We start from the raw sequence: 72089 nt of genomic DNA on the forward strand, positions 1-72089 counted from the left end.
CAGTTTGCTAACTATTACCAAAACCTATACACCCCAGATAACATACCTTCCAAAAACACAATAATACAATATCTCAACAAATATTTATCAACACAAAGGGACTTAAACATAGAAGTTTCTCAACAACTAAACTCAAAAATAACATCAACTGAAATAAAATCAGCAATCGCTGCTTTACCGTTAGGAAAAGCAGTCGGAGAGGACTGTCTACCTTTGGAAATATATAAAACCTGTGCTCAAGAATTGCTACCACTTTTGGAAGAAGTGATCAATTCAATACTTATATCTAAGAAAGCACCATTATCTTGGAAAATAGCTAAAATAGTCTTCTTTCTCAAAAAAGGCAAACCCAAAAAAGAGTGCGGTTCGTATCGGCCAATCTCTTTGCTCAATTCGGACGTTAAGATTTTCTCTAAGATCCTAGCTAATCGTCTCGCTCCCATCATGCCAGATATGGTTAACCTACAACAACATGGCTTTGTGATGGGGAGAGACACTACTGCCCATGTAAATATGGCAATTACAGCTTTCGATGTTGCTGAGACTACTCACACCCCACTCGGAATGATCATGTTAGATGCGGAAAAGGCATTTGATCGAGTGGGGTGGGAATATCTGTGGGAAGTGTTAAAGAAAATGGGCATCTCTGGACCATACTGGGATTGGGTTTGTTCACTATACGATAACCCGCTAGCCAAGACTAGTTATGGGGGAAAAGACTCAGCTAACTTCAAGATAGGAAGAGGAGCAAGGCAAGGCTGCCCTCTCTCCCCATTACTCTTTGCTCTATCTCTAGAACCTTTCTTCAATGCGCTAATGGAACAGGTTAATATTACTCCAGCATACCATGGCGGAAAGAGTCTCAAACTAACAGCTTTCGCTGATGATATCGCGATATATACAACAGACATAAATAAGGCAATACCTGAGATAATTGAAGAAGCTACAAAATTCGGCAATGTATCCGGCTACAAATTAAATGTGAGCAAAACACAAGTTATTGCTAACTATCTTCCAGAAGAACCTATATATGATATATGCCAAAATGCTACTTATTTAGGAATCAAATTAGCAGCTAACGTCGAGAACATACTAAATATGAATTACGAATCACTATTAAAAGAAACTGCTTCAATTCTCAAAAAGTGGCATAAGATACCACTTAGTTTAATAGGGCGACTTAATTTGATAAAAATGAAGATATTACCTAAAATACTTTATTTATTTAGGGCTATACCTTTACAACCTAATAAACTTTTTTTTTTAAACTAGATGGCATATGTAGCAGTTTCTTATGGGGGTTTAAGAAAGCTCGTAGGGCTATAAAGCTTTTGGAACTACCGATTGCAAAAGGTGGTCTTACATTTCCTGATTTTAATTTGTACTTTTTAGCAACTTTTTTTCGTCGAATAAGAAGTCTAATGAAAAACAAAAGTCCTCTATTTTTCCATCAATACATGCTAGGGCCAGATAGTAACCAATTCTTGTTTCGCGTACATGACCCCAACTATTTCAAACGAGTTAAATTTAAGACGGCCAAACATATTAAAAAAATCTGGGATTAAATCATGTTAATTGACAAAAGCTCATTTTTTAATGTTGAACTCAGACTTTGGAATAATCCAGGTCTTCCTGGTATCTTTTCAGATGGGACAGGAAGCCGCTGGATCCGACATGGTATTAATACACTGGGTGACCTTTACGGTTCAAAAGGAATATTAGATTTTGAAAGATTGAAACTAACAAATGGTCTAACAAATGATATGTACTTTAAATACACAATAAGAGACTTCTTTTTTTGTAAAATGAAAATAACTGAAATAACCCAATCGGATATATTAGCCTGCTTATATTCAGAAAAAACAAAATCATTAATAAGCTTGGGCTATCAATATCTAGCTAACGGTAAGTGTGATGACACTATCAAAATTGCAACCAAATGGTCTGGTAGACTCAATATGGATATCAATCCTATACAGATTGCAGCGGCATTATCCCATATAAACACTATAGTACACTCTTCCAATCTTAGACTACAACTCTATAGAACAATCACACAACTTTACTACACCCCACAAAGAATATCTACCTGGATTCAGGGGAATTCAGTAATTGATAAAACTAAATGTCCGAAATGCGACCTGTATGCAGCCGGATTAGAACACATGCTGTTCTCTTGTCCTAAACTATCTATATATTGGGAAGGAATAATGGAGGTCTTAAAACGCAAACAAATTACAACTCCGGTGCTTTCTGCACACTTTGTCCTTTTAGACATCCAAGAAACTAATTGTTTGAATAAGGACCTCTTAACTATACTTTTTGCATGTGCTAGATTAGTTATAGCTAGAACATGGATTTCTAAAGATCCTCCGAATGTTTCAGAATGGTGCGCTTTGGTCAGCGAAATAAGAATCATGGAACTTACATTAGCAAAACATAGTGGCCTAAAAACCTTTAAAAAAAAGGAAAAGATTTGGAAACACTTTTTCGAACCTTGAAAAAGGAATTTTTTATTTGTGACTATCTACTATTAGTTTGGCACAATATACAATATTTAAAACGTACTGTATAGTCTTCCCTCTTGTTTTCTTTCTTTTCTGTTGCTCTTTTGATAGCTAAAGATTTACTATATGATAATATTCTGCCATATCATTGATATGTGAACTGATGTGTTTTTTCTTTTTTCTTGCAATAATAAACATACTTTAAAAAAAAAAAAAAGAAAATCACAGCCAAGGAGTATCAGACCAGCATCTTGGAGTATGACAATTTGATTGCCAAGTGGTACAGCAAAAACATGTTAGGTCCGGAAGAACATTTGTTTTTATGAAGTTCGCATCCAGTAACACCTACCTTCTATCACATACCCAAACTGCATAAAGACGACAAACATCCGCCTGGCAGGCCCATTATTTCTTCCATGAATGGATTGACCGAGCATCTGTCTATGTTCATCGATCACTTTTTATCTACATGGGTACTTCAACTTGACTCTTACAATAGGGATACCCAAGACTTTCTAAACCAAATAGAGAACATCGAATGGGACCCTAGTTATCAACTGATGGTTTTAGACATTGCCAGTCTGTATACATGCATAAGGCATGAGGATGGTATAACAGCGGTAATGCCGTTTTTAGAAAGACGACAATTGAGGTACTCAGCACACACTACCATGCTCATCGAGTATATCGAGTTTTGCTTAACCCATAACATCTTTCTATTCGGAGACGAATACTACAGGCAACTCACTGGGATGGCGATGGCCACCTGCTTTGCCCCCAGCTATGCGAACTTGTTCGTTGGCTGGTGGGAGGAGCGGGTGCCCAGAACCTACCACAGTGAATTCAACTCAGGAAAGGTTATAAAGTGGTATTGATATATCGATGATTTATTCATCATCTGGCAGGGAAACACAGAGTCAGCCATTCGATATGTCGATCTCCTCAACAATAACCAAGTCAATCTTAGATTCTCGGGTACAGTTAGTCCAGTGGCAGTGGACTACCTGGACCTGAGGATCTATGTTGAGGAGAATACCTTACAAACCACTCTTTTCCGTAAAGCAATGGCAGGCAACTCGATACTCTTTGCCAGCAGCAACCATCCACCAAAACTCATCCAAAGCATTCCCTACGGGGAATTGCTTAGGCTGAGAAGAAACTGTTCAACAGACCACGAATTTGAAAAAGCTGCAGCTGCAAGCATTGCAAGATTTAGAGTCAGGGGATATGATTCAGCTACCCTTGACAATACATTACACAAAGTGAGAGGTGTACCCAGAAAGCAATTGCTCACTGGCAGCAAGAGGGCCTCAGATGAGGTGGGTAAGTTCCGGATGGTAACTCCCTACTCAGCTGAGGCGAGTTACCTCAAGAAAATGCTACGAAAAAACTGGCCCATCCTCCTAGCAGATACTATGATTGGCATGGACGTTCCACCTCAACCGCTGGTTACTTTTAAAAGAGCGAGATGACTGTGTGATATCTTGGTCAAAAGTCATCTTGACAAATTGCCTGGAAAAACAAGTGGGCTAAAACAGATGATGGGCTTCTTCCCATGCAGTAAATGCAAGGCCTGCGCAAACAGTAGGAGGGTGTTGACATATAAAATACCAGATGCAGGAATTAACACCAAAAAGATAATGAAGTTTATAACCTGCACAACACCCTTCGTTGTATAGTGTTTGTTGTGCCCGTGCGGTCTCCGATACATTGGGAGTACCGTTAACCCAGTAAAAATGCAGGTGTTAGAACATATGCGGGCCATTGATAAAAACGATCAGGCATACCCTGTTGCGCGCCATTTTGCAGATAAACACAGTAGAGACCGTAACCAGCTACAATATTTTGGTTTGGACACTGTAGCTCAAAGCCCAAGGGGTGGTGATAGACTGAAGAAGTTGCGCAGGTTAGAATCACGTTACATCATCGACCTGCACACCAAACACCCGTATGGTTTAAACTGTGGGGAGGAACTGGCAGTCCACATAGGCTGAAAACGGAGGTAAAATCACAGTATAGGGGGCTCTGGACACTGGATATCAAATTTTGAACTTTTATCATTGCTTTTACACCATGTTTCATGATGGAATTATGAAGCAATAAAACGTGATATCCTAAGATAGATTTTGACCAGAGTATCCTGGACGAATGAATTATTGTTCTTAGGTTAATTTCCTGAGGGTCTTAAGGGTTCAGAATTGTATACAGTAGTAATGAATTGAGAAACGTATTAATGTACTAATATTGGATATTTGACATTTTGTTGTTTTGCCTTGTTTTTGACATGCATCTAGATGAATTTTTGTATAATTATACAGCAATATGTTCACGAATTCCAAATGTTTATGATTAGTTGTAATTTATCCTAATCCATGGTGTGATTGGGATGAATATGGAAGGATATTAGCCGATCCACGGCTCTATTAGCAAGGTTTTCATCTGTGGTGAAATATAGCAACAAATGGCACAAAATGATGTAGATAACTATTGTTGCTTATCTCTGATTCATAAACGTTATTTAATGAAATAATGAATCATGAAACACCCTTTTAGATGATATATTGTCAAACAATGTACATATATTAACATGTTACAAAATGGCGCCCACGTTACAAGTGGAACGCGAGTCCTTCCTTAATTTTGACAATGGAAATGCAAATATAACATGGTGTCTCACACTAGTGCCGGTAACATCGAAAAAGGCACTTCCGCCGAAACGCGTCTGTTGCTGTAAAATAAAACAAACTTGCATTTCAAGCTGCCCGGAGTGCGGTTTTCTTTGTGCACGTCAAGTGCAATACTTGGAATTGAGCATAATAATAATATATATATATATATATATATATATATACATATATATATATATATATATATATATATATATATATATATATATATATATATATTCACTGAAAAAACCATAGGTTATAGACCATATATAGTTAGGAATTAGCATTTACAAAACCTTGAAAATTCACTGAAAAAACCATAGGTTATAGACCATATATAGTTAGGGATTAGCATTTACAAAACCTTATTTTACTCACACAAAACCATTGAAATTCCATATATAGTTAGTTGTACTAACTATATATCGCGCACCCGCAATCCACTGCTGATCATGTCACATATTACATCATTCATGACATGGTCAGTGACATCACTGATGACATCACTGATGACATCTCAAATGACATCACTGATGACATCACTGATGACATCACTGATGACAACATCCAGTGACTGTATTTTTCTGTAAAGTTAAAATATGTCTTACATATTTAAGAATGAGTGGATGTATAAATGTCTGGATGAAGGATTTAGTAGGTGCATGACTGACTGTATGAGTGAGTGATTAAATGTGTCTCACTGAGTGCATGGGTTAGTGACTAAACTGTCTCAATTTGTGCATCATTACGTCTGTTGTTCTATAAACTGCTGCATGTGTTGATCAGTAGCTATATGATTAACTATATGGGTTACTGATTGGTTGCCCAAGTATTTGTATGGGAGACTGAGAGTGTGTATGGGTGGCTGGGAGGTGTATGACTCTGTGCATAGATGTGTGAGCAGTTGATTCACTAGATGTATGGGTTCAAAAGTGCATGTGGAAACAGCTGTATGGGCGGTTGACTGTGTGCATGAGTGTATTGGTGAGTGAATGGATATCTCAGTGCTACATGTCAAAGTAAGTACATATGTAAAACACAGTACATGTGAGAGTTGACATATATAAATAACTGTGCAAAAGAGCCAGTGAATGTGTGAGTGGCTGTATGGATCATTGTGAACTTGTATCAGGGATTGTATAAGAGAGTAAATATGTGTTAGTATTTGTTTGAATAAGTAAGGTGTGTATAACTGTATAGTTGAGGAAATGGAGGTGTGATTGATTCTTTGCATGACTGACTAGGTGTGTGAGTAACTCCATGGATGAGTGACAGTCTGTGAGTGTCTGTTTACACTGAGTGTATCTAAGGTTATATTAGAGTCTGAAGAGCTTCATCGTATTATCACATGAATGATGTCATCAGTGATGTGATCAGTAATGTCAAATGAGATGTCATCAGTGATGTCATTTGAGATGTCATCAGTGATGTCATCAGTGATGTCATTTGAGATGTCATCAGTGATGTCATCAGTGATGTCACTGACCATGTCATGAATGATGTAATATGTGACATGATCAGCAGTGGATTGCGGGTGCGCGATATATAGTTAGTACAACTAACTATATATGGAATTTCAATGGTTTTGTGTGAGTAAAATAAGGTTTTGTAAATGCTAATCCCTAACTATATATGGTCTATAACCTATGGTTTTTTCAGTGAATTTTCAAGGTTTTGTAAATGCTAATTCCTAACTATATATGGTCTATAACCTATGGTTTTTTCAGTGAATTTCAATGGTTTTTTAATAGCAAATATCAAAACCTTTACAATGTATTCTTCTTTAAATCGAAAAATATTTTTTACATGTTTTTAATACAATTTTTGTTTTATTATTTTTATTGTTTCGCTCCCGGTACGCGACCCGGTTAGCTTCCCGTTAGCTCAATTCGGAGCCGCGACCCGGTCCGCGAACCGGTAAACGTTCCGTTTGCGCAACTGTCGCGTTAGAAAACAACATCGTGACGCGTCGCGTCAGCATGACGTTTCGCGTTCTCGCGTGATACGTCATATGACGTGCTACGTTAGCGTACCCGGAAGCGCAGCGGTACGCGAACCGGAAGCGATCCGCGGCGCGGCGCCGACCGCGTAACGTAAACACAGCAGGTCATGTGACTCGGTAATAACACTTTTCATTGGTTCATTTCACTTTTGGTTTCCTAATGATGTAATACTAGGTCATGTGATCTAAAATGAACACTTTTCATTGGTTTAGAACTTTTGCTTTTCCCAAATGATGAAAACCCCTCCTTCTTTCCTCACTCTGACTTTCCTCTTGGTGAGAGAAAGACCCTTTATTTACATTGTGACATGGCTTCATTAGTGGCTTTAGCTGGTTCTAACCCACCACCTCCACCAAATCCAAGGAAGAGAGGACCACCTGCTGAAGTAATTTTACAACAAGAAGAGGAAGAACAGGAAGAGGAGGAAGAGGAGGAAGAGCCAAGGTTTTTGCCAGAGGAGCCCAGGAGGTATAATCGAAAAGAGAACTACATTTGGCAATTCTATAAATTTCCTGAGGGGCAAAAAAAAGTAAATGCACGCTACGTGTTTTGCCGTATATGCGGTGATAGACTGTCAAGGGGAACTGAAAAAAGTACAGTTACGGTAATTATACTATGCATCGGCATATGAGTAGGTGGCATCCTAATAATTATAGTGCTGCCCAGCTACGTGATGAGCAACAAAATCCCCTTCCGATGGCAAGAAGATCGGTTGTTCCAGAGGTGTCGGGACCAGAGGCGAGGGAGATGATCCCAAACATTCAAATGTTGTTTGGGCACGTGAAGCAAGTGTGCGTGCACTGCGGCGATTTCATTTGCTACAGGGAAAGTAGCATCATTTTGATTATGAGAGCTATTCAGAATCATGTTAATGTTTGTCCGAAATGCCCCAAAAAATAAATTCTTTTTTTTTGTTGCTCCTGTTGAGCCCTTTCCAATGGATCGTTTTTGTTTCCCCTCCCCCAAAAAAACCCAAAAAAATATAAAAACGTTCAGAAAATACAAAAAAAGTAAAAAAATGTTAAAAAAATACAAAAAAAAATATAAAACAACAAAAACATAAAAAATAAAGTTCTTTTCAGAACTACCTCCCCGTTATAAAAAAATTGGTAGAATATTTGGAACTCTGCCAACCTCTATTTCTCTTAGTTCGCTCCCCGGAGCGCTACCCGGTACGCGAACCGGAAGCTAACCAAAAAAATTATTTTTAAAAAAAAGAACAGTAAGTATAAGGGAAGGAAACAGACAGTTATGTGAAAAGAAAGACAGCTCTAGGGAGTAAACAAGAGATACTGTTACCCACAATCCACTGCTGATGATGTCACATATTACATCATTCATGACATGGTCAGTAACATCATCAGCAGTGGATTGCGGGTAACAGTATCCTTAGTTTACTCCATATAGCTGTCTTTCTTTTAACATAACTGTCTGTTTCCTTCCCTTATAGTTACTGTTCTTTTTAAAAAAAAATTTTTTGGATCAGTCAGAAACAGTGACATTAATAGAAACAGAGAGAGTGAACAAGAGTGAAGAACTATGGTCCTCCTCAGCCACCCTCAGAAAACCAAGGGGGTCAAGATACATCTACCGTGCCCCCTTCTACCCATTCTGAACATTATTTGCCCTCCATCTTGTATCTTGATTCGACCGAAACACAAAATGGTGGACTCCCGTAACGCTGCTGGTTTGCGAACCGGGCCACTTCCCGGGAAGCGGTCCAAATAAAAAGGTGGGAAAGTAATTCACAGACACTAAGAGTAATAGAGACGGAGTGAGTGAACAAGACTGAGGAACTATGAGAAGAGAGGGACTGAGAAAAAGAGAGGAAGGAGTTGAGTAAGTAGGTAATAGAGAAAGGAATGAGGAAAGTACCAAAGGCAGGAAACTGAGGGTTAAAGAAGTGAAGCAGTGGAACTAATAGTAGGTGAATGTGATAGAAATGTAACGAAAAGAGTACAACTATTTACCTTATAATTGCCGTTAAATTACTCACTTTTTATTTTTATACTTTCAATCTGTGAAAGAGAGAACCAACATTTGAAAAATATTAAAACATGTATTTAAAAATTACAAAAGACAAGGGAAAAGATTGAAGGACAAATAGTTTTTCAACAACTTTGACACTGACAGAAGCTTCTGCTTATCCAGGCCCCCTACACAGTCCTAAAGATATACATTTTAAACTAACAGTATCTTGATACAGATGAAGTGAGGCCTATCTTAAAACATGGTGCATCTTTTGCATTGCTCTTGTTTCAGAAAAGTGTCGCTTCAGGATGCCAATAACATGTCTCCTATCCAGAGGTTTGTTTGAGGTGAGGCCTACTCAGAGTTCAAGATGAGATTTACACTTGTTGAAGTGTACAGAGGAGATAATATCTGTGAAAGTCTACCAATGAAGTGAGTCATGTCCACTGCACTCTTCAACAAAGTACAAACCTCCTATGTTTCCCTGGACAGACCTAAACTTGATCTGCACAATGTGATTCGTAATGATAGGAAACACAGGTGATGTAATTGAAATACGTGCAATTTATTTTGCTCATTTCACAATCACATCACTTGCGTTTCCTTTGCTTAGGTATCTCATTGTGCAGATGTAGTCTAGCATATGAAACAATACGCAGAAGGGCAGCACTGCATGCAACAACTTTGACACTTACAGAAGCCTCACCTTCTCCATGCCTCCTACACAGTTCTACATATACATCATAAATGCAAACAGTACAGAATTAATTATACATGTTAAATGGTTTATTTTTGCTGTTCTCAGAATGTATCAAAATTCACTAAAAACAGTGACTTGAAGGTATTCATCATGTAACAGCGGGAAAAAAAAAACACAATCAAAATGATTGTGTTTAAAAAACCCATACCACATCAGAAATCAAAATTCAGAACTCCTTAAAGTTAACTTACTTTCCATGACGTCCAAGGATGTCCTATGAACAGCTTACACTCTTTTGTGCTGTTATTACTTTCAGCCCGCCACTTTCTGAAAGAAAATCTCCATCGTTTTTAAAAACACGTTACATGCAATAAATGACTTCTTGCTCTCTACCACAATTTTCCACAAGGCCAAATCTGGTCAGAGCCATTTATAACTCTTGGATTTCTTGTAAGCCAATCCCGTCATTTGGCATTTCCGCAACTTTCAGAATTAAAATGTTGAAGATCATTTTCACAATCCTGGAATAGTAATATCTTCCCCTTCTTGCTCAGTCATGTTCTACTTTTCCTATGACACTGATACAAGCAGACTTACACTACCTCTATGACTACTACAATTATTTAATTCTCTACATCACTTTTAATCACAAAGCAATGTAAAATAGTAGACAGCATTGCAGACTTACATTCCCTCTACTCCATGTTTTGATTGGCTGCTTCAATTAGTTTATAAAAAGAAACAGTTTTTCTGAACTCATTCAAAGTGCACGTATTTCTCCATAATGTCCAGTCCTATGGTTAGAAGTTATGTCTCTGAACTACACTTATCCTCAAGGCCAAATTGTGTAGGAGCCATTAGAACTTCTTGAAATTCCACAGAGCACATCCCGAGATTATTTCCCTAAAATTTTGGTTTTAAAAACACCAGGTAAGAGTTTTTAAGGTCATACGGCAATTTTTTTTTGAAAATTAAAACAGAATCATTGCAGAATGACCAGCCATTTCTAGACTTTAAATAAGCTGTGTAATGTCCTGATGTTATTGAAGGGCCGTCATGATATATAATTGCTGCAGTTACAAAAGTCCTTCCTGATATTGACAACTGCGAAGCTACAAAATTTTTAATTAAAGTTGTCAATTTTGTTCCATCAGGCCTACATCGTTGGAACATTAAAATGACATACTGGCCATATGTTCGTATAAATAATGTGGACATCATTTCAGATTTACATTGGCTACACTCCATGTTGTGATCAGCTGCTTTTACTAGCTTATTAAAGGAGACTGATTTACTGTCTGGCAAAGTTAAATATATAAATCTTTCTGAGTCTACACTAGTAGTACTTGATACCATACAGTTCTCGCAGTCATGCTGCCATTGATAAGAAAGCCCAAACAGCTGATCTACATCTACACCTTCAGCATGTAATACATCAAGCATATACATTAAAAACTCCTGACAATCTTGCTGAATATTTTGAGAGAATTGTGTTTGGCCTGAACATCTGTCTAACAGATTTCGAATTTCAGACACACTTTCTATGTTTCTTCTATCAGTGGTACATTTCTCTAACACAGAATTTAACAAACTGCAAAATCTTTGATCAGAATTGACCACAATCTCTTCTTTTACATATTTTAGAGAAAACAAAACATTAACCACTACATTAGCATAGCAGTTGACAACAGAACTGTTTTCAAACTGAAAACCAACAACATCTTCAACAGAATCCTTTTTGTTTCTGCTTGTAATTTTAGGTTCATTGACTTTTTGTCTTTTTGCTACAACCTCCCCAGTATTGTTCTCATTTCTTCGTTTCCGGCCTACCACACGTTTCTCAAACAAAGGATACTGAGGCAAATGTGGCGCATACTCTCTTCTTAACCTATTGTATTCCTTAACACAATCTAGATCCGCACAAATGTTTGTGACATCACACTCAATCAAGTACAATCCCGATAAAGTTCTAACTCGTGACAATGCCACATATGCCATACCCTCCTTGAACACAGAACTGCCAATATTCACCAATGCACTGTCTACACTTAAACCTTGCGATTTATGAATTGTCACCGCATATGCCAAGCAAACAGGAAACTGCTTACGGCGAACATATAAGTCTTTTACAAGCAAAAATCTAGCAGAACAACGAGCAATTAGCTGTACTTCCTCAATGCCATCAAATTTAATTTTTAAAAATTCAATTCCATCTCTATTTCTGTATTTCACAAAATCAACAACATTACCCATTGATCCATTTACCAGACCTCTTTCAACATGTAAATTCCTTCTTAAAATTATACGGCAGTTCAAGCACACATTCAGAGTCTTTTCAAAACCTGCAGTTTTAGATATACTCTTCTCTAATGAATCCAATTTTGTTTTCAGATTCTCAGACAAAATAATTGTTGATCCCATATGCTCTACTCTATCAATAGCTTCCAGTTTCACAATCTCTTGCTTTTCTAAATGCAACATTTTGTTGTTAAATTTGGCACATTCTGCAAGAGTTGGCATCAAACATATTCCAGATTTCTTCTCAGTAATTTTCTGAAAAATATTCTCAGGCACAACATCTTGTTCTGGATATAAATTTGACAGTAATCGTGCATGTAAAGCTTCTTTCCCATGCTCGGTCACTTTTCCAATTCTAACATCTTGTAGAATAGTCTTGTAAACTTCATCCTTCGCCTGACGCATATTTTCATGCAGTTCAGCATAATTGAAGTTTAACCATATATTGACGTTGCCAATGCTGCCTAGGCACTTCCTGGTATCTTCATGCGTGAGCATTTTGAACACAGGTTGCCCTTTCACTGGTGTCAGCTGCAGAAGATCTCCGAAAACAATGATGTGTTTGCCACCAAATAACACATCATACTCTGTTTTGAGAACTTCTTGCATCCTCAAATGCACAAAGGCAAGCATGACATTGGAAACCATGCTTACTTCGTCAATGATAAGAAGTTTCATTTTCCTCAAGATTCTTGAAACTTCAAAACAAGCATCTCCAGATAGCTTGTGATATTGTAATTTGTTGTCATGCTCCACTGGCAGCATCAGTAAACGATGTAAAGTAATCCCTTTAATATTATGTGCTGCCAGTCCAGTTGGAGCAGTGACAACACAAGACAGCGATGACTCTGTCCTTACCTGCAAATAGCATGAAATTGCTTTAATGAGGAAACTTTTTCCAGTTCCCGCTTCTCCACTCACGTACAGTCGGACAGGCTTCAACGACGTACATGAGCACTCTTTCTTATCATGACTTAATCCATGATCAATTTGCATGGTAACTTCGTCATATATTTTCCTCTGCTCAACGTTGAGTTGTCTTTCCAACTCTTCTAAGTTAACCGCATCCTCTTGAGCATGTGCCATGGCTCTTTCCACTTCATTCATAGCAGTGGCAGCTTCATTTTCAATAACAGGTCCTCCTAGTGGATCCTGACTCAATGAAGCAGAACTCTGACTGTCCTGAGAACTGTCTCTGGCAATCTCGGCTGCAATCGTTGCTTCCTGCTCAATTTCCGCATTCAACATTTCTACATATTTGGGAAAAGCAGGACATTCTATGGTCTCCTTGGCGGCATTGAAAGAGTCTTCGTAACAGAGGAAATCTCCAAGCAGTTCCTCTTCTGCACGCCAAGGCTTGAAAAGTTGCAAAAGTGCTAAATAGAAAAACTCCTTTTTTTCAGGAGATTCACCACTCAATTTTCGATGGTTTACCAAGTGGCATTTTCTTTGCTTGACCAGACATCCCTCACTTCCTATTACAGCATACACTCCTTTCTCAGTATCTTCTTTGATGTTCCTCTTGAATATGTAATTTTGCAGAACCTCATACAGACAAACATTCTCGAGGTGACTGCTTCGATTTGGATAATATGTATCCAACATGTTTGTCTTCAAAATGTCGGTACTGTTTGGCTCCTTTTCCGCCAAATACTCAATTTCCCGCACAGGTTTGAGAACTCGATTACGCGTTGCTGCAAGACCAAGACTCGCCCAAACGATACTCCTGGACTTGGCATAGAGACTTGCTGAAGACAACCGGTCAGAACATTCGTACGCTCCGATTTCTCGATGCGACAACATCTTCAGACTGAAACTGTACAACTTCTTGCTGAGGCTCTTTTCATGGGAAATGTCCTCCCACATATCCTTCAATTCTGTCTTCTCTTTTTTGGTGATGTAAGACGTCACATACCGAGCCACAGCCATACAGTTATCAGCCACAAACTGTATATCCATGTTAGCATTCCACATGGACAAAATCACCGGGTTGTAGTCGTTGATGTACTTGGACTCTTGGTTCCTCTTCAAATTGTAAGTGTTTTTAGGTGATTTCTTCATGACATTGTGTCGCAGCGAAGACATCAAACTGTTTACTCTTCCTTTAGAAATCACCGGTCGTGGAAAGCCGAAACGACATTTAGTGTAGAACTTGTCCTTGTTTCGGAATTTACGACGGCAGTACTTTCCACATCGATGGCTTTGGAAACGCAGAACTTTTTCTCTTAGGCTTTTCTTCTCCTTTGCGTTTGGAACAGCACACGTAGAATACTGTTGGATGAAACTCATCACTGAGTCTTCTGGATCCGTTCCAAATTTAGGTGCATCCTTGATCCACAGCAACATATGTATATGAGGAGCACCTCTTGCTTGGTACTCCTTTCTCCAGAAGAAATCCAACACCTCTCCAAGAGGTGGATTCTTCTTATTCATGATGAAAGACATCATAGCTTCAAATCTATGATTGAAGTACCTACATACATTGACTGGATCCAAAGAGCACAGTTCTCCGGGTGTCTTGAATTCGATGTTATCTACGTTAGCATTTGCCTCTCGTAGAAATTCAAGTAAGTCTTCCCAGCCATACTCGGCACAGCTCAGAGTGAGGAACCATGTGGGAGTACCTAAGTTCCTCAGCATACATTTTAAATCACCATGACGACGGTACCAGTACTCATTAGTACCACGCTGACACGCCATGAGATTAATCAGGTGAGAATCCAAAATACTGTCTTGGACATTGACTTTATCCATAAAGTCACTTGCCGAGATGTTTTGCATGTGTATACCACTTTTCAAGATGTGGTTCACTGCATATGACAGTCCAGACAGATCGCTTTCAAACAGGAGATGAAACAAATAAGGAATGCATTGTCGAAACCTAGCATCTCCTGCATACAATCGCAAAGTCCGGTATTCAGAAGCAGGAATTTGATGAGGTCGCTCATCATATCTTCCTCCCTGACCTGTTGGAAAAAGCTGTGGGAAACACAGAGCTTCCAAACTTTCCTCCCAAACACTAATGGGACTCCCTTTGGCTTGTTTCATTTGAAACAACTCAATAGCATTCCCCATGACTTCCTTGGAATGCAAAGGATGAACACTATAATGTTCATATATTTCTTCACTAGTAGAGGGTTCTACTTTCTCAATTTGACCAGCACACAAATCGCTATCCTCTTCCTCACTTACTTCCTCTTCTGCAACATATACATTCTTATAGTATTTATTATTTTTTTTCAAATACAATGTTGCCTTTTTAACTTTCCTAACATCTACTAAATCTTGCCATATTTTCTTATTCTTTGTCGGAACCCCATTAACTAAGATAACCAGAGGTTCCTCTTCCACTTTTTCTACTCCAATTGTGTTAATGTTTTTCTTCAAATCTAGAGGCAAATAAACAACTCTTCCTTTTAATCCTCTCTGTAAATCTGATGGAGGCAATTTCCCTGTCTTTGGCTCCATTCTTGCAATAGCCTGAAAGGGATGGATACTTTGAATCAAAATAGATTCATAAGTATTTAAATCCTTCAATTCAGAAGGAATCTCAACCAATTCCAGATTATTATGAACTGCTCTAGCAGGCATCTGGTTTTGATTTAATTTGCAAGAACAATAAGTACACACACGTTGATCCAATCCCAAATCAAAACAATTTTCTACCATCAAGTATGTTGCAAAATCCTTCCATTCACTATTATTTTCCCTTTCACTTTTTGCATATAAATCCACTAACTTAGTCTGATTCTTATAATAAGTGCGTCGACAACACACACAAGTGAAATTCGGCCTCTCACTTGATTTCACCTCAAACGTCGCAATTTCCCTCTGGAAATTATCTGTACTGGAAACCTGTACACTATCTTCCACAAGACCCTCTTCTTCTTGCTCAATTTCAACATTCTCCTCTTTACTTCCAAAGTAACAAAACTCAATTTCTTCACATATATTCTTCACATCTATTTCAGAACCATGCAAAAGAGCAGCGCATAATTGTTTAAGCATAATTGCTGGACTCTTAGCATAATACAACATTCTAACTAATTTCCTCACTTTGTTATGATGCACTGCTAGCATCCTGAAATGATGAAAAACACTCTGGCATACTCTCCTGGAAAGACAAGCCAGTGAATGTCCATGCAAACCTGTCACTTCTCTTACTCTGCAAGGATCTAATTCTTGCAACAACATCATTTTCTGCTTCAAACTTTTCTTATTAAATGACCGTACAAAATCACAAAGCAAATTGATGGAATCCTGTCGCACACTGCAAATACTACTACACTTCCAGGTGTACACAGGACCCTTAGCACGTCTTCCTAAAACCTCATTACCTAACACCTCTTCTGCCTCTGTTGTCACAAGTTTTTCTTTTTCAACTGGACAACCATCTTTCACTTCATAAGCACGACCACTGGTGTCAACTGCATGCACCAAATCATTATCCTGGAAATAACTCTCCTCATTAAAAAATGCCTCACAGCTTGAACTATGCATCCATTCTCCAGAAAAAACTTCACAAAAATTACTACGATTAACTATTCTCTTCCATCTACTATTTCTTTTGAAATCAAAAATTGCCTTGTTTAGCTTCCTAATTCTATTGATTATCAAAATAAATAACTTACGTTTAATTTCAAATGCCTGATCAATAACTTTCTCAACTTTTTTTTTTGTCTTATAAAAAACCAGTTTCTGTTGACCTTTCTTAATATTTTTTAACAAATTGCCAATTATCCTGTTCCGGAACATTCGTTTACGAATCTCCCTAAACTGTTGTTTCCTTCTACTATCATGCACAGAGTTATCTCTTGCTCTAGCAGTAACATTTTTCATTGGCCTTTCTTTTCCATTTGATTTCCTTCTCGTTTTATGGACTGAAACATTTTCTGTAGTAATATTTTTTTTACTACACATATTTCTTATAAATTGTTTTGTGCTCTTACCCGGTGCTTTCTTCGTGACTTGACAAATCTTTTTGTTAGAGGACTGCTGCGTATTTTTTTTCACCTGCTGTCTTTGACGTTTTGCAGCCTTTCTCTGTCTTTCTATTGTAGGCATGGTGAAATCTTGAAATGATCTGCAGTTGAATCTGTGGAAAAATATAATAAATAATGTTATTAACCATTATTACCAAACAGTAAATCAGTAACAGTGATAAAAAACTTAACAAACTACTTGACATTTTAATTAGAAGATTTTTTAGTCGTTGGCAAATTTACAATACAGAAATACCAGAAAAGAAATGACATTTATATTTATGTTACCTATGCTATTTTATATGTGAATCTGATCTAATTTTATGAGCATATTTTAATATTTTATTGAAGACACTACACATAACCTGCTTTTGAAGGTGTCTTTATTTTTAAATTAAACGGTTTACCTTTTTACTTTTTATTAATTATACATTTTAAAAATAAATGTTTATAGTTCCAAAGGCTCAAGCAGGTCAGCTTCCCATCCTATATCATATAATTCGGACAAATCTGCATCCTCATCACGCTCTTCTTCATCCTCAGGATTTAAATCATCCAAGGGATCAACATCCACTGATGTTTCAATTACAAGTTCAATGATGAGGTCAAAATCAACTGATTGCAGATTGTCGCTCATGTTGAGGTTGTCTTTATCTTTAAAGAAAGATAACAACAATGAGATGTTGCAGAGTAAGAGACAAATCTCACAGATTATAATAGTAAAATTGTTTAACAAGAGTAACATTTTGCAGCTATTATTTAGCCATGTCCAGCGATGCTGAGCAGGTGAAGCCTATGTCTAATCTTTCACTGAACAGGACTCATCTCTTCTTAACCTTGGATAAGCCTCACCGACTCTGTGTCCCCTGCACATACTTAAATGTAAAGGGGCAGATTTATGTTAAATGGCACATCCCAAGGCATGCACCAGTTAACGTGCACCACTGCTCTGCCACCCATGGTGTGCCGCATTTACAATCAGATAGGAGAAACCTGCGTCAAAACCCTGCGCCTGCTTGAAGCACTGTGGAGATGGTGCACCCCTGAGCCTTGCTGGAGCTGCATCGCACTTGCGATACAACTCCAGCAATGCGCCACCTTAACGGCACAGATGCGTCAAGCATCTGTGCCGTTTTTGCCCCATGCTGTGCCGCATTGTAAATGCAGCACACCATGGGTGGCGGAACAGCGGCGCAAGATGACTGGCACATCCCTGGTGATGCGCCAGTCATCATAAATCTATCCCTAAGCTTCTTATCTTCTTAGACATCAACCGCCATATGTATCATATAACTATTTTGCATTTCCAAAATAGCGAATTTTAAGGAATAAATAGCGATTCTTTACCATTCCAAATTTGCGATGAGCAAATTGCTAATTGCAAATTACCCATTCATTTCCATGGGCTAGGAGGCTCATAGGAATGAAGGTTTAATTTGCGATTAGCAATTTGCTCATCGCAAACTAGGAATTTTTCCAAGGGTGCAGGGGTGTCTCAATAACACCCTGCTGCACCCCTAAAAAAGAAATTTGGGGGCATATGGCGCACATAAATTTTAACAACATTCCTTTACCTCAAAAACGATTTTCAAATCATAATTTCAAAACACTGCACATGGGAAAATTACTTAAAATGTCCTTAAGACACACAAAAGCGTTTTTTGATTGCCTTTGCAGCATGTTTGTATCACTTTTAACATGGCTATGTAACACAAACATTCAAAATCTAAATTTGCCATGCACAGGTGGGAGCATATTTACAAGCAATTTGCGCCACAGACAAAGGTCTTACACTAAAATGGGAAAAATAACATCAGGGACAGTCAATTGCCTTATAAAGAAGCATACACCATTATGTCCTTGTCATAAATTTAAAAACAATTCCTTTTCCCCAAAAACGATTTTCAAATCATAATTTCAAAACACTGCACATGGGAAAATGACTTAAAATGTCCTTAAGACACATGAAAGCGTTTTTTGATTGCCTTTCCAGCATGGTTGGGTCACTTTTAACATGGCTATGTAACACAAACATTTAAAATCTAAATTTACCATGCACAGGTGGGAGCATATTTACAAGCAATTTGCGCCACAGAGAAAAGTCAGGGACAGTCAATTGCCTTATAAAGAAGCATACACCATTATGTCCTTGTCATAAATTTAAAAACAATTCCTTTACCTCAAAAACGATTTTCAAATCATAATTTCAAAACACTGCACATGGGAAAATTACTTAAAATGTCCTTAAGACACATAAAAGCGTTTTTTGATTGCCTTTCCTGCATGGTTGGGTCACTTTTAACATGGCTATGTAACACAAACATTCAAAATCTAAATTTTCCATGCACAGGTGGGAGCATATTTACAAGCAATTTGCGCCACATAATTCATAATTTTCTCCTTAAAGCACACTATTCTCTAAATTAAAGAAATATTTTCTCACCTTAGCAAATACTTTGAGTTTGAAAACAGTCTCAGAAACACACCAATTTGTCTTCAGCAGAGCAAAAGGTATGCACTCCAGAGTCTGCAGCTATCAAAAGCACAGAAATGCTGTAATTCTTCACACATATTTCTCATGTCACCCAATCAAAACTCTTCCCTCACTTTTTTTCAAATGAAAACCCTTCCCCCCTCTGCCCTTTCTGTCTTTTCTGCATGGCAACCACCTCTTGGAAGACTTCTGGTGTTTGCAAGTTCACACAACTTTGTTGCAATTGAACTCTGAACTCTCAGTGCACCTGCATATCCAGTGCATTCTTTCATTTAATGATTTTTTATTGACCATTCAAAATACATCTTTCAAAGAACACATCCGTGCACCCTAACTTTCTGTTTTCAGCAATCAAAATCCACCAATCACTGTTACTGCTTCATGAACACAGAAACTCCACAGTTTTTTTCATTTTAAACTCTCATTTTTTCAACTGCCATTTCATTGCCACACTTCATCTGACTGCAGGAGAACCTTCTCTCACCATGTTTTCTGTCTGGATTGTTGGACATAGTTATATTCACTGGGCTCAAAGGTACGTTGAAAACAGGAAATTACCTAACCTCAATTTACAAGATGTGGAAATTAAGTGGTTTGGCCACAGAGGATTAAAATGTCACCAATTGATACCATTGGTGAAAACCTTTATGCATTTGCCCAAACCTGACCTGTTAATTGTGCACTGTGGAGGTAATGACTTGGGCACTTTGACTGGTGTAGGTCTGGAAATGCTTTTAAAGGACACCTTTGAGCAATTAATGGCACTTTTTCCTCAGACTGCCTTGGTATATTCAAATATATGCCAAAGACAGAAATGGAGGTGGTCAAACCAATTTTGTCCACAAATTGAGAAGTCGAGGAAGCATGTAAACAAATCTGTTTCAGCTTACATGAGAGACCATGGAATGGGCTCCCTGTACAACAATAACTTGCGTTACTACATGCAAGATATCTACAGAGGAGATGGAGTTCACTTCTCAGATGAGGGCAACAGAGTTTTCACTCTGAATTTAAGAATGTGCATTGGTACCTACTTATAAGTACCTAAATGTACCATAAACCCAAAAGCTCTTCTCAGAGCTACCCTACATCTGATCACTCACAATTATTATTTTACTCTAACATTTTTCACTAATTTCCAACAAAGTACGCTCCCTGGGGCGCTACCCGGTACGCGAACCGGGAGCTAACCTCGCGAAATTTTTTTTTTAAATGTTTTTTTTTCGCACATATAAGCCTCCTCAGCCACCCTCAGAAAACCTAGGGGGTCAAGATAACTCTACCGTGCCCCCTTCTACCCATTCTGAACATTATTTGCCCTCCATCTTGTATCTTAATTCGACCGAAACACAAAATGGTGGACTCCCGGAACGCTTAAGGTTCGCGAACCGGGGCGCTCAACGGTTCGCGTACCGGGTCGCTCTCTAGGAAGCGCACCATCAAAAAAGGTGGGAAAGTAGTTCACAGAAAAGCCACTGGAGACAATTTCACCAAATATAGATTAGCTCATACTACATACCAATCCCTACCATTTTCACAAATTTGATTGGAATTCCATTTAGTCATTTAGCCTGTAGACCTCTCTAAATACCCTGAGGTAAATTACTTCACAAAACACATCTGAAGTGTTGGAATTGACAACCAATGAAAATGTTACTTTCATTTTCTATTTTTTTTACCTGACATTTCATTGGTTATATACCTGAATATATATAAAGGAGGAGAAGAAAACACAGCCATTTTGACTACTACTTCTTGCTGTACATTTCAATAGTATTTTCACTAATTCCTTCAACTTCTTTCTAAAGGTAAGTTTTTATTTTTAAAACTGAAGTATATTGTGCACTATAAGTTAATATGGTAAACTTTTTCTGAGAGATATATACTATCCCTCTGTAGTAGTTATAGATTTAGAGAGACTTCTCTGTTATAGTTATGGATGTAGTTAGGCTTCTCTTGTATAATTATGAATTTACTTACGTTAAATCACATACACTTTTTTATATTCCTACTTCCACTCTGATACTATACACTGCCCAAAGATAAATTCACTGATAAAAAATGCCTATCTAAAATTATTCCCAACATTGCCCTATCTCTACTAATATATATTTTTTTAATCCAAATTTCAGGCAAAATGGAAGGCGAAAACCAAGTTTCTTTTGAAATGGACCTGCAAGAGAGCAGCCAAGAATTGATTGATACAATTGATCAAATTGACATTGAATTTTTCGATGAAACTTGGGACAATGAACTACTGCAATGTGTACAAGCAGTAGATAACCTCCTTGCAAATGAGGACATTTTACACCCTCAGAGACTACAATGTATATTCCATGATAATTATGAAATTTCTGACAATGAAATGTTAGAAAGTTTAATAAATTATGAAACACAATCACATTAAAAAAAAATGCTTAAAAAATAAAGAAAATAAAAAATAATCAACAAAAACAACAATCAATTAACATACAGCATTTGAAAAGTCTATCATTCATTTTTCATTGCAGTACGCTGCCCAGAACGCTTCCCGGTTCGCGGACCGGGCGCTCCCCACGCAAAAAAAACAACATTTTTTTTTTGTTTTTTTTGCCCCGCGGGGCCCTTTTAAAACCTCCACATTAAACCTAGGGGGTCAGGGAGGATCTAGTATGCCCCCTTATGGTCATTTTCGCCTTTGTTTTGGCCTCCTCTTGTCTCTCAATCCTACCGAGAGACAAGATGGCGGCCGCTCCGGACTGTTTAGAATGTTGACAGACACCGGAGAGCCAATCAGCTTAGCTACGCGAAGTTCCGGTACGCTTAAGGTCCGCGGACCGGAGCGCTGCCCGGAGCGCGCTTACAGATATATATCTTTTTTTAAACGTTAATTTCTCAAAATCCACTGGAGCACATATATTGAGACCTAGAAAAGGCACATCGGGCTACCAGTCCCTACAATTTTGCCAAGTTTCATGGAAATCCATTCAGCCGTTCGGGCTAAAAGTGAGGCCAACCGCCCTATGGAAAACTCAATGTTAAAAACACGTTTTGGGACCCCCCTTTTTTCTCGGCCCCCCCTTGACGAAACCCCCCCAAATTTCCAAGGGCTGCTCAGAAACAAAATGTTCCATTTTCCAGAAAATTTCAGCCAATTCCGTCCACAAACGCCAAAGTTATTAGACATAGAATTTTCAAAAATCCCATAGAGAAAAAATCCTAACTATATATACCTACTGGCGACCGCCAGTAGGTAATATATATATATATATATATATATATATATATATATATATATATATATATTCCTTTGACTCCTTCCGCCTTCTTCCTCCCAGAAAAAAAGGTCACGGCACTGCAGCTGGCAAGTTTTAATTTAAGATTTTATTTTTTCAACACCATGTGCAAGAAAGTGCAAAATACAGGACGGCCTACGTGTTTCGGCTACAGCTAGCCTACATACTTGTACTTACCCACAATATTTTATTCATCACATTAAACTAGAGAGCAGCAAGACCAATGAGGAAATAGAGGTAACAGGGTGCAGGGTAGAATGCTTAGAGAAAGGTAGCTTAAGTTGTATTAGAAGTGGTTATGTAGTGTTTTATGTTGCACGTGCCAGTGAAGATCAGTGGCAGTCTCTCTTGTCATCCCAATTCCCTTTCCCCCTCTTTACTGGGAGTGAGCAATTATTGTGGTTCGCTGTCAGTGGAGTAGGGGATTTAGAAATAGTTCTTCTGCTCCTGTAGAAAATCAGAGTTCAGCCCCCGAGTGTGCGGAAATTTGCGGATGGGGCAAATCTCCGCCCATTCCGTGGGCGGAACAAAAATGCCCGACCACCCCTACTTTTCATAAATGAGGCCCTCTGTATATTACTGACCTGTGCTATTCTTTAATTCTGTTTTTCTAGGTCTACCGATACCTAATTCTAATGAACTGAGGAGCCCCCTCACCCTTCGACCACTACAAAGAATGTCAGTCATGCTGAACAAAGGTCATCCTGAAAAGCACTCTTTATTTTCATTTTAGGCAACAAGGAGCTAGACATCCACTAAATGCGCTGGGTCCTGGCTGTCTGAGCAGAACTTTGCTGGGCTGAAGAAGTCACAGCTCCTATAAGTGTGACATCTTCAGACCGGCAAAGCAATTCGAGACCCTCCCCCTTTTGACCAGGGGGAATGCCATTGATTGCCTTGGACCTGCTCCAGTTCTAAGCCCTGAAGTGCCCAGGGCTGAGTGTCAATCACTGACACCTCATCACAGAGTGGGGTGGGCTTAGCATTCTCACTGACCCCATCCCACTCTGTGACTTGTGAGGGGCTGCTGCCTTCCCTCATGGTAGATCGAAGGTCAGCCAATGAAGGAAGGCAGCAGTCCCAAACCTCGTGGGATCTCCAAGGCAGAGCTGCTCAGGTAGGTATGATTTTATTTTTAATGTTTGGTGTGTGCATGCGTGCATGAATATATGGGAGTGAGTATTGTGAATGGATGTGTGTGTATGCATGCATGTGGCAATGCATGACGGTCAGTGAGTGTTTATGTATGCATTTGTGCCCCTCCCTGCTAATAGGACAGGCCTCCACTGCTCTCTGGCTCTGGCTCTGTCATGTACAACAATGCAGTATCAAGCAGAAACATCAAAACATGCCCCCCGCGTGCTGGCACATTGCTTTTTCCCGAAGACTTACTACTGAACTGGGCAAGCATTGTTGGCTTTTGCAGAACTGGCCCTCGTTATGTTAACAGGGGCAGTTTCAGCAAAAAAAATCATAAATATAAGCATGGCGTTTAACTTTACATTTAAAATCAAGCCCTAAATGGGTCATAGTGAGAGACATTTTAAAATCTCCTCTGGCTTGGAAGAGATAATTTTTGCCAAAAGTGCTTAACAACCAGATTGGGCAGGTTGTCATGGAGGAGTCCAATATAAACATTTAGTAATGCCTGTGAAGGCAGCCTTTTTAGGGTACCCTTTACAATGCTACCGACAGAGATTTGAAAGATGGTTTGCCCTAATGAACAACTTGGTGTAGTTATAAATCATCGAGTAACACTAATGTTCCCCACTTGCGCCTCGTCGAATGGTCATCAGTGAAGAGCAACAAGACACTGATATGCATTTTTTTTAAACGACAAGCCAAAAATGTTAATACTATTCCGAACCAGCTTATTCATATACTGGAAGGACAGGACGTTTCATACCATGAAAACAACTCTTGGCATACCCATCCTGCTATCTTTAGCAGAAAATGCTGTTATAACTATCTCACTGGGAGCTCAGGTGCTCTCTAGCATAGCAGATAGCAGCTCTTCTGTTGGCTTACCTAATAGTTAAACGTGACAAAAACTCCACGTGACCAATATTTCTTTATAAAGACTCACTAAAGCTCTCTAGGGCTGTCCACTGTATTCCAAACTAATATTTTTTGTCTTTTTATTGTATTTCTCTGATTATTTATATTTGTCTTTTTTCCAATTTTCCAAGTGCACAAAACATTTAGGGGCAGATTTATGAAGGCCATGCGCCGCCGGTGCGTCACTTTATTTGACGCAACGGCGGCGCAAACAATGCGCCCTATTTACAACGTGACGCATCTAGGAGATGCGTCACGTTGTAAAGCCCTGCGCCATCAGGAGGCGTTCCGGCGCAGGGTGGGCGTTCCGGGGCAGGTGCGCCTCGCAAAAGTGGCTGAGTGAAATCTATAAGATTTCACTCAGTCACTTTCAGGACAATGCTGCGTCAAAAGCCTGCGCCTGCTTGAAGCAGGCGTAGGTCTTGACGCAGCATTGTGGAGATGGGGCACCCCCGAGCCTTGCTGGAGCTGCGTCGCGCTTGCGACGCAGCTCCAGCAATGCGCCACTTTTTCGGCACAGATGCGTCACGCATCTGTGCCGTTTTTGCCCCATGGTGCGCCGCATTGTAAATGCGGCGCACCATGGGTGGCGGAGCAGCGGCGCAGGATGACTGGCGCATCCCTGGGGATGCGCCAGTCATCATAAATCTGCCCCTTAATAAACATGTTTAAAATGTTCATTAATGCAAATACACAATAACTTCATCTACTAATGCCAATACCCATTGCATTAATATATTTCTTCGCTACAGAGAATGATGCATATATCAAAACATTTACTGTGTCCCCCAAATCGTTACCACAAACATTCTAACCTGTCTTAACAACGCACAATACCACAATCTGTTTGTGACCACTAAAACAGGTTCTGGCATATACTAACCCTATTTTGCGTTTCGGTAAACTGTTACTGACTCACAAAATAGGGTTTGAGAGTCTCTATTAGGAAGGGGGGTGCCAAGGGCATCCTTTCCTAATAGCAAATTGCAAGGGCATGTATGATTGTTTGGCAACTGGAATGGGGTTGCAAAACAATTGCAGTTTACCGCCTACTTCAAGTAGGTGGTAAGTCACTCGTAAATGTGAAGGAATCCCTAGGGTACCCCTTCCTCTTTTTGACTGGCAGCAAAAACATTTTTTAGCAGGCACGGACCTCTTCCTACTCTTAAAACATAAAACACAAACATTTCATTTTTCTTTTTTAAATGCATCATGTTTTCCTATAGGGAAAATGGGCTGCAATAAAAAAAGTTGCTTTATTTAAAAGCAAACACAGATATGGTGGTCTGCTCTCCCCATCAGGCCACCATCTCTGTGTTATTGCCCATTCCCAATGGGTCAGAAATTGTGACCTACTTCATGAATATTGATGAGGCAGGTCATTTGCTACCCCATTAGGAATCTCAAAATGTGTCTGAAACAAATTGGTACATTTTGTTTTGTGACTCACAAATTGCAGGTCGCTAAATTTCACAAATTGAGAGTAGCAAAAGGAAATGGTCATACATCTGGCCCTCTGAACCTAATTTGAGCGATGGTTGCAGGTGGGGCTGACCAGCACGCATCTTTGGGGACACGCGCCTATTATTCCTCATCAAAACTTTGCCAAGAGGAAGAAAAACATGCAAGGGGACAAGAAAAGATGAAAGACTAAGTGAAAGATTGAACAAACATGACAAGGGAGGAAGCAGGGATGAAAAAGAACCTACAAGAGTGCATTAAAGACATATGAAGCCAAATCAAGACTGCACAGCCTTGGTATTGGGTAACCCTGACATTCAGGCACATCAGACATAGGCTTCTGAGGAAAACACTTGGGAACCAACATTGGGCTTAAAGGGTTTCAGCCCTCTTACCCCCCCCCCCCCCCCTCACACCCGTCATCTTCTTCAGCCAAGCCCAGCCTAGGCGGCCAAGGTCCAGCTCAATGTGCCACCTACACTGGTTTATGTTTAAAAAAATGAAAAGCAAATTAATTTCATTCTTGCACATTTGCAGCTGTAGCACAAAGAGCATACCTCACCAGATTTTATCACTGGTGGTTGTCATGGGTAGCAGATTATCAATATGAATTGGCCCTTTCACAGTAACAATGGGCCTAACCTTCAGTATTTTATTGACCTTTTCTTCAGAAGGAGTACACTCTGATGCCAACCAACAGTCCAGCCAGGCAGGGCTGTTTCTACTATTAGGCAAGACTAGGCAGCCGCCTAGGATGACAATTTTAAAAATTTGTATTCAGAAGCATACAGAACAATTACTCAATAAATGTTTACTTTGACTAATGTCAAAAGTAAGAAAGTAAGGAGCCACTACTGAGTACCAAACGTAAACAAATATGAGTTTGGGAATCCCCTCCTTGAACGGCCTACGACCTCGAAAGCACATTGGGTAGCATCTTCTACAATTCGATGTCATGTTCGGCGCCAAGTAGGGGCCGTGCATGTCACTATAAATATGTGAGTCTCGCCGACGGGGAGGACTTTGGTTGAAAAGGACTTCTGAAATGGACTTTCGACTTCGGATATCGACTTCCGATTTCACTCTCGACCCGATCGGACCTCTGCGACGACATCATACAATGCTCGCTGAATCGCCGCCTTCCAACGGATCATCACATGGGAAGAGCCTCTAGGATGAAGCATCGACGGGTTGAGAGCCGCCTCAAGAGACAGCGCCAGAAGTCATGGGATCGAGCCGCACAACGACCATGCCTGGGGACTGTCGTTGTGCTAGAGCTAGGTTTTGTACTTGTCTTTCAACATATCAAAAAGGTAAGTGCAATTCGGATCTGGTGGCTCAGTGGACTAATGCATCCACTGCAGGGGCCTGTGTTCGACCTCTTGGTCACAGGTTCAAATCCCGGCAGGTCCACTCAGCCTTTCATCCACTTTAGGTCGATAAAATGAGTACCATTGAGTTGGGTAACAATATACATCTGTTATTTCAGCGCCAAGATGCCCCGTTGCTGGGTTGAACATGCGCTTTACAAATAACACGTTATGTTATGTTTCATATAAAAGAGATAAGTACTATTAAGTTATAATATTTACTACTAACCTACCTAAATAATTGTGAATAGGTGTGAGGGCTGCAAGAAACAAAATGGCACTGGCTTAATAATTTAGGATTGTGATGGCCGGAAGAAAATAAACGGTGAAAAATAATTAATTTGTGAACTGTAAGCCGATTTGAAAAATTCTTTGTAGCAAGATGTAAAACAGGGAAACGCCGACTTTCAAAAGCACATTGTGTTCATTCATATGTATGACTGTGTCTGCAAAGTGTAAACTGTAAGCATATTAAGCAGAGGTTCGGAGCAACATTATTTTGACTTGCTCCGCTCCACAACAAAATATTTTCTCCAGCTCCGTTCCTTGCTCCACTCCGGGCTGCGATTAAAAAGTTTTAATAGAAATTATATTTATTGGCTATTTAATTTAAAATGGTTTTCCTAATTTGTTAGTAGGTCTTTGTATCCTTTTGACTTTACCGATATCAGTGACAAGTGTGGAGAGGAGTTTCTCAAAACTCAAATGAATAAAAAACTATCTGTGCAGTTCCATGAGCAAAGAGAGACTCATGAGACTAGCCACAATTTCAGTAGAAAAAGACATGGCTTACCAGCTTGACATTAGAGATCTTCTTAAAGACTTTGCTAAAATAAAGGCAAGGAAGGTACCATTGGATTAAGAGAAAAAACCCAAAACACCATTGAAGTTAGAAGAGAGAAATATAAAAACGAAATAAAATATCATGAACAGTGCTTATTTCGTTATTTAATGTTTGATATGTTTTATTGTTTAATGTTGAATACAAGTTCTTTTATATCTAATGCATTCATTCTTCTAGCCTGGATGACAGGGAGAGAGAGTGATGGCAGTAAAAGGGAGGGGCTGCATTTTTCAATTCTTGCCTAGTGTGACAAAACCTAGAAACAGCCCTGACTCAAGGATCTGGGAAGGCACCTTTTGGGGATCAGAGACTCACTCCAAAAGAGGCCAGTAGGACTCAGGCAGGCCCAATTGCAGGTCCAGTGTACCAGGTCAGCTGGGTAGTTGCAGGGTGGCCTCTGGAGCTTGTTATACCGACAGGCTCACACAGGAGGTTAGCCTGGGACGAAGGTAAGCAGATCCAGTTTTTCTTCTCAGACAGTAAGGCAGTCCTTGAACACTAGAATCTTCCTCTGGCAGCAAGATAGCCCTCCTTCTATAATGTCTACTGGTCCAAGAGTGTTCTTATGAGTAGTTCTGGATGTCCAATATACATGGTGAGGTTGAATTTCCTGTCCTACCGGCACATCTAGTTCTACACAGTTCTTTCACCTTCCCCTTCCAAGGCTCCAGACTGAAGTGACAAAAGACAGAGCAGACCTGGTGTCAGATTATTTTTTGTGTGCAGGAGGCAAGGCACTTTGAAATGTAAATCCTGCCAGGACAGCCCATCCTAACATTTTGTATTACTGCTTGTAAGCAATACACAAACCTCAAAGGCTGATCCGTCACAGTCATGTGACCCAGAATACTTGGCAGAAGACACAAATGTTCAGGACAAGAAAATACCAACTTCTTCTAACAGAGTCAATTTTCTGAATTCTATTTCAAAATCTGACTTTACCACTAAAATTATTTAAAATTACAATTCATTTAAGCATGAACAGCATATGTCTGTCTGCTCCCCATCCAAAGTTAACACTTATTAAATGAAATGTTATGAGGTAACTTAGTGTAGTCAATGGTAGAGATAGTCCTTACAGCAGTGAAAAACAACTTCAGAGGTTTTTCACCATCAAGACATATAAAACATAGGAACGCATCCTTCTCTTTAAACATAATGCACCATGCCCTGTGTCTTTAGGGCCTACCTTGGGAGTGACTTATAAGTATTAAGAAGAAATATTTAGGCCTATCAAAATGTTTAGTTTGGCAAGTTGACAAGACATTTTAAAACTGCGCTATAGGCTGACGTAGGAAGCCTGAGACGTGTTTTAAAAGGTGAGTTTAGTGGGGGGCACATAGCAGCATTTGTACCAGACCTTAGTGCCACCGAGCTTCACTTTTTCTTTACGCTCCGGTAGGGTATTACCTGCACCATATTTTCAAAGTGCCATTACGCTACCCTTTCACACAGGTATCTGCGTGAAAGGGGTGTGCAATTGGTGCTACTGTGGGCGTTCTACTGCAAGACCCATTGCTTTTTGACACAAGCATTAGAATGGTGACACGAGGAGAAATACTTTTACTTCTCCTCCTTTTTGCCTTTTTTATGTGTGCTGCATTATACAGGACACATAAAATGAGCAAGATGCCATTAATGATTGTTTATGTGTAGGAAGGTGTCCATTTTGTTACGCCACTGGAGAACAGCGCTGTTGAGCTGTCTTGTTTTGCATATAAGTACAGCATCGAAGGAGCATAGGTGGGAGACTGAGGGGTTTTGGTACCTCCGTGTTAAGATCATTCACAATGAGGTTGCATTTGATCGCCTGGATGTAGACAATCCCCAGGAGAGGCTGGAAGCCGCTATAGCTTTCTGGACCAGACTCCCTTTATCTGTGATGGGAAGGGCAGCAGTGGCAAAGATGGACTTCCTTCCTCAGCATATTTAGTCCAAAACTCGTTTCCACTTATTCTGCAATTCTTGTGTAAATTGGATAGCCTGCTCATTAAGCTGGTGTGGGCGGCAAGGCACAGTAGAGTGGCGTTATCAGTTGTATGACACGGCCATGCATGCCCAAATCATGCATTCCTTAACCACACAGTCTTTACAATGACTGCGTCTTTACCATACATGCCTTTACAACGAATTTTGTTACAAAAGCATGATTGGTAAAGGTATGTGTGTGGTAAAGATCCCACCCCAGCCCCCCCAGCCCTGAGCCCTAAAATCCGACCTCCTGCATTGTAATCTACCTACCCAGACCTATTAACTACCCAGACTCCCTACCCTGAGCCCTAAAACCCAGCCTCCTAGTGCAAAATAACTACCCCGATCCCGGCCCATCTACCCTGAGCCCTAAATATTGGCCCCCATTCCTGAAATCTGCCCCTGCCCTGAGCACTAAAATTCAGAACCCTACCCTAAAATCTACCCCGACCCCAGTCCCCCTACCCTGAGCCCTAAAACCAGCCCCCACTCCTAAAACCTCCCCCTGCCCCCAGTCCAACTTGCCAAACTGCTCAATGTAGCACACATGGAAACAGCAAAAACGAGGAGAATTAAAGCATTTCTCCTCATTTTGCCTGTTTAAGACGAGGTTTTTCCTGGTCTTAAATAAGGCAAAGCCCCTATCACCATTACGTCTTTGAAAGTGACGTTGTGGTGACGATAGGAGTTTGTAAATATTCCCCTAAGAGTTGTTGAGGGATGTTCCTTCATTCAGTCTCAAATATGCATTTATTGTAATGTCAAGAGGACAGAAGTCTTTCAACTGAACATTGGAAAAATAAATATTCTAATTTGATATCCATGTGGTTTTGCACAATTATTTGGAGCTAGTTTGCATAGGATAGCTTCACATTTATTGCATGCTATTTGTTTGATGTTTAGACATTCTGGAAGTGTATGGCATTGTTAATAGTACAGAAAAGGAGGGTACTTCTAGCTAATTTTACTAAAGAATTTACAGATACTGGATATTTACCTTGCATTGTCTTTTGTGGTTGCTTCATTGGAATAAATTACAGTCTTCTATTTTCCCACTCTTTTTTGTAATGATCAAGTCATTGACATGACGACCTTTGTATTTTTTGTACATTTCACTTGACATTGCTATTTGCGCACAACAGGCATTGCACTACAAAATGTGAAACGATGAAAGATAGAGGATTTTTTCACTCATTGGTTAGCCAGACAAGACCATTTGACAGCACACTTTGTGTTAATTAAAGAATCTTTCCTGACATCTACCAGATATACCATAGAAGAACAAATATCAGTGAATGATTCTATTGCTTATACAACCATTGGCACAGCAAAGGCACCTTGTCCATGTCTAAAACTGTCAAAGAGTTCATGCGTTTTAGTGATAGGAGAACACATAACTGTCTCAAGACTCAGCACAGTTTCATCATCACCAGGGGCCATATGTAGGTAGCCCAATACCGGTCGGTAACGGCTGAAATTCTGAATTTCAGCCGTTACCGAACGGTATTTAGGGTTTGAGATGTAGGAGGCAGGTTTAAGGATTCGGTAATAACCGATTCCTTAAGGAATCAGTAAAATAGTGATTCCTTATTTTAAGGAATCGGTAATTACCGAATCCAAAAAGCTATGTAGGAGGCACTCAAGTGAGTGCCTTCTTGCATTCAGGATTCGTTATTTACCACCAACTACAAGTTGGTGGTAAATATCGAAAACCTTTAAAAAAGCAATTGCGCTTTTTTTAAAGTGCCATGTGACAGACAGTGTGTGCCACATGTGCAGACATGCACGATTCAGGGGTGCAACAGGGTGTCAATGTGACACCCTGCCACCCTTGAATATGTGCTCCCTATTACCGATTCGGTAAATAATAGTGAATGGCTTCCCATTCATTCCTATGGGCCTCTAGGCCCATAGGAATGAATGGGAATTACCGAATCGGTAAATACCGATTCTTAAACACTGAATCGTAACGATTCGGTAATATTTACCAAATTGTTTCCTACATACCATTTACCGATTCTGAAATACCGAATCGGTAAAATTCGGTATTTTAGAATCGGTAAATGTAGATTACCTACATATGGCCCCTGATGAGCTATCCTAACAACTTTTGCACTATTCCTAAACACCAGAGACATCATGAAAGCTTCCGACAATTCAATAGGGAAATCAAATGCGTTGCTTTCAACATGAATGTTTGATAACTTATCGTCAATAGCTTGCCTACATTACTAAGCTTGAAGGTGCCTTATACAAGATGTGTGTACTCTTTGTCCCAAAACGTTGGAAAAGGTTCTTGTTAAGCTGTGATGAAATGTGTGTTTAAGGCCTTGACAAAATTAAAAGATGTGCAAAGTGATTTTTTTTCCCGTTATGTCTCCACATATCACAAAGAGATGATGACAACAGCAACTAACTTCTCATCTGTTTTCGAGGGTAAATATGTTGCTGTTCAAAGTATGATTGAGAGTAATTGGAAGACAAATATTTTGGAAAACAGAAAATGACTTGTGCCAATAGTGGAATCAATACTGTATTGTGCCAAACAAGGCATAGGTCTTCGAGGACACAGAGAGAGTGAATAAGTGTTTGCATTATACTTGAAGCGAATTATGCCAATTTCCATACTGCTCTACACCTATGACTTCAAGCTGGTTGGGATATTCTGTCATGACATCAGACAACATGTCCTTCCATGCAATCTACACAAGTTGGAAGATTCAGAATGAGAGTATCTCTGCTTGCAACATTCTTATGCGAAAGAGTGGTGGAATGTGCAAAAAGCAATTTGTTTTGCCGTTTTAGGAAATGGTTCAACTGACAGTGCCATTACTGAGCAAATTGTTTGAGTAATTTGCTTTACAGAATGTACATCTGTTTATTGAAGAATTCCTTGGCTTCAAAGACTTCAGGATGAAACAGCGGTTAGAATTGGATAAAATTCTTGAGAAATATATGGCCTCATTGTTGATTGATAACATAAGCAAACATATAATGATTGTGCTGCAATGAAACGGGCTGTTAATGGTGCACAGGAAATAGTTGTAGATCATGTAATAAGAGCATTTTAAGTACAGTATGTAAGCAATTCTTTGCACCTTGTGATAGGACATTCACGTGATATACGTGAAATCTGTTATTCTCTTGCAACACTTAAAGCAGCGTCAAATTTTGAAAGAAGCTCTACAAACTGGATAATTATCCAGAAGGTGAAATGTGATATTTTTCCTAAGACGAAAAAATAAACTGTTAAGTGGTTTATGTGAGACACAGAGGGCTGAAATGTATGCATCTGTTTTTCGGTTCGTGATATGTAGCCAGCTGTGGTTGACTCCTTGCTTGAGATCTCAGACTGACAAGGCTACAGTGCTTCTTCCAAAGCTGAGCCCTTTCTTGCAGCTGTTTGGTCCCATAACTTCATTGCGGGTCCAACAACCTGGCGCAACTTTCTCGGCTAATGCTTCATGTTTCAGCTGCACTCCAAAATCCTAATATAGATGTGTTAGAGTGCATAGGACAGATTGAAAAAGTCAAATAGGGGATTCAAGAAAGTAGAGGCAAAGCTGAAGAAGCATTTCATGAAATGTTTGGGAAACATCCCCAGAACAGTGCTTCAGTTGTCTTTGCAGACTTAAAACCTATCTTCGGTCAACAATGGGGCAAGAATGACTCTCTGGGCTTGCAATATTCCACAAGCACATTGTCCTCGTTTAGAAAAAATCTTTGAAGAAATTTCGAAAAAGGGTCACAGCCGTGAAAATTAGTTCTATTGTGCATCTAAAGTGTTTCTTAGGAAAAACTATGGAATATATATTTTCACTGTTAATTTTTCATCGAACAGCAGTGCATAAATGTGTCAAATCACCAAAAGATTTTCCTCTATTTGTTTTACATTTTGTCCAGTTTAAAATGCAGAATTTGTCACTTGTTTTTATCAGCTTGTCCCGAGCATGACCCTATCCTCATTGCCTGTCATTTTAGCCACACCCCTTTGCTTGAGATCTTAGCACCTCCAGATGTTCATGCTTAGTTCCTTTATTCCTTTAAAAATTAAGCATTGGGAACACTTCCCTCCCTATCTCTAGCTAGTAACATTGAGTTGTGCATGTTCACCTGAATCAAGCAGGTGGAAAACAGATGTTTAATCCACTCTTTTTAGTAACAATGGTGGATGAAATCCTGAACAGTACCAGATGGACTCTAGCCCACAACCAGGGAGTGAAATACAAATCACAGCAAATAAAGTATTATTCAACTAAGCCAACAACGCCCAGTTCTGGGTAGGAGTGTTGAGCGAACTTTGCAATGGGTGCACAGTGTGCTTTTTGCTAGCAGTGAAGTGATAGGGAAGAGAGAAACATTGCTACCAGTTCCAGAAGCAAATTATTTAGGTGCAATTTCCATCTGAACCTTCATATTTGTGAGAAATTAAGTTACTGGTTGGCTGGGTTGTGAGTCCTGGTCAAGTAGCAACCACAATTCTTGTCAGGTTAAGGCACAAGCAAATCAAAAATTAACCAAGCTTAACTCCCTGGTAGCTTGGCACTGAACAGTCAGGCTTAGCTTAGAGGAAATGTGCAAAGTATTTGTGCAACATTTCAAACAATAACCAATTTATTTATTTATTTAAAGGTTTTGTATAGCGTTAGCTGGAACCAAGAGTATCAGCGCACTTTACAGGATTTGCCTAAACATAGAGAACAGACCAAACAAGTACAATTTACTAAAATATGGTAGGGCAGTTGAGCTTTCAGAGTGACTAAAGATAAGAAGTTCAAAAGCATGTAGCATATGTAGATAGTAGATGAGGAAGAACAGAGAATAATTATATAGTAAGTTATTAGTTGGAAAAAGGCGAGAGATTTAGGTAAAATTGTGGGAAGGAGGGATGAGGTGTCTTATAAGTAGAGGGGAGCCAGTATAAGTAGTGAATAGAGGAGGAGTACATGGCCGGAGACAGTAAGTATAATTAAGAACCCCAATATTTGTTGAGAAGAAGCAGCTTGAGGTTTTATTTTAAGAAGGGGTAGGAAGGGTTACAACGAAAATCTTTGGGACGTAAATTCCAGATAGATGGGGCATTGGCAGAGAATGAGAGAGATTGGGTTACTTTCTTTTTTAGCTGAGGGGGGACTAGGACAAGAGCGTTAGTGCTCCTCAAGGTTCTAGTACACCCGGCTTTTTGGAGTTTGTCCGAAAGGTAAGAAGGGTTATTTTGGTGGATTGAAAGGCATTTGAGATTTTTGAGAACTGGGCAGATGTGGTCATATCGCTTACAGTCAGAAATAAGCCTGGCAGCAAGGTGAAGAACAGATTTGATGGGGGCCAAGTGGACTTTGGGGTACCAGCAAGAGTGGCATTGCCATAATCAATTCTAGACAGGACCAGTGATTGTACAACTGATTTAAAGTCATCAGCTGGAATGAAGTGTTTAATTTTTTTAAGCTGATGTAGAGTGAAGAGGGCACCTTTTGCCAGGTTTTTCATATGGGGAGTAAGATTGAGGTTCTGATCAGCGCTAATACCGAGGGATTTGAACAAATTGGAGATGGTGAGAGAGCAGTTGAGAGCTTTAATGTCCATGATCCAGTGTTGAATAGGGATCGAGTTGTTCTTGGGAGAGAATAGGATGATTTCTGTTTTTTGGGGGTTTAATTTGAAGTGGTTTTGATGGAACCACACTTGGATGTTAGTCAGGGCATGGTTAAGATGTACAATGTCGTTGTGGGATTTGATCTTGCAGTATAGTTGAATGTCATCGGCATAGAGGTGGTAACTGATTTTTGCTTGTTTAAGAATAAGTGTGAGGGGTTCCATGAAGAGGTTGAAAAGAGTTGGAGAAAGGATAGAGCCCTGTGTAACGCCCAGGGAGACAGGTTGAGGTTTAGAGAGGCAACCGCTGACTTTAATTTGTTGAGTTCTATTTTGGAAATAAGAGGTGAACCACGTAAGGACATGACCGTCAAAGCTGAAACGGTCTTTGAGAATCTTGAGTAAGGTGACATGGTTAACAGTATCAAAGGCAGCCGAGAGGTCAAGAAGAATGAGGAGGGAGGGTTCGCTTTTGTCTAGGGAGCGATGTATGTCACCAGTAATGTTGAGCATTGCTGTTTCAGTGCTGCATCCCTTTCTAAAACCTGATTGGAAAACGTCTAAGAGGTTGAATGTATCAATGTGTTTATCCAGCTTTTTCTGGACGCATTTTTTGAGGGCTTTGGATAGGAAGGGAAGGTTAGAGATAGGGTGCAGATTGTTTAAGTCGTTGGGATTAGTTGCTATATTTATGATGATGGGGGTAATTTGGCCTAGTTGGAGGGAAGCAGGAACAATACCAGTGGCAAAGGAGGAGTTGATAATATTGGTCCCTAGTGGGGCAATGATGTGTTTAGTTCTTCTACTAAATGAGCAGGAAGAGGATCTCTGGTATGAAACATGGTTATGGGTACCATATATAAATTACCTGTGCAATAAGTTATCCCATAGTCTAGATTTCCCTGAAAGCTGGAGGGGGGCAGAAATTGTTTTAATTTTCAAAAAAGGGGACCGGCTAGATCCTTTTAACTATCGGCCAATCAGCCTGATGGACATTCTCCAGAAAATCTACTCGAGACACATCCTAACTCGTGTCAATGATTGGTTGGAGGATAATGCAATTATAACAAGATATCAGGCCGGCTTCCGATGTAAAGTGAGCACAATCGACCAAGTATTCAGATTTTGCTGCATATACTGGAAATACGTGCATATTAAGAAGGGCCATTTATACGTTGCTTTCGTTGATCTGAGAGCAGCGTTCGATCTAGTGCCACGTGACCTCTTATGGAGGACATTGAGTGAAGCAGGGTTCCCAAGCGAGCTGCTAGCACAGATAAAAGCACTGCATGCAGGGAACTTTGCTAGAGTGCGATGGGGCCCAAATGGGGAATTGACCCAAAAAATACCTATCGAGCGTGGCGTCCGCCAAGGCTGCGTATTGGTCCCTACACTTTTTTCCCTTTTTGTGAATGACATTCCTGCACATTTAGAGGGTTGTGCAAATGATTCTCCAAAATTGAACGGTGAAAGGGTAACATCATTATTATTTGCAGATGACACCATCTTGATTTCACAAACTAAGAAAGGACAGGCACTACTTAATTCCTTTAGTAACTATTGTAGTAAAAAAGGCTTGGAAATTAATGGGAAAAAAACAAAATGTATGGTCCTTAACCCACCTAAACCAGATAAAGGCTGCTTAATTTTGAATGGCGAGAAACTGCAATCGGTCCCAAATTTTTCATATTTGGGGGTCACGCTAGATTCTAATTTCTCCTGGAGGCCCCAGATTGAAAAATGCAAGTTGGCATTCACACAGAACATAGGGGCATATTATCAAGGGGGTTTATCTCCGCTTTTTTGGCTTTAAAAGCGAAGAAAGCGGAGATAAAATTATCTCCCTATTACCTAGCTGTCGCTAACACCAGTTAGCGACAGCTAGTAGGAGATAGCGACCATCTTGGGCCCCATTTTGCATGTCAGTGATATTTATCACTAATGACATGCTAAGTGGGCGTGCCAAGATGTTAGCGACTGGAAACAGTCGCTAACATCGCTATCTCCTATTACCAACTTTTGGAGATATTCGCGCTAAGAGCGAATATCTCCAAAAACTAACACCTGCCCTGAGCAGTTCTTAGCCATGTTATCCAATGGGAGGTGGATAACATGGCTAAGAGCATTAGCTCGGTAATGCATGAATATCGCTGACTTTTCAGCGATATTCATGCATTGCGGCCGTTTTTTATCGCATTTGCGATAAACCTTGATAATAGCAAGGTTTATCTGCGATAATTTTTGGCGATGCTTAGCGTTAAAAAATTAGTTGCTAAACATCGTTAGCGATAAATATCGCTTAACATTGGTAATATGCCCCATAAAGCCTATTCTTAGGAAACAAGGCCTGAGTACTAGCAAGGCTGTGTCCCCAGTGGTTGAGTTATTTAAATTCAAGGTCCAACCAGCAGCACTCTATGGTGCAGAAATCTGGGGGCCCATGTGAAAGGACTCCTTTCTCGTCTTGGATAATAACTTTATGAGGAGCCTGGTAAGGGTTCCAAGAGGCACTCCTTTAGTGCCACTTCAGCTGGATCTCAATGTTAAAAGAACAGACCACTTTACAATAAATAGACCACTGATGCTATGGGTTAGACTTTGGCGATTACAAAGAAGGTCTAAAAGAGATAATGAAACTGGACAATTTGAATACCATATTTTGGCTAAAAATGTTAAAAACTGGTTCATTAAAATAGGCCTAAACCACTTTTGGGAGGATCCAGAATGCTTACCGCCGAACTCAAAATTGGCTGTAAAAAGGGCTTTTTGGAGTTTCATGTGTAACATAGCAACAAATATGACTAATGCTCGAACCTTAGTGACCAATTTTCTAAGTTTCAAGGATGAGCCTCTGTTTGAGGCTTTCCTTGATGAAATCGAGCCCCCACTGGCCAAAACCCTGTTTTTAAAATTTAGATATGGGAATCTTCTGACTAAAACAACCTTGGCACGTTGGACTAGAGGGCCTAATGCTGCAGCTTCAGTGGCAGATGAAATCTCTACTATGTGTGAAGGCAACCAGAAAGAAGATGACCTCCATATCCTTTTCTTCTGCCCAGCCTATGCTTTGGCTAGAAGGAAATGGATCAAGCCCCTATGTTTATTAATAGGAGTAAGATCCTGCAACCAGGCCCTAAGAATAATCAAAACAGACACAACACAAACAATAGTATTTAGTGTAAGCCGATTCCTCCACTCAATTTATTTTCAGAGGAGGAAAAAAGGCCAAAAGCTGTAATGCTAAAGAACTGAGGGGCATATTACCAACCAATAGAGATAATTTTTGTCTCTAACTTGTTTAGAGACAAAAATTATCGCCGCACATCGGCGATTTTTATCGCAGATAAACCTTGCTATTAGCAAGGTTTATCGCAAATGCGATAAAAAATGGCCACAATGCATGAATATCGCTGAAAAGTCAGCGATATTCATGCATTATCGAGCAAATGCTCTTAGCCATGTTATCCACCTCCCATTGGATAACATGGCTAAGAACTGCTCCTGGGCAAGTGTTAGCTTTTGGAGATATTCGCGCTTAGCGCGAATATCTCCAAAAGTTGGTAATAGGAGATAGCGATGTTAGCGACTGTTTTCAGTCGCTAACATCTTGGCACGCCCACTTTGCATGTCATTAGTGATAAATATCACTGACATGCAAAGCGGGGCCCAAGATGGTCACTATCTCCTATTAGCTGTCGCTAACTGGTGTTAGCGACAGCTTGGTAATAGGGAGATAATTTTATCTCCGCTTTCTTGGCTTTTAAAGCCAAAAAAGCGGAGATAAAGCCCCTTGATAATATACCCCTGAGTCCATAGGACCGAATGTGCCTTAGAAATGTCATATGGGCTGTCAATATACTGGTATTGTATTGTGTAAACATTTTTACTGGGGAAACTTATTTCCATGTTTTAAATGTTTCCTTTTTAACTCACATATGTCTTAGTAATAATTAAATGTAACCAAAACTGTGATCTAATGTATATTATATTGAACTGTGCTGCGACTCTTTTATGGTATCTTTTAAGGCGAAATAAAGAAATTTGAATGAATGAATGAAACATGGTTTAAGTTTGGTGATGATGTTGAGACCATCGCTTTCAGATACTGGAGAAAAATCCCTCCATGAAGCGTTGCTTTTAAGCTGGGGGTCGACAGGGCTAGGTTCATAATCGGTGAAAGAGAGGAGGGGTTGCGAGGGATCATGAGGGGGGAGGGAAGTGGAAAAAGGCACAGGGGGACTGCTAAGCAGGGGGTGTTGGTTGAGTAGAGGGGGCATTGGGGTGAAGGATTGATCAATCTTGGTGACTTTATCAGAAAAGAAGCTAGCAATTTCTTCACACCTCTCAACAGTAGCTAGTAATTTTGGGGGGGCTAAGGTAGTTTGTTTTTTGACAATCTTAAAAAGTTCCCTAGGACAATTTTTAGCCTGATCAAGTTGAGAACGGAGGAAGGAAGCTTTTTCGTCAAAGATGTGTTTTTTGTAGCTGGCCCTAGCATCTCTGAGGAGGACAAGATTCGAGGTGGAAGGTTGATTTCTCCAAATGCGTTCAGCTTGCCTGAGAGCTCTTCTCTCTTTGTTTAGGTGAGAATTGAACCAAGTTTTGGACGGAACCATTTTTTGGAGTTTTAATTTGGCTGGGTCAATTTGGTCAAGGACTTCGAGGATAGATTTATTGTAATGATCAGTAAGGCCTGTGGTACTTAGGGGGAGAGCTGTAGTCGAGCTTTTATTGTAGATTCCAACTCCCCTGGGGGAATAAGGTGAAGATTTTGGGTTAGCTTCTTTTGTTTGCTGGTGCAAGAGGTAGGAGGAGGTATAGTGGTTAATGGTGAAGAGGGTGAGGTGGTGATCTGACCAGTCAATGCTGATGATGTGGGAAAGAGAAGCCAGTTCCTTGCTAGTGATAATAGCATCAAGGGTGGCACCTTTGGAGTGTGTTGGAGATTGGCAGAGTTGCGTCAAGTCACTGATGTCAAGAAAGTCCTTGATGAAGTTAACTGCGGGGTCGTCAGTTTTGTTCCAGTGGAAGTAGAAAACACCACACAAAAAGGATCCCATACCAAGTTAGAAAAACAGAGTAAGATATAATAAATGAAACAAGACCAAAACAACAAAAATCCAATCAGTAGAACGAAAGTTATTAATTTGTAATGATTTTGGTGAAAAAAGCAATAAGAAGGACAACGTGCCAACTCGGGATATCTGATCGCGATGGACGGGTCAAAGTCACACTTTCAGGCTGACAGCAATGGATCGCAGGTCGTTTGCAGTCACCAGCTTAGGCCCGCTGAAGTTTACCTTCTCAAATTCACAGCAAGCGTCCCGTTCTTGTTGGAGAAGCCTGCAAGGAGCAGGGAGAGTGATGTGGGAGCCTGTCAGTGTAATGCTAAGAGCTGGCTGGCGTTGCAGGTGGGCCTTGATTGGGCTATATGTTGGCGGCTCCCAATAGTAGTTGATGCTGTAGAGTGAAGATGTGGCTGCTGGAGCATCTCTTTGAATCGCAGTGCAAGCGGTGAGGTCTCGGTGCAAGGAGGCCTGTTGGAGGTTGTGAGGACTTCAAACGCTTGAATTCAGCTCCCTTGGGCCACACCAAGGGCCCAGGACATGAGGGGTACCCCCCGGTTCGGGACTCTCTGCATCTGGGTCCAGGAGCTGGTATAGGTTGTTGGGGAGCATTTTATGTCCCTGAGGCTGAGATCAGGAGGCCAGCATAACAGCCCTTGGAGTCAGTCTGGTATCCTGGGTTCAAGGGTAAAGTTGCAGGTCCAGGTCTCTTTTCAGGCAAGAGGGCAGTAGGCAGTGAGTCAGCACAGCAAGGAAGCATTCCAGTGGAGTGGCAGTCCTTTCAGTAGAACAGCAGTCCTTATTCCTGGCAGAATATCAACAGGTACAGAAAAGTACTAAATAGTTGGTGTCTGAAGTTCTGTATTTATACCCTGGTGAACCTTTGAAGTTGGGAGAAGCTTATAGAGGCATGTCTTTGAAGTGCACAGGTGCCCTGCCTTTCTGGCCCTGATTCCAGACTAACTACAGGGAGAATGCAGCCCTTTGTGCCGAGACAGGGCACAGCCCTTTCAAGTGTAAGTGGGGCTGTGCCCAGTTCTTCCCTATCATCCTGCCAATGACTGCCCATCCAGTCACATCTAAGCTACACTTTGTATGTAACTATCTAGGAATACACAATGCCCAACTGTCAGTTACACCCAGTCATGTGACCCAAAGACAGGCTGCAGGCACCAAATGGCTAAGGAAAAAAATGCAAACTTTTTAAAAGTGACATTTTCAAAATTGTAACTTAAGCTTTACCATAAGTTAGGATTTGAAATTACAATTCCAGATGCACCAAACATAAAGGGCGTACCTGTTCCTATTTGGAAATTACACTTAGAAAATGTTAGGTAAGTTCAATGTTATCCCATGGGAGAGGTACGCTTTGAAGTAGTGAAAAACAAATTCAAATGTTTTTCACTACCACAGCATGTAAACCGCAAGACTACATGTCACATTTTTTAAATACACTGCACCTTGCCCTTTGGGCTGTCCAGGGCCTACCTTATGGATGATTTATATGTATTACAAAGCAAGGTTTTTGCCTGGCAAATGGTTTATTTTGCCTGGTCGGTATGGTAGTTTAAACCTGCACACACACAGGCTGCAATAGCAGGCCTAGACATGTTTAAAGGGCTAATTAAGAGGGTTAAGTGGGTGGCACAATCAGTGCGCTGGCGCTCATTTACCTGCCTAGCACCAACGCATGCACCCTTGCACAACAGTGCATGGGTGCATGCGTTGAGGGGAATGATTGTTTATATTGTGATAAACAATCTGTAATGGCAACTTAAAGCAGCACACATAGAAGTTGCAAAACGTTATTTTCTTAATGATTGTTTAAGTGCAGAAAGTGACACCTTCCTGCACATAAACAATCAATGTGTTTTACTGTCTCTATGTGTGCTGCACAATGCAGCACACATGGAAACAGCAAAAACAAGGAGACATTTTACATTTCTCCTTGTTGCGCTAGGGTATGTTTGGGGCAGCGTCAAAATCAATGGGTGTTGAGGTAGAAAGCCCACCACAACACCCAATGCCCGCCCCTTTCACGCTAACCCTAGCGTGAAAGGGGGCCTTATATACAAAGCAGCGTTAAGCCACGTTAAGTAAATAAGGCTAAGCCCCCATTACCACCACAATATCGCTAAAAGTGACATTTTGGTCGTGATAGGGGCTTGTACATATGCCCATTCGTTTCTGGTGTATCAACTGGAAATAAACAGAGCTGATTAGATCCCAGGAAGTAGCAGCTTTTAGCCACTGGTGACCTTGGTGACTTTATATGGATAAATCGAGAAAAACAACAATGGGGTGGCAATAGGGGCTTGTAATTATGCCCCTTAGTACTTTAAATAAGTGTCCGAAGGTGAAAACCATTAGCAACCAAGAAACAACTTGTAAAACAGGAACGTTCGCTGGTGAATTTGCCCCTTCCAAAACACACACGCATCATTCTATATGCCAACCACCACCCTCTTTGCTTCACCTCCAGCGACAAGATTTTAAGACCCATCCCAACCCCAAAGTTGTCCTAATTCAGCCTAATGAAGACTAGGATGAGCCCAAAACCAGCCCAAAGTTGCAACTCAATGAGTAGAAGCAGAGATATTGAATTTTAAATGTTCAAATAAAAATAGCAAACAGAAGCGGAAAGCACAAAGTGAGGGTGTTTGGTAGCAGTAGAACGGGACAAAGTCACAAGTATGTGTCGGATGCAATGGACCGCAAGCCAAGAAAAGAGCCAAGGTTGGCCTTTTGTGAGTTGTAACTTATGACCTTGATGCGAGGTAGCTCTGCGTCGGGTCCGATGAAGCTTTCAGCTGTGCGTTGGGGTTTTGCTGGGTTTACGTCGCTCTGAGTCAGTTCCGATTAAGTTTGAAGCTGTGTGGAGAGGCTTTGCGTAGGTTGGAGTCGGTTCCGATGAAGCTCTGAGCTGTGCAACAAGGCTCTGCTGGACTTTGCGTTGGTCAGCATTGGTACAGATGAAGCTTTCAGTTGTGTGCCAAGGCTTTGCAGGGCCTTTTCTTCTCTGGGACATGTAAAACATAAACCCACATGTCCTCTTTTTAAATACCCTGCACACTCCCCACTGGGTTTTTAGGACCGGATCACTGACAGAATATCGACCTCAAAAAAATCGACATACAAAAATATCGAGTCAAAAATATCGAAGGACAAAATATCGACAGCCTATCTTCAAACAGGTAAGTACCAAAATATCGCCTCCAAAATATCGCCTTACAAAAATATAGACTGTCAAAATATCGATTTTTTTAAATGTCTTAACATTAAGTTAAAAATAATATATATATAAATATATTTAATATAAACTTAGAAATAATTATTAAATAAATGTAATATTAATAAGTAATTAATATAAATAAAAAAATTATATCACCAAAAATAATACATGTATGTATATATATATTCACTGAAAAAACCATAGGTTAGAGACCATATATAGTTAGGAATTAGCATTTAAAAAACCTTATTTTACTCACACAAAACCATTGAAATTCCATATATAGTTAGTAGTACTAACTATATATCGCGCACCCGCAATCCACTGCTGATCATGTCACATATTACATCATTCATGACATGGTCAGTGACATCACTGATGACATCACTGATGACATCTCAAATGACATCACTGATGACATCACTGATGACATCTCAAATGACATCACTGATGACATCACTGATGACATCTCAAATGACATCACTGATGACATCACTGATGACATCTCAAATGACATCACTGATGACAACATCCAGTGACTGTGTATTTCTGTAAAGTTAAAATATGTCTTACATATTGAAGAATGAGTGGATGTAGAAGTGTCTGGATGAAGGATTTAGTAGGTGCATGCCTGACTGTATGAGTGAGTGGTTAAATGTGTCTCACTGAGTGCATGGGTTAGTGACGAACTGTCTTAATTTGTGCATCATTATGTTTGTTGTTCTGTAAACTGCTGCATGTGTTGATCAGTAGCTATATGAGTAAGTATATGGGTTATTGATTGGTTGCTCAAGTATTTGTATGGGAGACTGAGTGTGTGTGTGGGTGGCTGGGAGGTGTATGACTCTGTGCATAGATGTGTGAGCAGTTGATTCACTAGATGTATGGGTTCAAAAGTGCATGTGGAAACAGCTGTATGGGTGGTTGACTGTGTGCATGAGTGCATTGGTGAGTGAATGGATATCTCAGTGCTACATGTCAAAGTAAGTACATATGTAAAACACAGTACATGTGAGAATTGGCATATATAAATAACTGTGCATAAGAGTCAGTGAATGTGTGAGTGGCTGTATGGATCATTGTGAACTTGTATCAGGGATTGTAAAAGAGAGTAAATATGTGTTAGTATTTGTTTGAATAAGTAAGGTGTGTATCACTGTATAGTTGAGGAAATTGAGGTGTGATTGATTCTTTGCATGACTGACTAGGTGTGTAAGTAACTCCATGGATGAGTGACAGTCTGTGAGTGTCTGTTTACACTGAGTGTATCTAAGGTTATATTAGAGTCTGAAGAGGTTCATCGTATTATCACATGAATGATGTCATCAGTGATGTGATCAGTAATGTCAAATGAGATGTCATCAGTGATGTCATTTGAGATGTCATCAGTGATGTCATCAGTGATGTCATTTGAGATGTCATCAGTGATGTCATCAGTGATGTCATTTGAGATGTCATCAGTGATGTCATCAGTGATGTCACTGACCATGTCATGAATGATGTAATATGTGACATGATCAGCAGTGGATTGCGGGTGCGCGATATATAGTTAGTACTACTAACTATATATGGAATTTCAATGGTTTTGTGTGAGTAAAATAAGGTTTTTTAAATGCTAATTCCTAACTATATATGGTCTATAACCTATGGTTTTTTCAGTGAATTTTCAAGGTTTTGTAAATGCTAATTCCTAACTATATATGGTCTATAACCTATGGTTTTTTCAGTGAATTTCAATGGGTTTTTATTAGCAAATATCATAAGCTGTCGATTGTCAAGTACGTGGTAAGAAAAAACATTTTCGTGTTTATGCACACTGATCTGCTTTCAATGCTGCCCCCCCTCATTTCTATTAGGAGTACTCTCTATTTCCAGATAGTGAAGGTTAGTTAACGCAGGCCTTTGCCCCCGTTGTAATCCGTCGTGCCTGCTTCTCTCTCCATTTGATTGATTGTTATCCAAGCATTTGCAAACAAGCACAGAATCGCCATACTCTGTTTAGTCTTTGCAGATAGTGAAGGATAGGTAAATGCAGACTTTTGTCCCCATTGTAATCCGTCATACCTATTTTTCTCCCCATTGATTGATTGATTGAATCGAGCATTGAATTGTTCGAAGTTGGTTCTCTTAAGGATCTTCTCTGCCTGCAAACGGGGAAGAATAGGAATATTCTCTCTCCCTTTGCAGATAGTGAAGGGTAGGTAACGCAAACCTTTAACACATCGTGCCTATTTCGTTCCTCATTGATTGATTGTTTGCCCGAACATTGACTGTTTGGGAATTGGTTCTTTTTGGAGGTATTCCCTGTTTGCAAATAAACGTAGGAAAATCTTTGCAAGTAGTGAAAGGGTAGGTAATGCGGACCTTTGTCCCCCGTTGTAATCTGTCATGCCTATCTACTCCCCACTGATTGATGCACCTGTTTCACCCGGACCATTTACTAGAGATAGGTCATCTGGCCCGACCAGAGAGCACCCCTAGTGAAAAGGACATATGCAATAATAACGAAGTGATCACTGTATCCTGTTAACAGAAACTTTAGCATGAAACAACCTGGAAAGAAAGGAATAGGAAAACGAAAATCAGTAGGCCACTGATGAACTTTTTATTAAATAACAAACAAAGAAACGATAACAATACGTAATGATAAAACCTATTATTGTCCTAGAAACAAGAAACGTTAGAAGTAAGCCCGTAATAAGAAACCTGAAAACAGTAAGAGAAACCAAGTGTGACATTGCAACGGCCACAAGGCAACGAGGCTTCATCGCCCCTCACTGCCCCAAAACGTGTCTGTCCCACCGCCTGCCACGGCCAAATAACGGCAAACTGGGAAAGATACAAGTCAGCAGACATCCGCCCCATTCTGGAAACTTCCAAAGTGCAACAGGTTTCCGGCTACGCCCAGCCGGAAGCAACACATATAAGGCAGGTCCTGCTGCCAACCGTCGGCAGAAGATCATCACGTAGGGTGTAGCCGGAGGAAAGGCCGAGGCCAATGGCACCCGTCCAGGGGGATTGCTACGACCACCCTGGAGAGTTGCAAGGGGGGGAATGTCTGTGTCCTCGACCCTCCCCTCTCTCTCCCAGTCCGGCCACCATCAACCAGAGGCCGAGGCCGACGGGATCCGGCCGCGGTGGCGGTAACCCTGGAGAATTGCAGGTTAGACCCTCTCTCTCCCAGTCTGGGCCAGCATCCATGGAGGGCCTGGGAGTGGAGAGGCCACTGCACGAAAGGCCCAGGAGAGGCACCACACGCCAAGGCCTGCCCCACCGGATGAGCCAAGGAACCCGTTCATGGGGCCAGAGCAAAGGGCGTCCGGCCGCCATCCACCGGAGGTCCGGCCCAAAGACGGACGGGACATTTCTTCTTTCTTTTATAATGGCTGCGACAACACTGGGGGGGGATGTCTTGCACATGCCTCCGACCCCCCCCCCTCGTCCTCATCGCCTGGTCCGGCCATAACAAATGTCAAGCGAGACGCCGTGGGGTGCACTGGGAGGGAGAGACGGTGCGAACAGGCCTCTCCCGCCTCCCCAGGTGGAGGCTTCCCAGCTGCACCCTCAGCGCTCCAGGCGCCCGGGAAAGGGTTCTTCCACTGTGGCAATGCTGCAACGTCTCGCCCGGCAGGGTGGAGCCCGTCCGCTCATTTGACCCCGCGATCGCCGGTAGCTACCGAACTCTCAAAATGGCGGTCGACCTGGCAAGAGCGGGCCCAGCATAAAGAAATGGCCCGGTCACTGGTTGACTCCACCACCGTAGTCCTCCACGACCTTGAAGATTCTAGAGGAGCCGCGGGAGTCCCCGACCCCCGCAGACACCCCCGATGGGGAATGACTGCCATGATCGCCCGTGGAGTGACGAAACTGTAGCCGCGGGACGTCGGCGCTCCCATGCTGGCGCCAGCCTCAGTTTGAATGACTAGAATCCTGCAGACCTCAGTTCCGGTGAAAGCACAGTGTGACCCGGTAGGAAAAATTGTTGCACCCCCTCCCCTTTTTGACTGATGGTTCAAACCACCGATCCTTTCCTTTGCCCTTTTAACGGAACTTTGGACTGCCTCCCCCCCCCCCCCGCGGCGCCCCACGCCGTTATTTGGTGGGCGGCAACTTACTGGACATCACCTTGGTGCCATCCAGATTTCAGCGCGTTCTGCTGCCTTGGAACTATTCGCACAACAGACCGCTACTGACGACCCACCCCCCGGGACGCCCCACGCCGGATACCCAAATCAGTGCGGCACCCAGGCAACATCTTCTGAATTTTCATAATTTGAAAGAACTAGTAACATGTACTCATCAGGAATTTCCTCTTCAATCATCTCATCAGGAATCTCCTCATGAAAAGTCTGCAATGATGATTCTTGTAACTCTATGGTCTCCAAACATTCGATAAATTCGCCATCAAGAGATTGATCAAAAAAATCATTCAAGTCATCTCCTCCTTGTGAGAATATTTCATTATTGGTGCTGTCAATTTCAATAAATGTAGTGGATAATTCAAAAGAAATTACCACGGTCTCTTCATTGTTTAAATGTTTTTACTGTTTTTGTTTTGTTGTATATATTTATAAGTTATTAAAGTTTTATATTCCTACTACTTTGTTGGAGTGCTATATATTTTTAATGTGACACATAATTGTAAAAACTTTGATGTACAAAGAGTCATCCCTGGAATCTTCCGCTTCAGGCTCGGTCCCCTCCCCAATCACAATACAGGATGGTTTTCAGATAGTAGGAACGCGTGTGGTGTGACGGATCTCATCGGGTGTGGGCCTTGATCTACTATAACTCCTTTGAAGAGGGGTGATTCTTTACAGCTGGGGCCATAAACTACATCTGCAGGGCTAGCTGATAGCCTGGGACCGGCCTGGACAATCGGACACAGAGGAAGAGGAGTGTCAGAGGGTGCGGTAGTGAATAGGGCGAAAGGGAGGTGTCGGGCGGGCACAGGGTGTGATTCTCAGGGAAGAGCAGCGCAGATGGGGGGAGGTTTATTGCCCATGCATAAGACAGAGAGCGGGGGTGACCAGTGCCTGGGGAAGATGCTTGCGAGGGTGGGGAGCCATGCTACGGATCGACAGCGTGCAGAGAGTGGGTCTGGTCAAGGCATCTAAAATGGCTGCCGTGCACGACAAAAGTGTGGCATTTGAAAAAAGGCAAGATGGCGCAGACAATGTTTTTCAACACTTCCTCATTTCCTTCGAATCGAACGTTAACAGACGTTGGGGCATATTACCAAAGTTAAGCGATATTTATCCCTAACGATGCTTAGCAACAAATTTTTTACCGCTAAGCATCGTCAGAAATTATCGCAGATAAACCTTGCTATTATCAAGGTTTATCGCAAATGCGATAAAAAACGGCCGCAATGCATTAATATCGCTGAAAAGTCAGCGATATTCATGCATTACCGAGCTAATGCTCTTAGCCATGTTATCCACCTCCCATTGGATGACATGGCTAAGAACTGCTCAGGACAGGTGTTACTTTTTGGAGATATTCGCGCTTAGCGCGAATATCTCCAAAAGTTGGTAATAGGAGATAGCGATGTTAGCGACTGTTTCCAGTCGCTAACATCTTGGCATGCCCACTTTGCATGTCATTAGTGATAAATATCACTGACATGCAAAGTGGAGCCCAAGATGGTCGCTATCTCCTACTAGCGGTCGCTAACTGGTGTTAGCGACAGCTACGTAATACGGAGATAATTTTATCTCCGCTTTCTTGGCTTTTAAAGCCAAAAAAGCGGAGATAAACCCCCTTGATAATATGCCCCGTTATCTCTCCCACACTACCGGTCCCCCTGGGCTTAAATGCCGAGATGGTAGGGACTGCATCCCGTGGAGATAGGCCGAGACGTCACTCAGCAGAAAAACAAGTCTATAAACATACAATAAGTTAAAAGTCAATCATTCTTCTTTCCTTGTAGTACGCTCCCCAGTCCACTTCCCGTTACGCTAACCGGGCGCACCCCACCAAAAAAACGTTGTTTTTTTTTTTGCCCCTCCAAAAAGAACCAATTTTTGCACTCTATACTATAAGTCTTTTTTTATACTACAATCACTTCGCTACAACCTCATAAATTAAAAATAAAAATGAATAATGTCTCAAACAATTTTTGATTTCTAAATATAAATTTATTCTTCTGAATTTTCATAATTTGAAAGAACTAGTAACATGTCCTCATCAGGAATTTCCTCTTCAATCATCTCATCAGAAATCTCCTCATGAAAAGTCTGCAATGATGATTCTTGTAACTCTATGGTCTCCAAACATTCGATAAATTCGCCGTCAAGAGATTGATCAAAAAAATCATTCAAGTCATCTCCTCCTTGTGAGAATATTTCATTATTGGTGCTGTCAATTTCAATAAATGTAGTGGATAATTCAAACGAAATTGCCACGGTCTCTTCATTGTGATCCATTTTATTTTGAAATTTCTTGCTGTAAATTGCAGAAAAAAATAATCACTTTCATTTATCGTTTTTAGTAATACATAATATAAAACTAACTTCATCAAGTATTTAGTATAACAGAAGGACTGAAAATGAATAACAGAAAACATTTTTCAAATTATCTTAAAGTGTACAACATAGTTCCCCTTACAAATTAACAACTCACCTTTTTGAAAGTAGGAGAAGTGTTAGTACTGTGTAAATCAAACACCAGAAATTGAGCACCAAAAATTCCTCACAAATGTACCTCAGACAGTAGTATCACAAAATGGCTGTGGTTTCCTCTCATTTTAGATATATACATAACCAATTAACTTTCATCACACGCAAATACAAAACCAAAGTAACATTTTAATTGGTTCTAAATTTCAACACTTTCAAATGTGTTTTCCCCATGCAATTTTCCATAGGACATTTAGATACGTCTACAGCCTGAATGGCTGAACGGAATTACACCAAACTTGGCAAAATGGTACATCAAACCTAAGAGGTCAGTGAGGATCTACTATGCCCCCTTATGGTCATTTGCCCCTTCGCTTTGGCCTCCTCTTGTCTCTCGATCCTACCGAGAGACAAGATGACGGCCGCTACGGACTGTTTGGAATGTTTACAGACGCCGGAGAACCAATCAGCTTCGCAAAGCTACGTAACGCGAAAAGTACGCGAAGCGGAGCGCTGTTACAGATATATATCTTTTTTTGAACGTTAATTTCTCAAAATCCACTGGAGCACATATATTGAGACCTAGCAAAGGCACATCGGGCTACCAGTCCCTACAATTTTGCCAAGTTTCGTGCAAATCCATTCAGCCGTTCGATTATTATTTTTATTTTTTTTGCCCCGCGGGGCCCTTTTAAAACCTCCACATCAAACCTAGGGGGTCAGGGAGGATCTACTATGCCCCCTTATGGTCATTTGCCCCTTCGCTTTGGCCTCCTCTTGTCTCTCGATCCTACCGAGAGACAAGATGGCGGCCGCTACGGACTGTTTGGAATGTTTACAGATGCCGGAGAACCAATCAGCTTCGCTTCACAAAGCTCCGTAACGCGAAAAGTACGCGAACTGGAGCGCTGCCTGGTCCGCTGTTACAGATATATATCTTTTTTAGAACGTTAATTTCTCAAAATCCACTGGAGCACATATATTGAGACCTAGCAAAGGCACATCGGGCTACCAGTCCCTACAATTTTGCCAAGTTTCGTGCAAATCCATTCAGCCGTTCGGGCTAAAAGTGAGGCCAAGCGCCCTATGGAAAACTCAATGTTAAAAACACGTTTTGGGACCCCCCTTTTTTCTCGGCCCCCCCTTGACGAAACCCCCCCAAATCTTCAGGGGCTGCTCAGAAACAAAATGTTCCATTTTCCTGAAAATTTCAGCCAATTCCGTCCACAAACGCCAAAGTTATTAGACATAGAATTTTCAAAAATCCCATAGAGATAAAATCCTAACTATATATACCTACTGGCAACCGCCAGTAGGTTATATATATATATATATATATAAAAACATATTATTAAATAAACATATATAACATTTTTAGCGTAGCATAGAAAATGGTTAAAATGTATTCTTACAACTATAGTGAGTTCAACAGTAGCAAAAGTGTTGGATAGCGTAGGTGTAAAAATTACTATTCCCACACCAACGAGTGCAACAGTAGGGAAAGGGTTGGATAGCGTAGGGGTTAAAATTACTATTCCCACTCCATTGGGTGCAACAGTAGGGAAAGCGCTGGATAGCGTAGGGGTTAAAATTACTATTCCCACTCCAGCGGGTGCAACAGTAGGGAAAGCGTTGGATACCGTAGGGGTAAAAATTACTATTCCCACTCCAGTGGGCGCAACAGTAGGGAAAGCGCTGGATAGCGTAGAGGTTAAAATTACTATTCCCACTCCAGTGGGTGCAACAGTAGGGAAAGCGCTGGATAGCGTAGGGGTTAAAATTACTATTCCAACTCCAGTGGGTGCAACAGTAGGGAAAGCGCTGGATAGCGTAGGGGTTAAAATGACTATTCCCACTCCAGAGAGTGCAACAGTAGGGAAAGCGATGGATAGCGTAGGGGTTAAAATTACTATTCCCACTCCAGTGGGTGCAACAGTAGGGAAAGCGCTGGATAGCGTAGGGGTTAAAATTACTATTCCCACTCCAGTGGCTGCAACAGTAGGGAAAGCGTTGGATAGCGGACGGGTTAAAATTACTATTCCCACTCCAGTGGGTGCAACAGTAGGGAAAGCGCTGGATAGCGTAGGGGTTAAAATTACTATTCCCACTCCAGTGGGTGCAACAGTAGGGAAAGCGCTGGATAGCGTAGGGGTTAAAATTACTATTCCCACTCCAGTTGGTGCAACAGTAGGGAAAGCGTTGGATAGCGTAGGGGTAAAAATTACTATTCCCACTCCAGTGGGTGCAACAGTAGGGAAAGCGCTGGATAGCGTAGGGGTTAAAATTACTATTCCCACTCCAGTGGGTGCAACAGTAGGGAAAGCATTGGATAGCGTAGGGGTTAAAATTACTATTCCCACTCCAGTGGGTGCAACAGTAGGGAAAGCGCTGGATAGCGTAGGGGTTAAAATTACTATTCCCACTCCAGTGGGTGCAACAGTAGGGAAAGCGCTGGATAGCGTAGGGGTTAAAATTACTATTCCCACTCCAGTGGGTGCAACAGTAGGGAAAGCGTTGGATAGCGTAGGGGTAAAAATTACTATTCCCACACCAACGAGTGCAACAGTAGGGAAAGGGTTGGATAGCGTAGGGGTTAAAATTACTATTCCCACTCCATTGGGTGCAACAGTAGGGAAAGCGCTGGATAGCGTAGGGGTTAAAATTACTATTCCCACTCCAGCGGGTGCAACAGTAGGGAAAGCGTTGGATAGCGTAGGGGTAAAAATTACTATTCCCACTCCAGTGGGCGCAACAGTAGGGAAAGCGCTGGATAGCGTAGGGGTTAAAATTACTATTCCCACTCCAGTGGGTGCAACAGTAGGGAAAGCGCTGGATAGCGTAGGGGTTAAAATTACTATTCCAACTCCAGTGGGTGCAACAGTAGGGAAAGCGCTGGATAGCGTAGGGGTTAAAATTACTATTCCCACTCCAGTGGGTGCAACAGTAGGGAAAGCGCTGGATAGCGTAGGGGTTAAAATTACTATTCCCACTCCAGTGGGTGCAACAGTAGGGAAAGCGCTGGATAGCGTAGGGGTTAAAATTACTATTCCCACTCCAGTGGGTGCAACAGTAGGGAAAGCGCTGGATAGCGTAGGGGTTAAAATTACTATTCCCACTCCAGTGGGTGCAACAGTAGGGAAAGCGTTGGATAGCGTAGGGGTAAAAATTACTATTCCCACTCCAGTGGGTGCAACAGTAGGGAAAGCGCTGGATAGCGTAGGGGTTAAAATTACTATTCCCACTCCAGTGGGTGCAACAGTAGGGAAAGCATTGGATAGCGTAGGGGTTAAAATTACTATTCCAACTCCAGTAAGTGCAACAGTAGCAAAAGGAAAAAAACATAAATAAATATAAATATTAGAAATATTATTACCAATTAAATTTAATTTCCAATACCAATTACTTTTATTTACGAAGTAAATGTTATTTAATGGTCAATTATTAATTAATTAACACATTTAATTAATTAACATATTTAATTAGTTATTATTAAATTACTTCCCACCCTATCCCCCTATAAACTCACAACCCACTACAGAAATTAATTTACTAATTATTATTTATTTATTCTTTAAATATTTATAATTAATTAACAATTATATTTTAATTATTTACTAAATAATAATTAATTAACAATTATTATTAATTTACATATTTAATTAATTAAATTTAAATTACTTCCCACCCTATTCCCCTATAAACCCACAACCCGCTACAAAAAATAATATAGTAAAAAATAATGATTTATCAATTATTCAATTATTATTATTACCAATTATATTTTAATTAATTAACTATTATTAATTAATTAACAATTACTATTATATTACATATTTATATAATTATATTTAAATTACTTCCCACCCTATTCCCCTATAAACCCACAACCCGCTACAGATTTATATTACACAATTATTACAAATTATAAAACACCTAATTTTACATATTTTTGTTGTCTATATTCTATCTACTCGATATTATGTCTAGTCTATATTTTTGATTCGATATTTTTGCTATTAATATCGATAGTAATCGATATTTTTGTAGTCGATATTATGTCTGGTCGATATTTTGTCTAGTCTATATTTTTGACTCGATATTTGTGTATGTCGATATTTTTTAGGTCGAAATTATATCTGTGTACCTTTAGGACCTACTTTGAGGGCGACCTTGAAATATTAAAGGTTTGAGCAGGCAAAAGATTTATTTTTCCAGGTTGAAATGACAGTTTAATACTACACTACAGGCTGCATTGACAGGCCTGGCAAATATTTTTTGAATGGCTACTTTAGTGGATGGCACAATGAGTGCTGCATTAAATGTACAGCCTTGGGTACAGGTAATGCCATTTACTGGGGAGTTACAAGTAAACTATATGTGCTAATTAGGTATAGCTCAATTTTAAGGGAAGACACTAGCACTTTAGCACTAGTTAACAGTGGTAAAGCGCACAGAGTCCTAAGGCAGCGACAGTCAGGAAAATAGGAGAAGTGAAGTCAAAATGTTTGGGGAAATACCACGCCGAGCCTGTCAGGTCTAACACTCTGCATAAAAGCCCCTCCAAACCGCACAGTGTCCTGTTTTAGTTGTGTCTAAACATACCTACAGGTCATTGCTGAGAAGCAGCTCTGGCGTGATTTCTTCAGGATATTCCAGGGTCTGGAGTCGTTGCTCAAGTTCTGCGCCTTGGGTCATTGGGCCACCGGGGTGCATGTCCAACGTAGTCACCAGTGGTGATGTTTCGAGGAAGCAGAACTCCTCTACTTTACTTGTCCCATTGCGAGAAGCGAAGAGTCCCCCAGTAGGGGTTACATTTGTTAATTAGTAATATTACTATTTGGCTCAATGATTTCTGGCTGCTATTGCGTATTGACCAGTTTCTAGGCCTCCTCCTGCTACTTACTCTCTAAAGACCAATATTTTTTGCCTCACTTTATTCAGCTTTTTGAGCGGAGAACACAAAGTGCAAAAGGAAGGAAATGAGAAGGGATACAATATCTTCCTCTTCTGTCTCGGATGAGAGAAAACCTAGTGCATGCAAACCTAGAGTTTCGTGGTCTTGTTCCCTGGGCAGGGCAGCACTGTCATTGGCCTCACAGGTACAGGCCATGATTGAAGAAGCAGTTAGTTATATATAGCCCTGGGTGTAGTTCATGGAGTTTTGCTGGAACTCGACATAGCGGAATACCGTGAAGTGACAAAAAAACTCGAGCAGTGGAGTGCGGCACGAAGTGCAGTTTGTGCTGATTTTCCTGCCGCTCGAATATAAATTCTACACAAGGGCATCTCGCACCCACCAACTTACCGTTGGCAAACGCAAGCGAGGAAAGAATTCAGCTGAGCAATGCAGAGCAGAGTTTTCTGCACTCTGTGAGTTTTGCGGAGTGCAGAGTGCAGAAAATTCAGCAAACTCTGCAAATGTAGCTGAGTTCAACGCCTAGGCCCACTAAAACAGTGGCTGCCAAACAGAGAAAAGAAGCAGGGCTCTAAATCCAGTACTGATAAATCTGTCTCATCAGATTCCTCTTCAGATTCAGCCTCTGAGGGTCCAAATATCACTAAACACACAGAAGAGCAGACCAGGTCTGAAAGCGGTGTGTAACTACAACAGTGACCGTGAGGCACTGGTGGTGAGTGCGTGAGACAGAGGTATGAAGACTATCAGTCACAGAAAGCTACAGTAATGCCCATCAGACCACCCATGTGGTGGAGTTTTCGTCATGTGAGAATTGCTTATCTTTAACATCCCAAATTCGACCATATAGTGTCGATGCGGGAATAGTTTATCAAGAGAATAGTCTTGATGTACATCCAAGAGTGATGTGAATGAAAACAGTGCAGTGCTCAAAACATAACAAAGGGTAAAATCAACTACCAGGACTCAAAAGAACATTTAGATAAAAGTCCAAGTGTCAAAAATTAAAAACACGCCAAGTAGTAAGACTACTCTATGGCGCTGTGCAGTATGGTCGACATGTTTCAGCCTAAAGGGCATTTATCACATATATACCAGGAAGTTGAATACTTAAGCGTCCACTGCCGCTCGTCTTAATATCGGGGGCACCGACGGACAGAGCGGGGCCTCATACTCCCGAGCGGTTGCCGGGTGAGGTGAGGCCATCACCCACACAAAGATGGGAAGAAGACATTTTTCTTTTTCTCCAGTGGACGCTTAAGTATTCAAGTTCCTGGTACATATGTGACTTTGTATCAGCACATTCTTGTTATTTCTTATTTAAACATATCACATGTAGTTGCAGTAGCCTTTATTAAAGAATTTTTTGTCAAAGGTCCTGAAGAAAGCCGGGCTAAATGCCCTTTAGGCTGAAACATGTTGACCATACTGCACAGCGCCATAGAGTAGTCTTACTACTTGGCGTGTTTTTAATTTTTGACACTTGGACTTTTATCTAAATGTTCTTTTGAGTCCTGGTAGTTGATTTTACCCTTTGTTATGTTTTGAGCACTGCACTGTTTTCATTCACATCACTCTTGGATGTACATCAAGACTATTCTCTTGATAAACTATTCCCGCATCGACACTATATGGTCGAATTTGGGATGTTAAAGATAAGCAATTCCCACATGACGAAAACTCCACCACATGGGTGGTCTGATGGGCATTACTGTAGCTTTCTGTGACTGATAGTCTTCATACCTCTGTCTCACGCACTCACCACCAGTGCCTCACGGTCACTGTTGTAGTTACACACCGCTTTCAGACCTGGTCTGCTCTTCTGTGTGTTTAGTATCTTGATGAAGGGGAGCGAGCAGAAAGGTCATTAAATATTTCCCCTCGACCCTCCACATACCCTTTTTTGTTTTCTCTGTCCAAATATCACTCCTTCTGCCAAATATGTAACAAAGGCAGATTTGGACCATCTCTTTGAGACTATAAGAGACTGTTTGGTGTTCGAATCTGTCCCACACGAGGGAGATGAGGAAGCACTTCTTACCCAATATACAAAACCGGACATCCTGGCCTTACCTCTCCATAAGAGAATTGAGTAATAGATATTCAGACATTGGAAAAAGGTTGAACAATCATCAATTCCAGGATTTTTGCAGAAATCATATGCTCTTTTGCAGAGGCATGCCATTATTCTCCCTCATACTAAAGTAGGATCCGTTTTGGCTCCTTTAACAGGAAGAACAGCCCTAAATCCAGATAACAGCTGACCAGTGGATGCTGTAGAACCAAGCTGGATAGTGCACTCATTAAATTCATCTTAGCAATCTTCACCTCGAGAGCAGCAACGTAGGCAGCATATGACTCTCAGTTTTTCATTAAAGATCGTAAGGCATTATCTAATGCCATTCATGGAGAAATATGGCTGCTCTGACCTGCAACAAATGGAATAGGAAGCCATGTTTTTAGTTGATGTGGCTTCTGCTGTGATAGCATCTACTGCTGTAGCATCCAGAGCTTGTCTCCTAGCCCATTGTAACCTTTGGATGAGAACTGAAAAACTGACTTTTCTGAGAAGGCTTCCTTTTTTGAAGAAGTACCAATTCGAAGGAAAGACATTTTTTGGTGACTAGTTAGATCAACCTACAAGAAGACATTTTTAGAAAGAAATAAAACATACTGTGCCTTACAAAGCTAGTTAACATGAATTCCATCAGATGCAGGAGCAAACACTCACAGACCTCTGCAAACACAAAGTTTCAGATTCCATTCTGTGTTTTTTATATAGTGCATGGCTACGCGAAGGCTTCCCAGCGCTATTCACAGCTACCGTATGATGAGCCTGATGTGACACTATTCCTTGAGCAGCCAGGTCTTCAAGGCTTTGTGGAATGGGAGCTCCTGATCCAACTGACGTAGCTGCTGAGGAAGAGAGTTCCAGAGCTTGGGTGTCAGATAGGATGGAGAGCGTCCACCCCAGCATAATCTCAGAATCCTGGGGACCTTTAGTAAATGGGCAAAGGATGATCTGAGATGCCTGCTGGGTACATGGAGGGAGACCAGTCAGCGTAGTAGTGGGGGACCTCAGTTATTGATTGCCTGTGGATGATGCATAGGGACAGATGGTATGTTATGTGTTTTGGTAGAGCTCACAACTCACCTGGCAGACTAACCTGGCACTCAAAGCAGAAGATGCGTTGTGCTGGAGCAAATCATACTCATCTCGCATTAAAAGATTTCAGACCAAGAAATCTTCCATGGGTCAGGATATTTCAAGGGAGTCTGGATCTGCCAAGCACCGATCCTGACTATCATCCTTCCTTCAACCCGAACCAGTGGGAAGAAGACTATTGGATTTTTACAGAATTTGGAAGGCATCCATAAATGTTATGTGGGGACGAGGTTTGATCAAGAGGGTCTATCTTATTGAATTCAACGAATTGCCGCCATGATCGGGTGTCATCCCTGAATATATCTCTACCAACCTTGTAAAGAAAAATGTTTTGTTGTTGGCAATTCAGATCTTATTGGAAAAGAGAACAATCATTACAGTTCTGGCACCAGAATAGGGAGAAAGTGCATACTCTCATTTTGTTCCACGTTCCTAGTGAAAATGGCATCACAAGAGTACAGGCCAGCACTCGACCAATACACTTCAGGATGAGGAGTTTACAATAGTTTATACCATTGTTTAAGAAAGGGACTTTCATCAACTATCGACATGCACGACTTCTATGTACATATTCTAATTTATTTAGCTCATCAGAGGTTTCTTCCCTTTGCAGTTGGCCCACATCATTTCTAGTTCAGGTTTCAGATTTTCGGGCTCTAAGCATCTCCCGTGCGCCAGAAGGAAGATTTAATTTTTCACTATCAAGATGGCTTTCTGGTAGCTTTGCCATCATGGGAGACAAAAGAGAAGCATGTGAGAAGAGTGCTTACTATTTTAAGAGAACATGAATTTCTTGTAAATCTAAACAAATCTCAATCGGTCCCATCTCAGGATCACATCTTCATTGGGGCTAAATTCAGAACAGACAGAGGGTTGGTCAATTGAAAAGACTAATGTGACCTATTCTGAACCATTAGTCCCCAGCGTGCCAGGACATGTCTCTAACAATTCGGATGCAGATAAAACAGAATACGTTTGGTGAATGCTATCCTTGAACATCATAAGACAAGTGCCATTATCTTCCCAATACCAAGTAGTCCTGACAACAGATACCAGCACAACAGATTAGAGTGCATTGATGGAATCCTATCACATTCAGGGACGCTGGTCCAGAGATGAACAGACCAGGTCTTCCAATTGAAGGGAGATTGAGCAATTCCTGATTGGCAAAATGGTGGTTGTCAGAATGGAAAACAGTATGTCAAAATCTCAGGTCACCAACTCTATCAAAGATTTCAGAACACATTTTCGGTTAGGCCCAGACCAGCATCACCTCCTTTGTAGCAGTAGAGATCCAGGGAAGGGTGAATTTAGTGCAGATAAGCTATGTACAGAGATTCTGTCCTCAAAATAATTTTACCTGAGTCACAGATCTTTGGACAGATCTTTAGAAGGTAGGGCCATCCAGTTCTGGAATTGTTTGCTTCCAGTTAGAATAATCTAATTACAATTTTTGTTAAAGGACAGGTAAGAACAATTCTTGGGATCTGGATGCTCTTTCTGCCCTTGGCCCAGGGGACTTCTGTAGGTGTTTCCACCTTATCCCTTAATTCTTAGATTTATGGTCAGATTGCAAGGGAGAAAGTGGAGGTGATTTTGAAAGCTCCATTCCAGTTCCCTCTCACAGTGGGAATGAAAAACTGCAAGCAGTGGCCTAAAGTCGCACCCTCTTGATTTTCATTGACTCAAATTGTGCTTGTTTGTGTATGGGGAGCCTTACACAAACTTTGATTAATTGCCTTCTCCCTTCCGCCCTATTCACACTAGGCCAACTGTATTTTGGAAGGTTTGAGTCAACCAAAATAAGACGCTTTTGCGGGTAGAAGGGGTTTTTATGTGGAAATAACTTTTTTTGAGGGGTGTGTATGCTAGGCACAATTTACTGTCATCTAGTAATTAACCAAAGCAAAAGCAGGACTTGGAGTAATTCCAGTCACGGCTCGTAATTCTCGCGGGTGGGGGTGTGGCGGGGTCGCCTGGGGGTTTTCATGCGGCTGTAACTGGAGGTTGGGGGAAAATAAAAATAAAACTTTCCTGATCCCGGTCCCGCGCCCCACCTGCTCCTGGGCCTGTCCTGAAGAGGATCAGGGACAGGCATGCTCCCACCCCTCCTTTAGCTAATCACAATGCTGCAATGGCAGCGTTGTGATTGGTGCGGAGTCCCAGACAGCAGCCAGCCGGGCACCTGTAGGGAGACCATTTTCTCTACGTAACCTGCAGGCAGCCTACATAGCGAAAATGTAGAGGGTTCATGACTGCTTTGTTCAGCTCCAGGGCCGACCAAATCAGTCAGGGTACTCATAGTGGTGCAAGCCACTCCTTCCCGACCCGCCCACCCACCTGCCTCCAACCAGGCATATCCTCTCACCCGCCCTCAACCAGGCATACCCCTGCCTTCTGCTTTCTTGCAGCGCAAGAAGCAGAAAACAAAATGGTGTTTAAAATACAATTTTATTTTATGCTTCTTGCACTGCAAGAAAGCCTGTTTTTGTTGATGGTCACTTCTTGCCATCTCATTTCAAATCACCTGTAATTTTCCCTGCTCTTGTTTGTCTGTAAACAAATAAATGAGCTCCATTGCTGGTGTGGATGTACTGGCCATTCTACCACTCTGGCATTTTCCCGGTGAACTAAAGACTGTGGGGGAGATTCACAAGACCCCTGCGCCACTAGTCCGTCACTTTTTGTGACATACTGGTGGCTTATTTCACTGCTCCATATTTACAAGGACAGGAAAAGCCACTCTTTGTGTATGGCCCCTTTTACGCAGCACTTTGGTGAAAGGGGCGTTCGACGGGTGTTGCTGTGGGTGTTCCCACGCAACACCCATGGAACCAGATACATTTCACAATTAACGAGGAATCGTAAATCTGGCAATGTGTCAGTATGCTACACTTCCCCAGGGGAGGCGTAGGGAGGTGCAACAAGGAGAAAAATGTAATTTCTCCTCGCTTTTTTCCTCTTTCAATGCGTGCTGCATTGAAAGAGGAAAATGCTTCTAGTGATTGTTTTCTTGCCCGAAGAGGCCCATTCCTGCCCAAAAATAATCTCCCCATGACACAGGCATCCTTGCACCATGGTGCAAAGGTGGCTGCGCCGGTGCATGGCAGCTGTGTGTGCGTCAGCGCAGGGGAGAGCACAGGAATGCGACATATCATTGTAAATATGTCACATTCCAGTGCTCTGAAAGTTCTGCAGCATGGCACAGCCAAAGACCATGTAGTGCTGTGCCTCGGCACATTCTTGTAAATCTGCCGCTAGGGGTCTGCTCTTAGAGCTATGACCCATGCATGAAAGCCCCTGCATAATACCAGAGCCAGAAAAGCCTGGATTCGGGTCAGGGCCACCCGAGGCCAGTTTGGATTTTTCTGCCCTGGCTTGTTTTGGTTTACAGCCCGGCCTTGGTTGCTGCTCCTTGACCCTCCCAAACAGGAAGAGTTTCATTATACAGATTTGTACCCACGCAGTTTTTACTTTTGTGCATTCTGTCTCCCCTTTCTTTACTTTCTTCCTGTGTTATTTGGGTCATGGAGCACTCTTTGCTGCTCTTTATGTAGCATAGTTTCACTTGAGGTTTTAAGTTGTTGACGTGCAACACTCACCTCTTCTATATGTAGGTACTAGTTGTGTCGCTATCAACAATTGCCTCTGGAAATATTGTGGAAAATCTGCATATATGTTAAATATGCTCAAATTGTTTATATGTATGCTGCCACAGAAAACATATGGCTAAATTAATTTTTTCAAACACCCATGGTACAACGCTCGGAACTAGGTATGGTGGAGTTCGCAATTCACAACACAATAATATTAAATCAATATGGAGACGTGTATCATAACTCAACAGGCTCCATAGTTATCACACTGTAAAAGATACAGGAACAATGATGCCAATGCAATAATCACACTCAGGAATTTGTGTTTACTATTCATAGTAAATTTAGAGTGCACGTATCTCAGCGGAACAATGAATCCCACATCACAGACAACTCTCATAAAAATGTTCTTCGAAGCAAAATGCTTCATTGTACGTGCATTTATTTCCTATATATACACGCTGAATGGGGGAGGGGAGCACACTGCTTAGCATACCAGCACAAGTTATAAGTGAAATATGGTAGATGAATCTACAGCCACGTTAAATTAGTCACAAGTAGTAGAGTGTTTGCTGTGTATTGGCGCAGTCAGTGCATTGTATCTTGGGACACATGCTTCTGGATCCGTGTGCATCATCTGCAGAGTTTGACAGTGCTTGTCACCCAGTCCAACACAAAGTGGCGCTGTCTGCCTATTTGTCAGCTGAGTATTACCTTACCAATTGATTTTATATTTACAAAGTAATTCTAGCATGTCCATGCCATCCTTACAGCTTTGGCATGTTTAACGGAGTCTGATGTTTGGTAGGGAGCAGTTGTAATGGTGCAATAATCTCCTTAGTAGTACCTTGCACTGGTACCTATTTATGTGCAAAATAAGCATTTGAAATGCTAATAAATGTATTTCATAAGAGATTGAGGGGCATATTCTCAAGGAGCCAAAGCCGAGTTAACAGCACTTTATCGGAGCTAAAGTCGCGATAAATGTATCACCCCATTCACAAGCTGGTGCTAACAGCCGATAGCACCAGTTTACCTGCATTAGTAGCCGCAATAAACATCGCCACAGATGACCCCCGCAACTATCACTAATGAGATGCGGAGTAGGCATTCCCGAGCAAAAAGCAGTGACAACACCACTCCGCAACATTCTCAACGACCAGCAAGATCTGCGATAAGATCACAAAGCATACAAGACGCGTTAGCAGCAGGAAACTAACACCTGCTCTGACCTAGTGTAAAGTTGGACCACAGCCTGCACCACAAAAGGGAGGCCGGCCCAGAGCAACATCTGGAGACAAAAGATGCCATGGAGCCACTGAACATGCGGCCCGACACCCAAGAGGGCCACAACATCCACCACCCCAGGACCATCCCCCACCCCTCTGGACCCCCACCGCCCCCGACCAACATTGAATCAGCGCAGACAAAGTCAGCGATCATTAAAAAATGCCCTAACCTCACAGACCCAACACCAGAGAATGTCATAGCCTACCACAAGCACAAAATATCAACCATCCTCCGCATTCTGACCACCATTGCACACAGGCTGTCGGTACCATGGATGACACCATCAGCTTGGTACCCCACTATCTATACTTTTCACACACTGCGCAGAAACAGCCGGAGACCAAGCAAGGCATCTACACTACAGCTGTCTTCTCGCACCTGTAAGGGGGCAATTGACTGCACACATGTCCTACTTGTGCCCCTTGGCAACACTACACACAATAAGCGCCACAGAAAGCGCACATATCCCACCAATGTCCAGGCAATATTGGACCACCGAGGAATCCCTGCCAACGTCACCACCAACCCCCCAGGCAGTGTACATGAGCTCTACACCTTCCGACAGTCCATCATCAACCTGCGCTACAAGGATGGCACCAACGGAAATGCACTGCTCGTTGGCCAATACCAAATGAAATCAGGACACACCTCAACTCCACAATCATGCAACTCAGAACACTGGAAATGCACATCTCACAAGCTCACATACAACATTCACACCCACCAGACACGACAGAACAACTTACTGTGGCAACCTGGGCCAGCCATGTACATTAGCCATCAACGGCAGGGCGCCACAGCTACACAATAGCAGGATGTGGGAAGAGGTGGGGACCAGGCATGTGCGAAGGAGGCAAGTGACCCATGAATGAGAATGTACACAATGCCAAGAGTGGCGTGGATGTGCTGGACAGACTGCAATATGCAGACCACACACATATCCATGTTGACACACGCCGGTGGTGTATGGAGTGTAGTGGACAGCGGACGCAACCATGTCACCCCAGCCAGTGGGAAGGAATGCGGAAATGTAGCTTGTTACGTCCCCCCATAAGCGTGGGCAGAGTGGGTGTGAATAAAAGGCATGTAGCTCTGGGCGTGGGTCACTTCTGGAATGCCCAACATCTCTGCCAGGGCAACAGCTCTCAGCCCGCCATGAAGTCGACGCCGTGAGCGGGGTTGCCACCAATCCTGTGTGACTGCTGTACCCCGGGATGCTGGTCCCGGAACCAGTCGTACCCCCACCTGTTCACCCAGTCCTCAATGCCCACCTGCCGACACCGGCGTGTGTCGAAGAGGGCCCACCACATGCCGGTGCAAGCTCCAGGCCCGATGCCCCCGACCAGGGCAACCTGCTACGACCATCACGTCCTCCACGAGCAAGGCCCGTAGTACTCCTTTCTTGTTGACATACTTTCTCGTTGACGTACTTTCCTATTGACGTACTGGTTGAGGATGATGTGTATGGCTGAGCTGAAGTCAGTATACTCCCTATGATGTGGTGCCACCAAGTCTGTGCATATGCAAAAACAACAGTTGACGGACAGAATGCAGAACAATGTCATACATTCACCCCGGTACAGAGATCTGGGCCTAAATCTATCGTTTTTTTGCTCACCACACCACACCAGTTCAGACATGGCCATATGCAAATCAGCCTTGACCCTGGGCCTCATGGGAACAGTCCAGCCCGAACTGCCAAGCCGTGTCTTCCCTGGACCGGAATCAAGCATCCTAGGACTGGTTTCTGGCTATCAGCCATCTTCAGCCAGGATAGCTTCACTCCAGTGGCGTGGACAGCACGGGACTCACGTCTGAGCATACCTGTCCCACTCGGGGTGACAAATGTAAAAACAACAGTTGATGGACAAAATGCAGACCATTGTCAGACATTCACCCCAGTACAGAGATCTGGGCCTAAACCCATCGTTTTTTTGCTCACCACACCACCCCAGTACAGACATGGCCATATGCAAATCAGCCTTGACCCTGTACCTCATGGGAACAGTCCAGCCCAAACTGCCAAGCCATGTCTTCCCTGGACCGGAATCAAGCATCCTAGGACCGGTTTCTGGCTATCAGCTGTCTTCTGCCAGGATAGCTTGACTCCAGTGGCGTGGAGAGCACAGGACTCACGTCTGAGCATACCCGTCCCACTCGGGGTGACAAATGCAAAAACAACAGTTGATGGACAGAATGCAGAACAATGTCATACATTCACCCCAGTACAGAGATCTGGGCCTAAATCCATAGTTTTTTTGCTCACCACACCACCCCAGTTCAGACATGGCCATATGCAAATCAGCCTTGACCCTGTGCCTCATGGGAACAGTCCAGCCCGAACTGCCAAGCCATGTCTTCCCTGGACCGAAATCAAGCATCCTAGGACCGGTTTCTGGCTATCAGCCGTCTTCAGCCAGGATAGCTGGACTCCAGTGGCGTGGAGAGCAGGGGACTCACGTCTGAGCATACCTGTCCCACTCGGGGTGACAAATGCAAAAACAACAGTTGATGGACAAAATGCAGAACATTGTCAGACATTCACCCCAGTACAGAGATCTGGGCCTAAATCCATTGTTTCTTTGCTCACCACACCACCCCAGTTCAGACATGGCCATATGCAAATCAGCCTTGACCTTGTGCCTCATGGGAACAGTCCAGCCCAAACTGCCAAGCCATGTCTTCCCTGGACCGGAATCAAGCATCCTAGGACCGGTTTCTGGCTATCAGCTGTCTTCAGCCAGGATAGCTTGACTCCAGTGGCGTGGAGAGCACAGGACTCACGTCTGAGCATACCCGTCCCACTCAGGGTGACAAATGCAAAAACAACAGTTGATGGACAGAATGCAGAACAATGTCATACATTCACCCCAGTACAGAGATCTGGGCCTAAATCCATCATTTTTTTGCTCACCACCCCAGTTCAGACATGGCCATATGCAAATCAGCCTTGACCCTGTGCCTCATAGGAACAGTCCAGCCTGAACTGCCAAACCATGATTCCCTGGACCGGAATCAAGCATCCTAGGACCGGTTTCTGGCTATCAGCCGTCTTCAGCCAGGATAGCTTGACTCCAGTGGCTTAGTGTGCACGGGACCCACGTCTGGGAATACCCTTCCCACATAGGGCTAGCAGCAAAACACACAAGATGATGGACGGAATGTTGCACATTGGCAAAACATTCACCCCCAGTCACAGATCTGGGTTTAATCCATCGTTATTTTGCTCACCACGCAACCCCAGTTCAGACATGGCCATATGCAAATCAGTCTTGACCCTGTGCCTCATGGGAACAGTCCAGCCCGAACTTCCAAGCCATGTCTTTCCTGGACCGAAATCAAGCATCCTAGGACCGGTTTCTGGCTATCAGCCGCCATCAGCCAGGATAGCTTGACTCCAGTGGCTTAGTGAGCACGGGACCCACGTATGGGCAAACCCTTCCCACATAGGGCGAACAGCAAAACACACAAGATGATGGACGGAATGTTGCACATTGGCAAAGCATTCACCCCCAGTCACAGATCTGGGTTTAATCCATCGTTATTTTGCTCACCACGCCACCCCAGTTCAGACATGGCCATATGCAAATCAGTCTTGACCCTGTGCCTCATGGGAACAGTCCAGCCCGAACTGCCACGCCATGTCTTCCCTGGACTGGAATCAAGCATCCTACATCCTGGCAGATGAGGGCTGAAAGTCCGAAACCGGTCATAGGATGCTTGTTTCCAGTCCAGGGAGGACCGGGCTTGGCAGTTCGGACTGGACCGTTCCCATGGGGCACAGGGTCAAGGCTGATTTGCATATGGCTGGGTTCAAACTGGAATGGCAAACAAAAAAACTATGGATTTCTGCCCAGATCTCTGTACTGGGGAGAATGTATGACATTGTTCTGCATTCTGTCCATCAACTGTTGTTTTTGCACTTGTCACCCCGAGTCAGACGGGAATGCTCAGACGTGAGTCCCTTGCTCTCCATGCCACTGGAATCAAACTATCCTGGCTGATGAGGGCTGAAAACCCGAAACCGGTACTTCAATGTTTGTTTCCAGTCCATAGAGAGTACCTGGCTTGGTAGTTCGGGCTGGACTGTTCCCATGCGGCACAGGGGCAAGACTGATTTACATATGGCTGGGTTTGAAACTGGAATGGCATGGTGAGCAAAAAAACGATGGATTTAGGTCCAGATCTCTTCACTAGGGTGAATGTATGACATTGTTCTGCATTCTGTCCATCAACTGTTGTTTTTGCATTTGTCACCCCGAGTCAGACGGGAATGCTCAGACGTGAGTCCCTTGCTCTCCATGCCACTGGAATCAAGCTATCCTGGTCCTATGAAGCTTGTTTCCAGTCCAGGGAGGACTTGGCTTGGCAGTTCGGGCTGGACTGTTCCCATGGGGCACAGGGTCAGATCCCAGAGCACAGAGCCCACATTGCAATTCGGTAATGTAACCAAATTGCAATTTGGGTTTGTGCATACTTTCAAAATTGTTATTTGGAGAGGCGTGTTCACACTTTGGATCCATAATGTAGACATGCTTCTGTAAAGTTATTTTGATTTTCTTCTGATATTAATTACCAAGGTAGCACAAGTGCAAAACTCACCTCTCCCACAAAAGATTTCAAAACATTTTTGGGATATCATAACATCACAAGTGAAGTTATTCTTTTGGTCAGCTTATTAGTAATGAGGATCCCTCACGTTTGACCTTATTTATATTGTTTGTGGGTTATATGGAGTGGAGGATGCTTCCCCTAGGAGTAGAAATCCATGGGCATGCACAGTACCCTGAAACAGGCCTATTATCTGTGATCAACTTCACTTCTATTTTTTTTAAAGAGAGTGTGAGGTTGTGACTTTTCGCTTGGAATCTAATATTAAAGTACCCTGGTCACACAAACAAATTCCCAGCTGAAAGTTGCTGTTAATGTAAGAGCTGGGCAACTGGATGTTGAGTTTTTGGTTTAACATAATAACTCGGGTCCAGATTTACTAAGATTTGGCACAACGCAACAAGACAGATTTTAGTTTTTTAAAAACATTTCTTTATTGGTTTTTCTTTTACAATCAGCATCCATTTACATTCTGGGGTATACAGTGACGTTACTGATAGCAGTCTAACAAATTCTCATCTATCATGATGTACTTTTCCTTCGTCGTTCCTCTGTAGCATATTTTGTTTTTTATACAACAAATAAAGTGAACTGTAACTCATAACTACTCCCACTCGCCCTCCTTAACTAGCTTCTAGTTGCATTGTGATCATTGTATCTAGTGTGTGAGTAAGGTCTGGGGCCTCCGGGAATGTTGGCCATAGTTGTCTCGCCGTGGCTACCAGTTTTGCATGCTTCAGGAATTGCCCTTCACCCAGCGCACATGTTTCTATCGCGTCTTGAAGCGTGATAAACCTACCGTCAGGGTTCAAGTCCGACATCATTAACCAGCCCCCATCTTTCCATTTCCCCACTGACATTATTTGTGCTGCCTGGGCAAACTGGGGTACTATCCAAATATCTAAATCTGGCGCATAGGGTACCTTTTTATTTACAGTCTGTACTATGCTGTCCCAGATCCTGGCCAGTAGTTGTATTAGTGAAGTGATCAACTCTCGCAGTCCCCTGCCTTTTATGAGCAGGGTATCCCATTGATGCTCTCTGTAGGATCCAGCCAATAGAGTGCTCTCCCAATTAGGGTCTGTGTCTAACCAATGTATTGCATGTTGGAGCTACGATGACAAGTAGTAAAACTCCAAATCAGGTACCTCCAGTCCCTCCTTATCCCACATCTGCTTCATTGTGTCCAGTCCCACCCTACAGCATTTCCCATTCCAGAGTAGCTTTACCAAAGGGGCTTCTAGTTCTTTAAATATCCCACGCAGTAGGTCATAGAGCAACCCCTGCATAACATATTGTAGTGTAGTTCCTATTATCCCAATAGGCTCTGCTCATTGGAATAATACCTTCAATAGTATAGACCTAGGACGGAGGTTAACTAGGTCTTCTACTGACGATATTAGACTTAAAGTTTTGGGTTTGCCAGCTAGCTCAGAGTTCACTAGAAACTTTCTCGAATAGGCAAGGAGGAGTTTAACCTCCCTGGATAGACAAGAAGGGATTTAGTTTCTGACAACCATAGAACATGACAACTTTGCTCTCCCCTAATCAAGAGTGTATCTCTAGAGTCGTGTGAAAACAAAAGACAACTTATTTTACTCAGTCAGTTCAGTGCATTCTTAGTTTCACCAGAGTGTAGAGAAAAGGAAGAGACGGGCGTGTTCAATAAAAGATGTTATTTATTGATCAGTCTCTTTTCTCGTACAAGAGAAATGAATCGATATTATTGCAATACTTATGGTTAAGTAAAGTGCATACAATAAAAGCAGAATTATAAAATAATACTGTAAAAGCATTGATATGGTTTCTAAGCCATATGATATTTAAAATGGATAAAATAGATACATACATATATACATTTGACTAATCGTACTCAACTGGTGCTTCTAACTACGCCTACCCCGGTGTACCTGACCTAAGCCTAATACGTGGGCGGGAGTAGATAAGTAGCAGTTTAAGTTAAGTTTGTTTTGCCAAGTAACTGACTCAAGAATTCTCTGCAAGGGGTTATTCAGTTCTGTACCTGAGATCTAGAATGGTTGAGGGCTGGTATCTCTCTTCTTTGGTCTTGATATTCCAAGCTGCCTGCAAGGGCTGCTTGGAAGCGCTGGAGCTGGATTTCTCGGCAGGAGAAAGCAGCGTCTCGTTCTCAGCGCGTCAGGAAGGCGGGGCAGCGCCAGTGGGGTCCGCTCTGTGCTGGCCTCTTCGGCAAGTCTCGCTGCTCCGATCTCGTCACCACCGCGTGTGTTTGCTTAAGGCAATGTCGGTAATATTTATACCTGTAAGGTGCCGAGATTGACGTAAGGATGGACATAGATACGTCAATAAGGATGTCATACGAACTGGTCGTTAGCACATTCTTTACTGAAGTTCTTGTTGAAATCAAAACAATGGCCGCAGGGATTTTCCCAGGTTGTCATAGGTTTGATTTGTTTTGAGAACTCCGTATGCCTTATCAGGGGCTGAAGGAATAGTGCTTGCCTAATTAGATGGCAACCGTTATGACCTAATCAGATAACGCGTTCCTGTGCCGTGGTGTGGCTTAATCAGATAACGGTTTTTGCATCGTGGGATGGCTGCTAGTTAATTGTTAACCAGAACAGGGTCAGGAATAGGGGGATCGATACAGAACCTATAGGAATACATCACACCCACTCCACGCAGACTATGTCCATGTTTACAAATCTAGGCGTAGTAAATATACAGTGACGTATGTGTATACCGTACCACCCCAAAATACATCCATATGCATTTCGAAATTATGTAATACACGAGAAAAATATATTCATATGCACTATATGCACATAAGCAGTAGAGGAATGCTAAATTAATCACACATATTTATACATCATTATTAATAAGATATGAAAATAACACATAAATGGCTCTTAATACAGAAGAAAAAAATGCGAGACCATTTCATCACAAAATAAAATATCCATGAACATGCCAGAAGACAGCTAATGTCTCTAAAGTTCCTAAAAATAGAAATTTAGTTCTCTAAGAATAGTTTCTACTTTAAGCAGAAGATAAGTGCCCCGAAAAACCATAAAAATATTTTGGGAGTTTGTGAAAAAAATCTGCTGTGCGTAGACTGGAGAAAAATTGTTCACGTTACTTTATCATTAAAGTTGAAGGCCAAATTCATGGTGGTTGGAACGCCGCGTGCTAGCTTGCTCAAAAGTCATTATTTCTGCTCTGGTGAGAACATCATATCGTTTAGACTGTCGAAAAAGCTGTCAACAGCTTCCTGTGAAAGTTCCACTAGCTCTGAAAAAGTGGTCACCATGCATTCATGAGCATGATTGCCTCCATTGATGTTTTGATCAGCATAGCTGACAGAAGGTCGTACCTGATCGATGCTGCTTTCATCTTGAACCTTACTACCCCTCAATCGT

Source organism: Lissotriton helveticus, chromosome 2_1, assembly GCF_964261635.1.
Source record: "Lissotriton helveticus chromosome 2_1, aLisHel1.1, whole genome shotgun sequence".
Taxonomy (NCBI): Eukaryota; Metazoa; Chordata; class Amphibia; order Caudata; family Salamandridae; genus Lissotriton; species Lissotriton helveticus.